The sequence below is a fragment of the Camellia sinensis genome, chromosome 2 (assembly GCF_055761805.1).
Source record: "Camellia sinensis isolate YWXY chromosome 2, ASM5576180v1, whole genome shotgun sequence".
NCBI classification, from domain to species: domain Eukaryota; kingdom Viridiplantae; phylum Streptophyta; class Magnoliopsida; order Ericales; family Theaceae; genus Camellia; species Camellia sinensis.
In genome coordinates this window covers 158,950,363-159,022,451 of record NC_138962.1, presented here as the reverse complement: position 1 = coordinate 159,022,451, position 72,089 = coordinate 158,950,363, and positions in this window count along the sequence as shown.

Below are 72,089 nucleotides of genomic sequence, written 5' to 3'. Positions count from 1 at the left end.
CGAATTAAACTTATTCTCATCCTCAATTTTGGTTTCTCACATCATTAAGGCCTTCAATTTCAGATCAAATTCAAAATCTTCGTCAATAAATTACATACTCAATTGAATACCTCATAAATAAATTTAATTCATAATGATCTTAATTCCCAATTCTCATAACTTAATTAACTCCAATACGGACCCAATTAATCAAACCTTAATTTTAAAAATCTGAATCGAATATTTAATTAAATTCCCATACAGTCCTATACTTGAAATTAAACTAATTCAACTCATCAATTTCACCTTCTTGAGCCATTTAAGCTTTCAATTTCTAATTCCAAAATAAATCCTCAATAAAATTATATACAAATCAGTTTCCATAATTTTCATAAATCCCAAATTAAATCAGAATAATGGGCAATCAAAATTTAAACGTCCTTAATTAATTAAATGTTAATTATTATACGTGATGGGGTCGTCACAGTCTCTCCCCCTTAGAAAGTTTGGTCCTCCAAACTTAAGATGCTTGTACCTAAGATCAGGCATATAACTTGGTCTCATTTCATTTATTTTTCCTACATAACTTCCTTGTCATTTGATTCTTTTCACTATAGCGATCCCGGTTGTCCCTTTACTATTCTGTTGTATTCCGGACTCGGTTCCGTGGAGTTGGTAGTTGTATCTATCTTGTTGTCGTCCTTTAATTCCATTTGTTTGAGTTTTAGGATGTGTTGGGCATGTTTCGAATAGGTGGATTGAACCTTGGTCTAAAACTTGTTGCCAGGTTTTTGGTCATTCTGCTTGAGCGGGCCTTGTTGCGCTCGAGCGGAGATTGCACATTCCCAGTATTTCGTGTCCCTACAAAACATCTGCAGATGTGATTTTTATGCTCGAGCGGGTTTCTTTACGCTCGAGCGGTCGCGCTCGAGCGGGTACTCTGGCGCTCGAGCGGGTAGTACTTTTTGGTGTAAGTTCTGCGAGGGGGAAATCTACGCTCGAGTGGATTGGTTTTCGCGCTCGAGCGGATATACTTTATTCTTGTGTCTTGGCGCTTGAGCGTACCTAGTTTTTTGTTCTTGACGCTCAAGCGTTGTGTTCTTCGCTCGAGCGGAAATGTCGTATATCAGTTGGCAGATTGGCATTTTAAAATCACTTTTTACATTCTCTCTCTCTCTCTCTCTTACTTTCTAAAAAGATATTCTGAGAGCTCCTCTCTCTAGAAACTCCCTTCTCTCTAGGGTTTGATCTAGTTAGAGTGTCTCCTTATCCTCCGGCCTTTGTAAAAAGGGTGTTGATCGTCGAGGGCTCCATTTTGATCTGTGGATCTTTGAGTTTGGAGCATTTTGGTTTTCTTCAACTTCCCCGTTTGAGCTCTAACTTCGAGGTAGGGATATCCTACTCCTCTTTATGAGCTTTGTCTTTGAATTTTAGCATTTTGATATGTTGGGGGTTGTTGGGTAATTTTGAGAAAGTTTGGGTCTTTGTGTAATTTTACAAAAGATGGGGTTTTGTTTATAATTAAACCTATATGCATGTTTGGTATAGAGAAATGATATAGATGATGAACTATGGATGAAAGTGGAACCTTGGGGTTGTTATGTTAACTATGGGAAAATGCCCTAATTAGTTGGATAAATTAATTTGTATAATTAATTTTGAGAAATGTGGAATTGAATTGAGAGTATTCAAATTGAAAAGATTATGGGATGAACGGGTGTAGTTGGATTCATATAATCGCTCACCCAGATTGAATGTTGATAATATATCCATTTGGTGCATTTATTTCCTGTTTAGAAATAACTGCTTTGGGCTATCGGTGGAGGATAGTCTTGATTGTTGTAGACAATGCATGATGATTAGGCAAACAAAAACTAATCAATTGAGTATGCTATTGAATATAGCGGTTGGAATAATACATCGACTTTATGTATTGATTGTTTGTGTATATGATCTATGTTTATATACATTGTGTGTGTGTGGGAGGAGATACGGGATGTACTCCAAGGTTTAGGGGAAGATAGAGGATGGACCTCTAAGCCGGATTGTGTGTGACATTGATACAGCACTACCATGTGTATCAAGTGTTGATTATGGAAGTGTTTAAATTGATTTGATATAGCACTAAAATGTATATCATTATCAATTGTGAGATATAGAAGTGTTTCTATGTTATGTTGATACAGCACCAAAATGTGTATCGTTCGTATAGTATGGAAGTGGCTTATGTGTTATTGATACAGCATCAAAATGTGTATCCACCATGAATTTCGAAAGTGTTTTTAAGATGAGTCTTATTCTCATCAAGTTATTTGGCTAAGTTTTGAGCCTTGTTTTCAAACTCAAAGTTGAAAAGAAATGAGAAATGAAATGTAACATGGACTTAAATGTCATGAAACCGTAATGTGATATAAGCGAGTGTATCGGTGTTGACCATCTATCAACTACTAATCTTTTAGTCATTGTTCATAGCTGGTTTAGTGTATTTCTGTTGGGCTGTGGCTCACCCTTTATGGGACATCATTTTCAGGTACAGGTAGCATGCCACCTCCAAGGACATAGCTTGGGAGGCTAGAGGCAGGCAGATTGCTTTTGTTATTTGCTTTCTTTTGATGTATTACATGTAAATTCAAGCCAAGGGCTTAATACGTATTGAGTTAGCCCTCTTTTTTTCTTTTTTTTTGTAACCAAGTGTTAACTTGGAAAGCTATAAGCCCATAGGGCACTTGCTTTTGTTGTTAACATGTAATACTTTTGTAAGAACTACTCTGATTAATGGAAAGATGGTTGATTTCTTTTATGTCAATGCATGTCTAAAGTGATGGGTTTTACGTATTATTTTGAGGGCGCTACATTCACATAAATTGAACTTATTTTTCAATCACTTATGTGATGACCGGTGCGTAATTCGCCTTGATCCCTCGAGTTATGTTGGATTTATCTTCGTTAAAATGTCAGATTTTTAAGTGTGGTCTTGTCAACAGCTGGGTTTGTTGTTTTTGAAAACTTCTCCTCAAAATTTTCGTTCTTGTTTGTCCCTATTCCTAGCTTTCACTTTTTACAGAGGGTGCGAGGTAGAGTCTAAAGTGTCGGGAGTTGAGCTAAAGATCTTCCAAGATAGAGGGCTAGGGTTGCATGTGCGGGAGAGGGGCTGCACGTGCGGGAGGTGAAGCCGCACGTGCGGGAAACTGGGAAACGCTGTGTGCAAGATTGCATTATATGCAGGTACAGAAGAGGAAGTGCGGAAGAGACCGCACGTGCGGGGGTAAGAGCCATACGTGCGGGAGGCTGCTCTGCATGTACGGGAGAGGGCGCCGCACGTGCGGCCAGACACGTGATCTGTCTTGTTTTTTGTGCAATTAAGCTATGTTTAGATCTTTTGCCCCTTTTCATTTCATTTTCTAAATATGTCTCTCTCTTTGTACAATCTTTCTCTCTTTTTCTCTCATCTCTCTCTACCCAAACCCTCAAAACTTTACATTTTCTTTTGATCCCAAGAATCCATTGAGATTTTGGTACTAGTTCCTTATACCAAAATGATGAGCATATCTAGGGCTTTGTCTTGATAGGTGGAGATCGGGTTCCGGTGAAGTTGATTTTTGGGCTTTTCTCCTTTTCTCTCTTGAGGTAGGGACTTCCTTGGCCTTTTTCAATACTTCGTCTATAGATAGACATGCGGTAAGTTTTATTGCATAAAAACCATGTTTGTTATGGATTTTTTGAAAATCATAAAAGGGGATCTAAGATTTGATGTTTAAGGTTGAGATATGGGAAATTGATTGTTGTTGGGTTAATTTGGGGAGTGGTTTAACATGTTCATGTTTAGAGAGAGGTAAAGCCCTAATTTTAATAATAATGCTTAATGAGTAAAAGAGTAGGAATTGTGAAATAATCATGTCATTTAGCTAAGGAATCTAAATAATGAATTGTTGATTAATTTGTGATTATTTGGGTCTCATGAATTTTAGCATTTATCTTGTGTTGGGTTGTCTATAGTTGAGTATATTATATTGGTAGTTATAAATTTCTAAAAAGGGGTTAAAGATGAGATTAAAATTTTTGGGTTATACTTTTGCTTGAGTGGAAATTGAGTGGGTTATGACATGGCTATCCATGGATTGAGTTTTTGGTTAATTGAAGGAAACGAGTTTCATATTTCTTTATATATATATATATATATATAATTAGTGTATTGTGAATTGGAAAATTGTGGAAATTGACATTGGAAATGTAGGGGTAATTATAACTTTTTTCGCAAAATCAAGAATGAACCTTAAGTGGAAATTGAAAACCTTGGAATATCATTGTTGTTGTTGGACTTACTGCCTCATAAGAATTGGATGATTGTATCATGTGTATTTGATATATATTGTTTAGAGGTTTTGTCATTGGTCATTGGTGGAGGATGACATTGTGGTGTTGAAGTGATTATGTGTTTGTAGTACACTCGAGTTATCTAAGCTTGTAGTGTAAAGTGATATTTTGGAAAATGTGCACTGAGCTGAGAATGAGAGGTACCATTACCTTCTAGCTAGAGCCTGGAGAATTGGCTGCGCTTAGAAGAAGAGTTATCAGAACCTTCTAGCTAATGCCTAGAGAACTTGACAGAGGTACCATTACCTTCCAGCAGGTGTCTGGTAAATTGGCATTTCATTGTACAAAGATGTATTCTTGGCTTACCGTGCTGAAAACAAGTAGAGCAGAACTTATTTATCATTATTGTCTCAGTGTATCCAGGTGTATTATGGCTTATGATGGTTATTGTTTTGGAAGGCCGTATTATGGCAGATAGTAGTTGATTGCTTGTTGTTTTCTTTTTATTAAAGGCATACTTGTATAGATATGAATGTGTTGGAAATGGACGTAAGTATTGTGTTGAGATTGTGAAAAATGTAAAGAACATTGAATGCTTGTGAACATCTTTTGAAAAGGGAGATCAAGTGTAAGTCTGGAAAGTGGGAGAAAACGTAAAGGTTTTGGTGAAATTCTTTCTTACAGAAATTCGTTATTGTTATATAAATTTTGGTAATAAGGTAATAAGAAGAAAGAAAGGTGAATTGCTTACGTTGTTGAAAGAAATGAATGATTTTTTAGAAAAGTCTTGTATATGTATGTTTGTGTATATACTGTCACATTATTATATAGAATCAGACTAAGCATTCATGATCATAGCTATCTGTAAGTTGTTATTGTTTAGGATCATGTTGAGATCCCTACTGGACTTTATGTTCATCCCACGTTGCTAATTCTTTTCAGGTAAATATCGAGATGTGCTTCAAGGTCACAGATCTTCTTTACTTGTTGGCCACGGGGCCTTTTATTTGTGGACGGAATGCCATTGATGGAAAAGGGTTAAACCCTTTCTCTTACCTTTAAAGATGTAAGCCCTCGGGCAATTTATTTGAATACACTTCTGTTTCATTCATTTTATTTTCGAATGAGAGAATATTTATTTGTTTCTCCTCGTGATGTAAAGATTTTCCGCATGTTATCTCTGAAATTGATCTAATTTAATGAATTTGATAATGGATTCCGAGTAATAAAAAGTTGGACGTGACAACTTAACAGTTAATAACCCAAATTGGTGATTCATTGTCGTTTCTATTGTCATTAATCACATAACTTATATACTTTAATTCATCAATCTATAATTCATATACTCCAAGTAGAAGGTTCATTTCAAGGGATGTTCATGATTCTCCACACTTTTTAGATAAATCAAAATATTCCACTATTGATATGTTAGATTCTTCAAATTGAATTTAATAGTCAATGCATTACTAATAACAAATATGAATTCTTGGTCTTTCTAGTCTATTGACAATAATAATCTTGAGATTATTCCAATGCAGTTCGTTATTCATTATTTCTCAACAGAATAGTTACCTAGCCTTCATTGACCATGTCAAAGGTTTTTAAGTTATGCATATAATGTAGAATCCCCAAATAAGGTTTCACATGCTAACCTATAACATAAATTTTCGAATTATGTGGGAATATTATCACATCTTAATGGTCTCAATTCCAAACAGTTATCTTGTGTACCAGTTAATATAAGTTATTCCAAAATAGATGGCACATCGGATTCAAAGCAGAAGCATATCAGAGTCATAATAGAAGCATATCTTGTAGAAATTCATTAGCCTTTTTCAAAAGTGACAGTTGTTGGGTTGCATTCATATAACATGAAACTAACAAACAGATCAGAGCAGAACTTATACACTTTTTAAATTACGATCACCATTTTTTTTTTTTGACAATCTTTCTCATACTATCGTTTTAAAGTGGTGATTTGATTTCACAACAGATTTACGTTTTACGCGATTTTATTAGCTTCCTTATTTACTTAAGACTACACTTATATAAGTAATTTAATTCAAATTATATTGTCTTCATACTTATTCTGATTCTTAGACTTGTATAGATATATTCATTGACTTTGATCAATTGATATATAGTAACTTAGGGCTAAACTTTTAACTTTCTCAAACCATCACAATTAGCCAACTGAAATTCTTATGTTCCCAAATATTGTTTAAGAAATATACGTTTGTCATTCTAAAGAAATTCATTCCTTATTTTCCTTTACGCTTTCTTTCTTTCGCTTAACACAAGTTGAATTTCTTTACAATAAGTCTAGCTTTCTAAGTTAGGATTCGAGATCTAAATTCAATTATGTATCTATAAGACATTATATCTTCCCTTTCCAACCACTATTCAGATACGAAATTTCCATATATCTACGTACGAGGAAAGGCCAATTCAAATTGTGAATCGCCGAATCAAGAGATTGAGAAACAAGAAAATTTCGTTAGTAAAGGTTGATTGGAAGAACCACATAGGAACTTATGCAACTTGGGAGACAGAAGAAGACATGATAAAGAGATACCCAGAAGTGTTTCCTCTGGATCTTATATTCTTTCAAAATGAAGGTAACTCAAGTTTGGAGGACCAAACTTTTTAAGGGGGGGTGATTGTAACAACCACGACCTATGATTAGCTGATAAACCATGATTAATTATGCTTAATGTGTAATTAAGATAGAATTCTGAATTAATTGCATGTGTGTTAAATTATTTGTGTTTCTATCTATTTATCGTAGAAATATTTGTTTGTGTTTCTGTTTTGTTTTGCGAATTGAAGGCCTTATCGACATCCGATTACAAAATTGATTTGACATGTTATTTAAGATTTTTAAAATTTTATGGTAGGACTCATGAAAATTCGATTCGGAACGAATAAATTAGAATAATGATCACACTTAGTCATCTTTAACAGCAATTAATTAGAGCCACTAATGGAGCCTATATAAGGCTCATACAACCTCTAGAATACATTTTGCACTTTCATATCATCATCCTTGAGTCCCTAAAATGTGAGTGAGAGAGAGAGAGAGAGAGAATCAATGCTTGAGAATGGTGAATTGCAAGGAGATTGAAGGGAGTTGGCTTAGAAACTTAAAGATTTAGCAATCTAGAGCCTAATTAAAGAGTTTAGGCAGGGATTCAAGCCTTTACTTGTGTAATTAAGATATACCACATGAATTTAAGAGGAATTGGAATAAGAATTATGCTTTGAGAGGTGATTTCGAGGCTAAACCATGCATGCATGTTCCTTTCTCACATGTTGAGTTTGATTTTTAAGAAATTCTCTCATGCATACCATTGCTCTCACATTGTTTGGGGAGTTCATCAAATTCTGCATCATTTTACCTTAATTGATCATGTTTGGGGAGGGGGGAAGAAATCATGTTTTATCATGCATGTGTTATACATTGAGTTTTAAGCTCGATTTCAACAATTGACATGCTCTTTGGGCCTTGATTTTTGAGAAACGACTTTTGATTCATGAAGTTCTATGATTTTATATATTTTTCTCAAGTTTTGGGACCAAAAGAGGTATGTAACAGCTTTGAATTTGAGTTTTGGACTTAGAACATCAATCTAGAAATTTCAGATTTCGACCTCACCGGTCGAGCGACAGATCTAGCGCTCAAGAAATTACTCTGTATTTTGCACTTTCACTCGAGCAACTAAGAGTTGGCTCGAGCCTAAAATGCATGCTCCCAGAAGTTTACCATTTTTGCAAACCGCTCAAGTGACAAGAGTTGCGCTCGAACGAGAACTTCAGTCTTACGCTTGAGCAACCGTTAAGCGGTTGTTAAGCAGAGAATTCACACAACCAGTACTTTTGCAGAGTTTACAGACCGCTCGAGCGAAAGAAGTTGCGCTCGAGCAACCACTCACATGTTTGGACATCCGCTCGAGCAAGACCCCTGTTTTCAACAAAAATGACTAAGTGTTTTGAAACTCATTTTGGCATCGCCATTACACCCTAGGCATTTCTAGGCCACAAAGAATATATAATAATAAGTATAAGACGTAGAAACACACTAAGAACGAAACGTAATAAGTTAAGTCCTATCATAGTGTGTGTTTCAATTTGTGTATCTATTATGTTTGTGTAGGTCACACGCCGTAAGCAATCTGATTTGTCTATTCTGTTTGTCTGCTTTCGGAACCATCAGTGAGTAATAACTTTGTAAAGCTATATTCAATTACAAGTATTTTTTGAGTGATATAAGATTATCTGTTTTCTGAAATATTATTTTCTACATGAATGAATGGTTGTCCAATATTTCTGAAATGTAATCATGGATTTCTTAGGTTTAGATGACATCTGTTATCTGTTCTGTTACGTACCAATTATGGGTCAACTGTACGTCTCATGAGCCAACTGTTATCCATCCTTCTGTATACGTCCTTTTATGGGTCAACTATATGTCTCATGAGCCAACAGTACCGTCTCTATGCACATGAGTCAACTATATGTCTCATGAGCCAACTGTACCGTCTCTATGCACATGAGTCACCTATATGCCTTTATGACCATTCCTTTGTGGGTCAACTATTTTTGTTAGTGCTAATGGATATACCACTGTAGACACCCCATTTTTGACCGACCTTAAGACTCAGACATCATCGTTTGTGCACGCGATGATTGCGCATGTTTGTGCTCGTTTCGAGTTTTCGTGGCTTTCAGTTGAGCGCCTTGTCTTGGGACTTCTTAACTCTCTTCTCCTTGGTTTGTTTTTGGACCATGCCTTGGTGCCTTTGCCTGGAGGGAGAGAGGGGCCTATAGGTCACTTTTGTAACTGTAGGCTACTTTTCTCTCTTGTAGGCCACTTGCGGTGGCTCGTAGGCTAGTTTCGGGAGCTTTTGGCAAAGCGCATTGCCTCGGGGCTCTTGGATCTCATCATTTTGGTTTCTTTTTGTGTCATACCTTGTTACCCCTTGCCTAGAGGGAGGGGAGGGGCTGTTGGCCACTTTTGGTGGTTGTAGGTCACTTTTTCCCCCTGTAGGCCACTTTAAGTGGCCAGTAGGCCAATGGAAGTGGCCGACGGCCATTCTCTTGCTTTTGCAGATATTTTTATTGCCAGTTGTGCCAGCTGTTGGGCACAGAAGGCATCCTCCATACACGTGTATGGAGGGATTGTAACAAGCTTCTAGCTTGTCAAACAAGCTTGAGGCTTGTAATTGTATATAAGGGGAGCTCTCTCTCCCTTTCCATGGTTGAGATTTTTGAAGAGCAAAAAATCTCCCTCTCTCTAGAATTCTCCCTCTCTCTATATTTGTGCTTTAAAATGTTGTTTCTTCATACTTTTGCACACAAACACCTACTCAAACACCTTCATCTTGTTATTGAGGTACTTAAAAGCCTTATTTGAGTGGTTTTGGCTTGGTTTTGCCTCAGAAGTTGCTGTTTTTGAAGTTGTGCTTCAAGGGTGAGTAATAGCCTCTTTAAAGCTTTATTTTCATTCCTTATTTGGCCCTATTTGCATGATTTTTTAGGTCTAACTTTCAACTTCAAAAACCTTTGTTTTAGAGTGTTTAAAATGGCTATCTAAGGCCTTATTTGAGTTAGGGGTGGTCTACCCCCTTTTGTGGCTTCTTTTGCTTTGCTTTGAGCTATCCTTTGAGGCCTTTGAGCTCACCTTTGTTTGGCCTTTTCACCACTAAATTCCAAAGGAATTTCAGTGGTGGAAAGTGGGTTTTGGGACCCAAAATGGATGGGGGTGGTCCCCCCCTTTTGTGCTTTGTTTGCATGTGTTGTTGGCTTAACACTTTGGCATGTTTTTCTACCTTCTTGAGGCTCTATCTTAGCATGTTTAGGGCCTTGTTTTAACATGATATAACTCTGTTTTGGGTTGGTTTGGTTGCCCCTTGCATGCATCATATACTTGTAGTGCAATCTTGCATGCTAGCCTAGCTCACTTGATGCTTTGTGCCTCTAATTTTAGCTTGTTTTAGCTTTGCTCCAGTAGGTTCTTAGCCTTGTTTTGACTTGCTTAAACTCTGTTTGGAATGATCTTGGCCCTTTGAGGCTTGCCTTGTATGGCCATAGTGTAGTGGCCTTTACTAGTCTTGCACTTTGAGACCTCTAACATGTCATATTTGAGCTTTTTGCATGGCATGGAATCATTTGGCATGTTATTTCAGATTGTATACCTCTGCCACATTCTTACATTTATCACCCTTTTTTGTGTTTAAGGGTTGAGCCTTCTGCTTCACTTGTAAGCCAACTTGCATGCATGTTTGTCTAAGCTTTAGGGCTATCATTTCAGCATGTTTTGGCCACTGTTTTGGCACATTTAACCTCCGTCTAGGGGTGGTTTGGTCAATTAGGCTCAGTATTGTATGCTTATAGTGTTATGCTCTTTCCTAGCTTCAATGCCTTTGACTTCAAGCATGTCTTGCATGCATTATTTGCATGATTTAATGTTGTATAGCATGTCATTTCCGTGCTGAAATGTGTACCATTCCATGTCATCTTTCATTTGTTGTATCACTTTGAAAGAGGTCTTAAGTCCTTTGTTGGTTTGAGCACGAAATTGAGGTGTTCATGCCCAATGGCATGATGCTTCTTTCATGCTCAAGAAGCTTGTGGCTTGGTTCGTCTTTCAAATTAGAGGACTTCTCATTTTTGGACTTAACCAGTTAAAGGGCTTATCGGTAATCTAAAACGAGTAAATAAAATGAATCAAAGTAAAACATGTCAAGATAACATGTTTGTGATACATTGCATGTGTTTGGATTGGATGTTAATTCAAACACGAGAAACGAGGGACGTTTCATACTTGAAGTGATGAAATGTGCCTCATTTCTTAGTCGCCGTCCCCCTTGATTGTGCATAATAGGGTGGAGGCCTCTTGAGTCTTGTGTGTTACTTGTGCATTCATTAACTTGTACAAACTCGGCTTCTCGGCCATCATGCATTGCGATGCTCGGTTGGTGGTCCGAAAGTCGAGTACCGTACTCCTTTGAGCTTGAGAAATGATAAGGAGGGTGGTTGTACACACATGCCCTGCAAATGCCTTGCCTTGCCCCTTTTGTACTCTGTTTGCAGCAAAATTGGAGTGTGCAGGAGCAAGTGGCTGACCGGCCACTTTAAGTGGCCTACAGCTTCCTCTGGTGGCCGACAATGCTCAGGCTCAGAGGTGGTTCAAAGTTGTTCTGGTTCTGGAGCAGAAACAACCAAGAGATTCGTTCGGTGTTCAAGAATCAAGGTAAATGCAAACAGAGGCAGCCGGTGGCAAAGCGACAAATTTTTTGGAGGAAGTCGATCGAGTATGCATGCATCTCTCGCCCTCGAGGCCTTTTAACTGTTTTGCTTAGATGGTTAATTCGTTGGTTCTGTACTTAAATAGTTAATGTTCTTATCTAATCGATTTGTGTTGTAATTAGTTAACTAGAATAGTTAATTAGTTGTGATTTGTAATAGTTAGCTTAATTAGCATAGCTAGTTAGCTTTCATTTCATTTGGACCCCCCGTCAAGAGGGAAAATGTTGTAATAAGTGTACGTGTGTGTGTGAATGTCTTCCAACCCCATGCCTTTCTCCCTTTTATTTAACCGCTTTTGATGGTTAGTTTTAGGGCATGTTTCAATTACTATACTTATGCTTTGCATGCGTGCATCATTTATTCGTATTGCATGCACTGGGCTCGGCGCATCATTCAAACTGCATTGAATTTCAATACTTACTTGAATACGTGTTTTAAAGCATGTTATCGAGTGTTGCATTCGTATGCCATCTTAGAATAGCCGAGCCTATTTAGCTGCATTTTGCATGTGTTGCATTAGGCATCTTAACATAGCTAGGATCATGCATTGATTTCTATCTAGTTTTCTGTTTTGTCTCGGAGTACACTGTAAGTGTTTATGCTTTAGCATCCTTACATGTGTGTAAGTGTTGCCATTTAGCATGCTTGCCATGTGGCTATTTGCTTAAATGATATAACTGCATGAATGCCTGTGGATGAAGGTTTCATTGCTTGAATTGGAACAATTCATTGAAATGTCAGTTTTAAGCCCACTTGAAGTGGCAAATCATCATGTTTTAAGCCCACCTTGTTTGGTGGCAAATCCGCGCTTTAGCCTACTTGCGAGTAGCAATTCCAAACCATTTTCGAAAAACAAGCATGAGATGTTTTGCTCCAAATTGAGTGATTTAGTCTATACTTGAATGCTGTGCGCATCACATAGTAAGTTAGATTAATAAACCGGAATAAGAATACATGTGTTTTCAAAAACAACATATCATGTTTAGTAGAGGCCGATCCTTTGATCGGGCGAGCGGGGGTGCTTATTTCAGGACCTTCCTCTCTCTTACCCAAGTTCACGAGCCGAGACAACTTTGGTGATGATGGACACGTGGCCTTTGGCACGAGTCAGGGTTTCTTAAATTTCCCAAAACAAAATATTTAGGTGGCGACTCTGAAATCTGGCAAAACAGTCCATGTTTGGCGCTTTTGATTCAAAATTGATTTTTCAAAACCAATTGCCGGATTTGGACTCTTTGGTGATTTATCATTCTTACATTGCACTTTGTGAGATTAGATTCAGAACCGTGACAGGAGTCCAAACTATAGTAGCTAGAACCCAATTCGCACCCTCTCCGAAAAGAGGGAGCGCGGAGCGAGTTCGGGCAGTCTACAGTTTCGGGCGACTCTGCTGGGGACTTAGAGAACTTGACTCGACGTCATGATATGTTGTTTTGTTTACACTTTTGTGTTTCTTTGCATTGCATTTGCATTGGTGCGCTTAAGTCACAGTGTTTGCCATCTGCTATTCCTAAACGGTTTGCCGGAGGCTTGCTTGGAAAAGTGTGCCACAAGGTTGACCGGTTACGGGCTCTACCACAATGGGAACACAAACCTCGGTTTTACCGAGGCACCCTTCCTGACCATTCGACCTAGTTGCATATCGGAAGCCATAATGACCATTCCAAATTAAGACAAGCTGCTTACCTGATTGCAGGTTGTTTGAAACCGCATGCGTGCGTAGTGAAACCCTAGCTCCTAACAAAATAGGACAGGGAAACACGCCCCCCTCATAGGGGTGTTTTCGCTCTCATTAATTGGTATGTGCTTTACAGTGAAACTGTACAGGAATGTACATATCAGTTGCGAGTTTGGTATCTGATTTTAGGGCATAATTCAGCAAAGAGTGCAGTCATTCAGCTATGCTCATATATGTACTGGTGAAATCAAGCTAAGATGCTGTCTGTTTTCTTCTTTTGCAAGGTAGTCCTAGAACCATAGCTTCAGAAGGCTCCAATATCCCCCCGGGTACACTGGACTTGTGTTGATAGACTTTGTCAAGTCAGAGATTCAATTCAAAGAGCAACCAGTGTTTCTTTCGCCAGAGGCAAAGCAAAAAAGGCCAGTCAGGCACAGATCACCAGTTCAACAGTCCCCAGATCAGCGATCATTATCCACCTCACCTGTACGCAGTTGGGCTGAGATATCTGCTTCTACCTCAGAGAGAGAACCTACATTTGTTCAAACAGGTCAACACCTTATAGTCGGTATGGAGGACATGATGCGTCAACTCCAAGAGACCATGCAGGCCATGCAGCGGGATGCTGCCCGCCAAGCAGAGGTTACTGTGCGTCAGGCAGGGGTTGTAGCTTAACAGGCAGAGCTGATTGCTAGGCTTCAACAACAGCAGCAACCACAATAAGCCGGAGCATTTTCTTCGCATCTACCCCCACCCCCACCCCCACCTAGGGTTCCGATACCCGGGGATGCAACTCACGTCCAAGAAAATACGGACGTTCCCACAGGGCCAGTCCCGCCTCAATTGTCTAAAGCACCTGCTAATCCAGTGGATAAACCGTTTGAATTTGAGGTGGACCTAACCGCGCTGAAAGTGAGTAAGCTTAAAAAGCTGTTCAAGCGGGCCCAGGGAGTTAACTCCATTCCAGACATGGAGGATGGTTACACCGATTCACCAGTGACATTGCCGGACCGGTTCAAGATGCCACATATAAACCGTTTTGACAGTTCTGAAGATCCTATGGTACATCTGCGGTTGTTCTCGGATATCCTACGGCCAATGGGCCTCTCCAGATTGCAAAAGCTTTTACTCTTCGGTCGGACCCTATCGGGTATCGCGGCTATATGGTATGCCAAGCTAGAGGACTCAGTAAAGAGGAGTTGAGAAGAGATGGCTGAGGCCTTCATCGCTCAGTATTCATACAACATCCAAATCGAGGTCACGACTCGTGATCTCGAGGCGACCAGGCAAGAGCCGAAAGAGGGCTTTTCTGATTTTGTCACTCGATGGAGGGCTAAGGCCTCCATGATGACAACTCAGCCACTGGAAAAGGATCAGATAAGGATAGTTGTGCGCAACCTTCAACCCAAGCTCATCTAGAAAATGGTAGTCTTACCCCTTCCCACTTTTGCTGACTTACACGAGATTGGGGTACAAATTGAGGATGCCATGAAACAAGGTTTGATTGACCGTGAAAGGGAGTCACCCAAGAAGGATTATACACGCAGTTAGAATGCGACCACCAGTGGTGATGCAGCTGCAAGATCTTCTGAAGTTGGAATGGTCACCACCACTCTGAAAACAACCACTCCCTTTGTTGGTACGTTCAATCCAAACCCCCAAACTTTGAACTATCTACCCTGAGGCAAGAGGGTTTTCACCCCACTTTATATGCCTTTGTCAAAAGCTCTAGGGGTCCTACTCAGGAAAGGACATCTGAAACCGTTAGAAAAACAGCCTCTACTCAATCTTCTCCCTCAAAGCATGACCTGGCTAAATACTGTGTTTTCTAGCAGCACGGTCATGATACCGACCTCTGCATCAGACTACGTCATGAGATTCAAGATCTCATTGACAACACGATAATAGAACCTCCAGAAAAACCAAATGTCAATCAAAACCCTCCACCTAAGCAGACAAACTTCATCCAAACAACGGCTAACTCGTTTGACCCCAGTATATACATCACCCCAGCCCGTTTACCCAAGACTGAGGTGTTCATTCCAGTCAGCATGGACTTATGCATGATGGGTACACCTGAACCCCAATCATCTCAAACCCGTGAACCCACTACTACTGAGTTAGTGAGCATAATTGAAGATTTGCAAAAAATTGTGGCAGATTTAGCCTTTGGAATTTTGGCGCCATCATCGACCACATCACAGGCCAAAAGTTTCAACCCAAAAGGCTCCTTAATCTTGGGGCAAGCGGCAATTGAAAAAGGCCAACCTGAAGCCATCTCAGATCTGGGTGTTAGCGTGTCGACAACAACTAGGCTTCGCTCTGATATAGTGACCCAATCCCTTGGCAAAGTGGAGGCAAGTGGTAAGAACAAGGCCGGGGCAGGCATCGGTCCCTATGAACATCTTCAGTGGGCTGTTGAGGCGTTGAAATTTGAAGGACTGAACAAACCGCAAGTGCTTGTAGTGGTTGCAAAAATTGTGGATAACACTTTTACCACTCAAGTTGAGGGCAATTTGAATCAAGGGGCAAGCCGAGACAAGGGATGTCGTACCAGAAACACCCCTTTCAGCTCCAATCTTACACTCGGAAGAGATCGGCAAACCCAGTCAACACCTGCTAACCCTTCTGCTGGTACATCTAACACTCCACAAACCTTGAAGTACCAACCTCGAGGCCAGAGGTTCTTCAATCCTCTCTATATGCCTTTTGTCCAAAGCTCTCCAAATCCTCGTTGGACAAGGCCATCTCAAACCCCATGAGCCTCGGCCTCTCGTGAATCCCCTTCCAGCCGAGCATGATCCGGCCAAGTACTGTGCCTTCCATCAACAAGCCGGTCTTGACACTAACGGTTGTTCCCGTCTTCATCACGAAATACAAGATCTGATTGACAATGAGGTCATCGTCGCACCAGGTTCTACAAAGTCTATCGACACTGGATCAGTGAACTTGAGGGATAATGTGATCATGTGATCGGGGGATGAACCACCTGCGGATGGCGCTTGGTTTACTCCAGACTTGGGGATGGCACGCACTGTTTTGGGCAATGTGCAAATGCTGGTTATTTTACTTTTCTAACTTGGGTATTGGGTCAGTCTTGTTGTGTCGTTTTGAGTCAGTCTTTTTGTACTAAGTCAATTGAGTCTGTCTTGCTGTATCGAGTCAGTCCTGTTGTGTTGGAGTTGGGTGATTTCGGGTGTGTTACTTCGGACATTGCTTTCTTGTTTTGCGTTTGTCTTTTACACTCTTTCTTTTGAGTCTGCTCCTGCCTTGGAGCTAGTTGTGCCAACAGATTTGAATGAAACGGCAGAGATTTTTACCTACTTTTTTGTGCCTCAAAATCATTGCATTGACCTAAGTTTTTCAAAATTTTTTGAACACTGTGTTGAAAACAAAAGGAAAGGAATTCCTCTAGATTTGCAAAATTTGATCAATTGAGAGAAAAAAAGGCATGCTAAGCCCTTAATGAATGAGATCATGCTTGTTAATGTGAGTACTGAGAAAGATCCTGGCTTGATCCAGATTGGTTCTACATTGTCTTCAACTCGAGCGACTAGTCGCTTTCTTAAAAGATTTCAAAAAATGTTTTGCGTGGTCATGTGAAGACCTGTGTGGAATTGATCTTGAGATTGTGCAGCAAAGGATCCCTCTTAGCCTCGAGACTCAACCCCCTTGCTTTCAAACCTTGAACTTGGATTCAGAATGCTCAACGATCAATCATAATGTGAGGCTTGTATGGCCAAATTTGAAGCAGCCTTTGAACTAGGGGCAAAAATGTCAGATCAAGAAGATCAGATGTTATGAAAAGAAGCTTGCAAAGCTAGATCAGAAGCATCCCCTGAGCTAGGGGCAAAAATGTCAGATATGCTCAAAGATTCCAAAGATGGATTATTCTGCAAACTAATGAAGATCGTCAAGAATGCCAAATCCTAGAATGGAGAAAAGAAGAAAGTTTTGTTGAAGGACAACCGAGTTCCTATCCATAACACTAGGGGCAACTTCTGCCCCCATTGGATGGACTCCTACATCATCAGTGAACAGCAGCCATTCTCCTGAATACAGATGGCTTCGAGATCTCAAACCGATCAACATGGATAAAGTTACACTTTTACCTTGAGAGGCTCGCTGGGTCGAAAACCCGGAAGGGCGACCCAGGCAAAAGTTAGAGCAAGAGAAAAGAACAAAAAGAATAAAAAAGAAATAAAGAAAAAGAAAATAAAAATATGAAAAGAATTGAAAAGAAAAGAAGAACATAGCTCGCAAGGCTGAAAACCCGGAAGGGCGGCCTTGGCAAAAGTTAGAGCGCAAAAGGAGAGGTTAATACCTGAGTGTACCTTAACCCTAGAACTACGTCAGGGTTGATTCCCATATTTGGGATACGTAGACAGCTTCAATCTGAAGTTCAACTGTAAACACTTCAAATTCAACTGTCCTGTCCATGAGATTGAACGGGTCATCTTTGTCATTTATGTATCCAAGAGTTCGATTGTGATCTTCACTATGAGAACTGGTTACAGTGTGCTACGGTGCTATTCAAACAAGGGGCAACTTTCCGTTGTCGTACAGTGTGCTGCGGTGCTATTCAAACAAGGGGCAATGTTTCATTACGGTGCAGTGCCATTCAGACAAGGGGCAATTTTTCATTGTTTTGGATCTGAGGTTGTACATCTCAAGAGTAAATTCTGCGTTGGTCGAGCGGTGGCCATTTGTAAAAACAGTTTTGAGAATTTTTAATGAAGTTGACTAATTCTCTCGAAAATTATTCATTTTTTCCAAAACTGGACCATTTCTTGGACCCAAAAAAGGAAAATTTTCAGTGCTCATAGCCTAACTTACATGATTTCAAATCAGAAAATCGAACAAGTGTGTTAATCTAACTCTCATGCTAGTCAAAATTGTTTTAATAGAAAGCCAAAAATAAAAAATGGTCAAAATGCTGAACTAAGGGCACAGCTGAGTCAGGTTTTCTGTCTTTTTCCCCTTTATCAATGCATTTGCCAGAAAGGGCACCATACTTGCCGGAAAGGGCACCATATTTGCCAGAAAGGGCACAGCGGAAGCTAACAGTAAAGGGCTGAAAGCTCTCACATCCTCCAAGCAACGAGGTATCAAGCCAAGTGCGAAGCACGAACTGGAATGGAGCAGGATATTCTACTCCCTCATCTGGACAGATCTGATCATATTCAAATTGCCCAACGGTGTTGTCAACCGATATCAGTTGCAGATCTGCTACACATCCAGTCGTGCCACACCTCCTCTGTGGGAGAGTTTAGTGTTGTGAGCAGAAGAAAGAGAATCTAGTGGAATACTAGGGGCAAGAGCTCACAACTTCCTGTTTATCCATCAACCACCCAGGAGAGGGATAAAAAATAAGAGAGATTGAAGAATAGAGAGATGTGCATTGAGGGAAAAGTTAGAAAAGGGCTTTTTCAAAAAACAAGAGATTGAGTGCCAGAGTGATGTGAGAATCACAAATAAGGAAATGTGGGAAACAATACCCGAAGAAACAGGCTCCTCGTGAACTGAGAGGTCTCTCGCCATTCGAACACATCTGAGTGTTGTGTGTGTGTTTTTGTTTGTCTCGATTCTTGTTTTGAGTCGTTTCAAAGGTCAATAGATGTGTTTAGGTTGTTTTCCTTTTGTTTTCCTTGATTGAGTCCTTTTGGCTGTGGTCGGTTGTAGGCTCAATACCTGGTTGAGAACCCATTCTCACTCTTAATTTCAAAAAATAAATCGTTTTGTGCTCATAGTGCTGTGCCGTTGTCCACATATGTGCAAAACATGATTCTTTCTTTCATAAACCGCAGGGTTCAACCCAGGTCATATGAGAACAGTCGAACAAGGACCTATCTAAAGCTATCTAGGTTCCAGACTACAAAGCAAAAAAAAAGAAGGAAAATTTAGAGCATCTGAGTTTGTTTCAACTTCAGAAAATTCTAAGATTGCATTCCGGATGTACCTCCTCAGGCCTTGTCAATGGTTCGAAGTATGAGTGTACCTCTACCTCAAGCTCGAGATCAAGCCTGCATCAAGCAAGAATGGCGATCAGAAGTGCTATCCCCAAATATCAGTCCTTGCCAGAGGCATCTTGGCTGTGTTTGCAATGAGTTCTTAGGAGACCAACTGCGACAGTGGAGACTAGAGTTCGAATGGCTGATGCCTAGAATGCAAAGGTTCGGGATTTCTGAGACTAAAGTCTGGTTTAAATACACAGGGGTGTATCCTCAGCTTGAAATCTGTATGGCAGCCCCATAGGTTGAGATAGCGTGTAAGCGCCTCAATTCTGGATACTGAACCAACCTAGTTTGTCACCCCGTTGGAGAATAGGGAAAGTTGTGAATATATGGCATCTGTGGCTTCTACATGCAGAGGTAAACCCTTGTCAGTATTTCAGGACCTTTATATTGTGAGTTGAAAGCAAGTGTTTGAAGAACACAAGGGGAGATCCCCGTTAGAGTAGAGCGGTTCATCACCACTCACCCCATGAGGTACTTTCTAAATGCCGCTTTGTCTATTTACTATAATCACATCACCTTTGTGCATCTATTGCACTCATTCATTTTGTGCATCCATCACACTTGCATCTATCACACGTTCACCTTTGTGTATCTATCGCACATGTTCACTCTGTGTATCTATTGCATTTAATCTCGTATGCCTTAGGTATTGTTGTTCTTTCTCCTCGTGCGCGCGGCATGTTAGGCCCTCTTTGGTTAAGAGCATTCGGAACGTGTTCAAATGCTTATACCACTGCGAAACACTGGGACGAGTCCCTATGTTTCTCCGTCTTTGGTTAAGAGCATTCAGAACGTGTTCCAATGCTTATACCTCTCCGAAACACTGGGACGAGTCCCTATGTTTCTCCCTCTTTGGTTAAGAGCATTTGGAACGTGTTCCAATGCTTAGACCACTCCGAAACACTGGGACGAGTCCCTATGTTTCTCCCTCTTTGGTTACGAGCATTCGGAATGTGTTCCAATGCTTATACCACTCCGAAACACTGGGACGAGTCCCTATGTTTCTCCCTCTTTTGGTTAAGAGCATTCGGAACAAGTTCCAACACTAGGACGAGTCCCTATGTTTCTCCCTCTTTGGTTAAGAGCATTCGAAACATGTTCCAATGCTTATACCACTTCGAAACACTGGGACGAGTCCCTATGTTTCTCCCTCTTTGGTTAAGAGCATTTGGAATGTGTTCCAATACTTATACCACTCCGAAACACTGGGACGAGTCCCTATGTTTCTCCCTCTTTGGTTAAGAGCATTCGGAACGTGTTCCAATGCTTATACTAGTCCTTTTCCGTTCGCATGCAATGCATTGAAATCTTGTTTGAGACCTCGGGTGTGCCCAACGGTCGCTTTTAGTCTTTCCTGCGTGAACCGTAGTTAAGATTGCATAATTTTCTTGCGTCCTTTCTGTGTGAAATGTGGTTTGACTTGTGAGTCTCGCGCGTAGCGTGTTTGTGTGTTTGTGTTTCTCATGTGTGAGATTACCTTATTGGTTTGCTTCAAATGTTGTATTTACTTTGCATAACGTTTGCATTCAAATGCTTCATTACAGTGCTCTTTGTATAATCATAAGTTATGTTCTGCATTGTGCATGTCATTTGTATTTTGCCCCTACCTGCGGGCGCTTTCTTTTTGTTATGTTGTTTGTTTGTCTAAGTCTTCAGCCTTGTCAAAAATGGGTCGTCTCTAGGCATTGACATTCACTCCCGTCATTTCATGACTAAAGAGTTCTGTCAAAGGGGGGCAACTATAGACACCCCATTTTTGACCGACCTTAAGACTCAGACGTCATTGTTTGTGCACATGATGATTGCGCATGTTTGTGCTTATTTCGAGTTTCCGGGCTTTCAGTTGAGCGTCTTGTCTTAGGACCTCTTAACTCTCTTCTCCTTGGTTTGTTTTTGGACCATGCCTTGGTGCCTTTGCCTGGAGGGAGAGAGGGGCCAGTAGGTCACTTTTTGTAGCTGTATGCTACTTTTCTCTCTTGTAGGCCACTTGTAGTGGCCCGTAGGCTAGTTTCGGGAGCTTTCGGCTGAGCGCCTTGCCTCGGGGACTCTTGGATCTCTTTCTTCTGGTTTGTTTTTGTGCCATACCTTGTTACCCCTTGCCTAGAGGGATGGGAGGGGCTGTTGGCCACTTTTGGTGGCTCTAGGCCACTTTTTTCCCCTGTAGGCCACTTTAAGTGGCCGATGGCCATTCTCTTGCTCTTGTAGATATTTTTATTGCCAGCTGTGCCAGGTGTTGGGCACAAAAGGCATCCTCCATACATGTGTATGGAGGGATTGTAACAAGCTTCTAGCTTGTCAAACAAGCTTGAGGCTTGTAATTGTATATAAGGGGAGCTCTCTCTCCCTTTCCATGGTTGAGACTTTTGAAGAGCAAAAAATCTCCCTCTCTAGAATTCTCCCTTTCTCTATATTTGTGCTTTAAAATGTTGTTTCTTCATACTTTTGCACACAAACACCTACTCAAACACCTTCATCTTGTTATTGAGGTACTTAGAAGCCTTATTTGAGTGGTTTTGGCTTGGTTTTGCCTCAGAAGTTGTTGTTTTTGAAGTTGTGCTTCAAGGGTGAGTAATAGCCTCTTTAAAGCTTTATTTTCATTCCTTATTTGGCCCTATTTGCATGACGTTTTAGGCCTAACTTGCAACTTCAAAAACCTTTGTTTTAGAGTGTTTAAATGGCTATCCAAGGCCTTGTTTGAGTTAGGGGTGGTCTACCCCTTTTTGCGGCTTCTTTTGCTTTGCTTTGAACTATCCTTTGAGGCCTTTGAGATCACCTTTGTTTGGCCTTTTCACCGCTGAATTCCAAAAGAATTTCAGTGGTGGAAAGTGGGTTTTGAGACCCAAAATGGATGGGGGTGGTCCCCCCCCTTTGTGCTTTGTTTGCATGTGTTGTTGGCTTAACACTTTGGCATGTTTTTCTACCTTCTTGAGACTCTATCTTAGCATGTTTAGGGCCTTATTTTAACATGATATAACTCTGTTTTGGGTTGGTTTGGTTGCCTCTTGCATGCATCATACACTTGTAGTGTAATCTTGCATGCTAGCCTAGCTCACTTAATGCTTTGTGCCTCTAATTTTAGCTTGTTTTAGCTTTGCTCCAGCAGGTTCTTAGCCTTGTTTTGACTTGCTTGGAATGATCTTGGCCCTTTGAGGCTTGCCTTGTATGGCCATAGTGTAGTGGCCTTTGCTAGTCTTGCACTTTGAGACCTCTAGCATGTCATGTTTGAGCTTTTTGCATGGCATGGAATCATTTGGCATGTTATTTCAGACCGTATACCTCTGCCACATTCTTGCATTTATCACCCTTTTGTTGTGTTTGAGGGTTAAGCCTTTTGCTTCACTTGTAAGCCAACTTGCATGCATGTTTGTCTAAGCTTTAGGGCTATCATTTCAGCATGTTTTGCCCACTGTTTTGGCACATTTAACCTCTGTCTGGGGGTGGTTTGGTCAGTTAGGCTCAGTATTGTATGCTTATAGTGTTATGCTCTTTCCTAACTTCAATGCCTTTGACTTCAAGCATGTCTTGCATGCATTATTTGCATGATTTAATGTTGTTTAGCATTTCATTTCAGTGCTAAAATGTGTACCATTGCATGCCATCTTTCATTTGTTGTATCACTTTGAAAGAGGTCTTAAGTCCTTTGTTGGTTTGAGCACGAAATTGAGGTGTTCATGCCCAATGGCATGATGCTTCTTTCATGCTCAAGAAGCTTGTGGCTTAGTTTGTCTTTCAAATTAGAGGACTTCTCATTTTTGGACTTAACCGGTTAAAGGGCTTATCGGTAATCTAAAACGAGTAAATAAAATGAATCAAAGTAAAACATGTCAAGATAACATGTTTGTGATGCATTGCGTGTGTTTGGATCGGATGTTAATCCAAACACGAGAAATGAGGGACGTTTCATACTTGAAGTGATGAAACGTGCCTCATTTCTTAGTCGCCGTCCCCCTTGATTGTGCATGATAGGGTGGAGGCTCTTGAGTCTTGTGTGTTACTTGTGCATTCATTAACTTGTACAAACTTGGCTTCTCAGCCATCGTGCATTGCGATGCTCGGTTGGTGGCCCAAAAGTCGAGTACCGCACTCCTTTGAGCTTGAGAAATGATAAGGAGGGTGGTTGTACACACATACCCTGCAAATGCCTTGCCTTGCCCCTTTTGTACTCTGTTTGCAGCAAAATTGGAGTGTGCAGGAGCAAGTGGCCTACAGCTTCCTCTGGTGGCCGACAATCCTCAGGCTCAGAGGTGGTTCAAAGTTGTTCTGGTTCTGGAGCAGAAACAACCTAGAGATTGGTTTGGTGTTCAAAAATCAAGGTAAATGCAAACAGAGGCAACCGGTGGCAAAGCGACGGATTTTTAGGAGGAAGCCGATCGAGTATGCATGCATCCCTCGCCCTCGAGGCCTTTTAACTGTTTTGCTTAGATGGTTAATTCGTTGGTTTTGTACTTAAATAGTTAATGTGCTTTGCTAATCGATTTGTGTTGTAATTAGTTAACTAGAATAGTTAATTAGTTGTGATTTGTAATAGTTAGTTTAATTAGCATAGCTAGTTAGCTTTTGTTTCATTCGAACCCTCCGTCGAGAGGGCAAATGCTGTAATAAGTGTGCGTGTGTGTGTGAATGTCTTCCAACCCCACGTCTTTCTCCCTTTTATGTACCAGCTTTTGATGGTTAGTTTTAGGGCATGTTTCAATTACCATACTTATGCTTTGCATGCGTACATCATTTATTCGTATTGCATGCACCGGGCTCGGCGCATCATTCAAACTGCATTGAATTTCAATACTTACTTGAATACGTGTTTTAAAGCATGTTATCGAGTGTTGCATTCGTATGCCACCTTAGAATAGCCGAGCCTATTTAGCTGCATTTTACATGTGTTGCATTAGGCATCTTAACATAGCTAGGATCATGCATTGATTTCTAACTAGTTTTCTGTTTTGGCTCGGAGTACACTGTAAGTGTTTATGCTTTAGCATCCTTACACGTGTGTAAGTGTTGCCATGTTAGCATGCTTGCCATGAGGCTATTTGCTTAAATGATATAACTGCATGAATGCCTGTGGATGAAGGCTTCATTGCTTGAATTGGAACAATTCATCGAAATGTGAGTTTTAAGCCCACTTGAAGTGGCAAATCATCATGTTTTAAGCCCACCTTGTTTGGTGGCAAATCCGTGCTTTAGCCTACTTGCAAGTAGCAATTCCAAACCATTTTCGAAAAACAAGCATGAGATGTTTTGTTCCAAATTGAGTGATTTAGTCTATACTTAAATGCTGTGCGCATCACATAGTAAGTTAGATTAATAAATCGGAATAAGAACACATGTGTTTTCAAAAACAACATATCATGTTTAGTAGAGGCCGATCCTTTGATCGGGCGAGCGGGGGTGCTCATTTCAGGACCTTCCCCTATCGTATCCAAGTTCCCGAGCCACGGCAACTTTGGTGATGACGGACACGTGGCCTTTGGCACGAGTCAGGGTTTCTGAAATTTTCCAAAACAAAATATTTAGATGGCGACTCTGAAATCTGGCAAAGCAGTTCATGTTTGGCGCTTTTGATTCAAAATTGATTTTCAAAACCAATTGCCGGATTTTGACTCTTTGGTGATTTATCAGTCTTACATTGCACTTTGTGAGATTAGATTCAGAACCGTGATAGGAGTCCGAACCGTAGTAGTTGGAACCCAATTCGCGCCCTCTCCGAAAGGAGGGTGCGCGGAGCGAGTTCGGGCGGTTTACAACCACGTATGATTAACTACAAATTCTTATTATGAGTAAGATTCTTAATCTATTTCTATTATGAACTCTGATTTCTGAACATGATTATGAATTCATTTCTGGTTCTGGAAACTTCTAAATTCTATTTCTATAACGGTTATGGACAACATTCAATAAAACCTTTACTTTGTTATTATTCACTGGTGCTCACACTATTATTTATGTATGTAGGTGATCAGGCGCGTGGCCAGGCTCAGTGATGATCGCCTGGAACTCCATTTTTGTCAACCACCCTTTGTGCTTCTTGAGGAGGTTCTGAATTAAGTAAATTCATATGGTCATGTTTTGTGAATGTACAAGACTTGTTTTCTTTTAGTATATGTGCAAGTCTTCTGTTTATCTGTACTTTGGGCTAAGTCCCCTTTTGACTTTATCTATGTAAATGGGTGACATAAGTGTACCGTATTTATGACGTCACATGTACATATATAAGTTTTTGAAAATTCTGTCCTATGTACGTCAGCACAGCTCAATGGACTATATATGTTTATATATTTGCTTCTGCAGCCCATTAATATGTGATAAATTGTTCAAAGGCCTTTGGTAATCCAAGGATTACTGGCCAGTTACGACGCTAAACCTATAGGGGCGGGTTTGGGTCGTGACAACCCTGGCCCATTTACCTAAGCATGAGGTGTTCATTCCAGGAAGCACAATCTTATGCATAATGGATGCACTTGAATTCCAATCATCTCAAATCCCAAAATTAACAACAACACAACTCCAGTCTAACCTACGCCAAAGAGTCCAACCCAACCTATTCATCAAGACCAAGTTGGGTCAAATGCACAACGGGCACCAATGGCCGAACCCACTACTCCTGAGTTGTTGAGCATGATTGAAGATCTTCAGAGAACTATGGCAAATTTAACCTTTGGGGTCTTGGCTCCATCATCGACCACATTATATGCCAAAAGGTCCTTGAGAGGCTCCCTAGGCCGAAAACCCAAAAGGGAGACCAGGCAAAAGTTAGAGCATGAAAAATGAAAAATCAAACAAATAAAGCTCGCAAGGTTGAAAACCCTGAAGGGGCGACTTTGGCAAAAGTTAGAGCGCAAAAGAAGAGTGTGAACACCCGAGTGAACCTCAACCATGAACTATGTTTCGATCTCGACCACGTCTGTCTCATCCATCTCAACCCAATCATCTTGCCCAATTCACGTCGTCAGCTTCGCATCAATCCATGAGCTACACCGACTGTTGTGCATATCACATACTTGCGTTGGGTAAGGAAGAACTAGCTTGAATCAACAAGTGGAGCAATTGTCAACACTTGAACTTATTAGTAGAATCTCTAACTTGAGCAACAAAAAGGAATTGAAGCTTAGGTTTTGCGAAATTGAGTTTTAAATGGCGCATAAGCAATACTAGGGGCACTATGAATGATCAGTCACCTTGAGTTTTTTTCTATTTTCGGGTAAGTTGTGAGTTCTATTGTGTCGTGCCTGGTGTTTGTCTCAGGCTACACTCTTCATCGAGTCACCATAACATGTTTGTCGTTCAAAAGCACTCTTCATCGAGTCACCATAGTGTGTCTATCACTCAAACGAGCTCTTCATCGTGTCACCATATCATGTCTATCGCTCAAAAATGGTCTTCATTGAGTCACCCTAGTGAATTTGTCACTCAAAGTTCAACAGAGTTGCATGGTCAAAATTTCATACACGAATGTTCACTCTGAACTCAAAAACAAGTCCATGTGTGGAATTCATAAACAAAGAGTGCCCATATAAGGGGCAATGCATTCATGATTAGTGTATATGAGTAATTCGTCACTACTTTGGAGGGGACTAGAGTAAGTTCTCAATATGTTGGGACAAAAGAGAAGCATGAGTCTGATTGGTAGGCAACTGTTCTAGGATCTGATGATCCCCATCAGACGTTCCTGCATATGTTGGAAAATGTGGCCAGTGATTGGACACTGGGGGCACTTTTCAGTACATCTGACCGGGGCACTTTTTAGTACATTTGACCGAGCCATCCATCGAACAAAGGGCATGAACCCAACCAGTGGCCAATGATTGGACACTAGGGGCAATTTTTAGCACATCTGATCAGACCATCAATCGAACAAGGGTTATGAAACCAACCTTTCTCTCAGTCCGCTCAAAGCCATTTGTTGGGCACTTTTCCCTAGATTAGGGTAGTTTACCCCCATGATAATTCTAATATGATTTAGCTTTCGAAAGTTGTCTCCAACCATTTCAAAACTCTCTTGGGATTGTCATCTTCCCTTTGATTAATACATGTGATTTATGCATGCATGCTCATACACTCTAGTTGATTTGAATTGCGTTATTGGTTACTCTTGCTCTTGACTTTATTCTGCACTTAATAGAGTTTTGTCGAGTTGCCTCCCTTTGTGTTACATTTCAATGAGTTGTGGCAAGTTGCCTTACACTCATTTCATAAAGTACCTGATGCATTACTTTGAGTACTGCTCATTTCCCTCTAAATACCATGCATTTTTCACTTTGTATCGCATTGTTTTGTGCACTTTGTATCGCACTGTTTTGTGCACTTTGAGCTCGCACTATTTTTTGCACTTTGTATCGCACTGTTTTGTGCAATTTGAGTTCGCACTGTTTTGTGCACTCACCTTGTATCGCACTATTTTGTACACCTTGCATCACACTGTTTTGTGCACTCACCTTTTATCGCATTGTTTTGTGCACTCGCATTGTATCGCACTATTTTGTGCACCTCATATCGCACTGTTTTGTGCACTCACCTTGTATCGCACTGTTTTGTACACATTGTATCGCTCTGTGTTGTGCACCTTGTATCGCATTGTTTTGTGCACCTTGTATTGCATTGTTTTGTGCATCTTGCATCACATTGTATCGCACTATTTTGTGCACCTTGTATCGCACTGTTTTGTGCACTCACATTGTATCACACTATTTTGTACACCTTGTATCGCACTGTTTTGTGCACTTTGTATCGCACTGTTTTGTGCACCTTGCATCGCACTGTAGACATCCCATTTTTGACAGCCCTTACGACTTAGACACCATTGCATGCACACCCGATGATGAATTTATGTGCTTGTCAAGTGCTCAAAGTTCTTAGCGGAATGCCACAGCTTTGAGCCTTTCAAACCCTGTACCCTTGTTGTCTCATTCTTGGACCAAGCCTTGGTCTTCAAGCCTGCAGCCTCTGGTGGCCTACTGGCCACCTTTTTGGGCCGTCAGCCATCATTTTTGGAGTGCCGGCCACTGATATGGCTTGCCGGCCACCACTGATGGCCGGCCGACTGCTAGTGTCTTTTGTAGATATTTTATGCCAGTTGTGCCAACTGTTTGCACAGATGCACGCATCTGTCCCCACGTGTAGGGCTGGATATCCTTGTAGAGAATTCATATTTTCTATATATATAAGGCCCCTCTCTCATGTTTTAAGGTTAGAAAATTTTGAGATCAAAAATTTTCCTCTCTCTCTAACAAATTTCTACCCTTTTGCTACAACTCCTTAACCTTTGCCTATACACCCTTAACAAAATCTCTCCATAATGAGCTAAGGTGTTTTTGAGCTTGGTTTGAGCTCTTGAATGGTGTGTTGTCTTGGTTTTGTTGCTTGAATTGCTTATTCTCTTCAAGAGGTATAAGTCTTTGTCCCTTTACTTGCTTTTTCTACCATTGAACTTGTTGTTTTCCAACGCATTTTGAGCTATAAAACTTCTATATTTTTTGGCAGAAATTTGGGTTCTAAGGCCATTAAAGATTGAGGAGTGATCCACCCTTCTTTGTACCTTGTTTTGGAGACCTTTGCCCTTGTATTTCCCATCCTTTTACTACCTGTTTTTGAGCTTTTAAACACTAATTTTCAGAGTTATTTCAGTGGCCAAAATCATGTTTTGAAGTCCAAATTTAGAGGGGTTAGCCTCCCCTCCTTGTGTCTTGCTTACTAGCCTAGTTTGTGCCATGTTTTAGATGTTAATCTATACTTTTTAAGCTCAATTCTAGCATGTTTTAGGACTTGTTTTAGACTATTTTAGGACTATTTTGGGTTGTTAGTTGCATTTGAGCCATTTTTTTGCATACTTGTAGTGTAATAGTCCTTATGAGTTTGGTATTCTAGGCCTTAGACACCATCTCCTTTGAGTTGATAGCATTTATTTATGTTTTTCTCACTTATTTTCAGCACTAATAATCTCTACAACCTCCCTCCTTCCTTGGCTTTTGTTTTTCTTTGAGAGTTGTTTCAAGCCTCTTGTTCTTTTAAGCATGAGATTGAGCTTGTCATGCTTAATGGTTTAATCCCTTATGGGTTTCATTATCAACGGCATGACATCTCTTTTATGTCTTAAGTTAACTCTTGGTTTAGTACTTCACTCCATTAGAGGACTTAAATTCACTATTTGGACTCAATTGATTAAAGGATGATTGGTAATTTAAAATGAAGTAATTAAAATTGGGACTAAAATGGTAAAAGATAATAATTTGGTTGTATTCAATCAGACGTTAATTGAACACATGGAAACTTAGGCCATTTCATACTTGCTAGTGATGAAATGATTTGAGTCTCCAAGGTCATCACTTCCCTTGATCTTTCATGATAGGGAGGTGGTTTTTTAGAGTCTCATTTTGTTGCATTCATTAAATTTGCACACTTGGGTTCACAAGCCATCATGCAATGAAATTGCATCTATTGATGGTTTGTGAACCAAACTTGCTACTCCTTTGATTTGTTCATGAAAAGGAGGGGTGAGTTGTGCAGACAGCCCTTGAAAATACCTTGTGCATGCTCTATTTGTCATCTGTTGCAACAAGGAGATCTGGGCAACAGTGGCCTGCAGGCCACTTTCTATGGCCGGCAAGTGGCCAATAGACCACCATTGATGGTCGGCCGGCCGTCACTGGTGGCCGGTAACCCTCATTATTGGCCGGCCGACCATTGATGCAAATTTTAGCAGTGTGTTTCTGGGGTAGAGCAGAGTTATTCTAGAAGTGGGCAACAATGTATGTGTTCTCTTGCGCAACAGATGTTCTCTGTAAGCAAAATAGTGGCTTTTTGGGTGGAAACTGAGCACGTGCATGAGCATTCCTCGCATATCGAGCCTGTTTAGTTCAAATATTTAGCTTAAATATTTGTTGTAATTAATGAGTTGTAGCTAGTTGATTTTGTAATGTGTTGTAATAATTAGTTAGCTAGAATAATTAGTTAATTACTTCAGTTTGTAATAATTAGTTAAGTAGTTTAGCTAATTTAATTCGTTTTGTAATAATTAGCTTAGCTTAGCTTAATTAGTTAGCTAGTTAATTAGCTTAGTTCATTCGGACTCTTCTTCGTGAGAGCGCAATGTTGTAATAATGTGTATGTCTTCCAACCCGACGTCTTTCCCTCCTTTTATTTACTAGCTTATGATGGTTAGTTTAGGGTCATCATGTTTTAATTAGCGTACTTCATGTTTGCATCCATTTGTGTTGCATGCACCGAGGCTCGATTTATCATTCTAACTGTGTTGCTAATTTAATATTTGTTTGAATACGTACTTAGACCACATGTTATCAAAATTGCCTCATATGCCATATTAGTAGCTAAGTCTATTTAGATTGCATATCGCATGTGTTGCATTAGTCATATTGCATAAGTTAGGATCATGCATTTTTCTAACTCTTTTTGTTTATTTTGGCTTGGAGTACTAGGTGAGCCTTTACTCGCTTTAGCATAATTGCATGAGTGTTGATGTTTCCATGTCTAGCATGCTTGCCATGAGGCTAAGTGCTAAATTGATAAATTGCTTGAATGCCTGGGGATAGAGGCCAGTTGCTCGAATTGGAATAATTTGAGTAATGTTCATTTGCAATCATTTTTTCAAGTGGTACATATTTCGAAACAATTTTGCAAACAAACATGACTCGAAATGTTCCAGTTCTTGCAAGTTAGTCTATACTTGTGTGTGTGCGCATCACATAGTAATGCTAGCCTAATAAATCGGAACAAGAGCATATAATGTAAATAAGATTCATATCATAATTAGTAGAGGTCGATCTTTGATCGGGCGAGCGGGGGTGCTCAAATGCATTCATGACCTTCCCCTCTCGTACTTAAGTTCTCGAGCCGAGACAATCTTGGTGATAACGGACACGTGGCCTTTGGCACAAGTCATGGGTCTCCTAAATTTTCTAAAAACAAAATATTTAGGTGGTGACTCTGTATCTGGCAAAGCAATCCATTTTTGGCAATTTGATTCAAAATTGATTTTCTAAAAGATTTACTGGATTTGGACTCTTTGGTGATTATCTATTTCACATTGCACTTGTGAGATTAGATTCAAAACAGTGGGAGTCCGAATTATAGGGCTTATTTCAAACTTCTGAAAGGGGGCGCGAAAAAGCTGAGCCACAGTACTGTTTTGTGCATTCACCTTGTATCGTACTGTTTTGTGCACCTTGCATCACACTGTTTTGTGCATTCACCTTGTATCGTACTATTTTGTGCACCTTACATCGCACTGTTTTGTATATTCATCTTGTACAGCACTGTTTTGTGCATTCATTCACCCCGCACTATTTTGTGCATTCATTCACCCCGCACTATTTTGTGCACCTCACTTGTATTGTCTTGTGCATTCATTGGGTCTAGGAGACATTAAATCCTCTAAGGTGTAATTCATTTGGTGTTTTCTATGCTTGAACGGCTTCAGGCGGCCTGGTATAGCCACCTGACTGTGTTTGTAATGAGTTCCTAGGAGATCAACTGAGATGGTGGAAACTAGAGTTCAAATGGCTGAGGCCTAGAATGCAAAGGTTTGGAATTTTGGAGACTAAAGTCTGGTTTAAACACCTAGGGGTGTATCCTCAGCTTAAAATCTGTATGGCAGCCCCATAGGTGGAGGTAGCTTGTATACACCTCAATTCTGGATACTGAACCAACCTAGTCTATCACCTTGTTGGAGAATAGGGAAAGTTAAAAACATAGCTAGGGAGAAAAGTCATACCTGTGGTTTGGAAGCGCAAGATGCAGGAAGAAGTCTTAAAACCAAAAAGAAGATGAAGATTCCCAGCAGCATGAGGTGAGTCATCGCCAATTGCCCCTATAAAGGTACTTCCACTTCCTAGTTGTTACATCGCATCTATTATCTAGTACTTCTATTGCATTGCATATAACATCTATCGCTAGCATATACCACATTATCCATTACACCCATTACATCATACCATTTCATTGCTTGCATCATTTCCATGTTAAGCTTAGTTTGGCATGTGTTTATAATTTCTAGCGTTAAAGCATAGTTCTGCATGTGTACCTGTCTATTCCACCAAGAATTGTGGTCTGAGGGTTTCGGCACCTTTTCTTTGGTAGACATAGTTTGTTTTGTGTCCATACCTTTTCTAGGTAAACATTGTTCGGCCTACGCCTCCCTATCCATTTTATCCATTGCATCATACTCTATCTTGTTGCATCCATCCTTTTCGCATAAACAAATTTAGGATCATTATCATCCCATTGCATTGTTATTTCCCAGTACATCTTTTCCTAGCAGATCATTCATCACTTATATCATACCACCCAATTATATGTATTCTTTCTGCGAAAGACATAGTTTTGCATGTACTCGCACCCCTTTCACGTTAAAACATGGTTCTGTTATGTGTAAGCATCCATGCTACGTTGAGGCCAGTATTGAGGATGCAAGCACTTAGCCTATATTAGGCGTCGTTTTGCTCGTGCCCACTTCTTTTCTATATAAAACGTAGTTTGATTTGCATCTCCATTCCTTTATGGTATTTGTGTGTTTTGCATTGCTTGTGGTTTGATTATTTCATTACATTGTGTATCATTTTGCATTTTGCCCCTGAACTACACAGGTTTGATTCCTTGTAAAGGGATATGTAGGTAACCCTCGGGTTTAACCAACTGCATCTGCATTTTGTTTGTTTGCCCAAGTCTTACGGCCTCATCAAAATGGGTCGTCTTCGAGCTTTGACATTCACTCACGTCACTTAATGACTATTCGAGCTCTGTCAAAGAGGGGCAACTGTAGACACCCTATTTTTTATTGCCCTTAAGACTTAGGCGCTTTATTCCAAACACCCGATGATGAAAGTTACACTGTGCAATCTTTTGAATTCTCAGCGAAGAATTTTGGATTAAAGCTCTAATCCCAAACCTTACTCCCCATTTTGGCAAAACTATTTTAGACTTTAAAACCCTCTTTTTCAAAATATTTTTTCAATTGTTTCTACAATGCTTCGAGGCTCGCATTTCGATTAAACTATTGCACCTTTTAGTAAAACGAGTAAAGACAGAGTGGAAATAAATGGCAGGGAGGTGAACTCTTTGAAAAATCTTCAAAAAGTTCTTATTTATAGGTTTGAAGTTGAAGGAAATAGAAGGGGATGCAAGAAAACTAGTTGGGGAAAAAGTTGAGCATCAAACCGTTAAGAAAGAAATGAGCAGCGTTCACTAAATTAGGCATATCTTTTTGTACACTTAGAATTTAGATGTGAGTCTACCATCATTGGAAAGTATACTTCTAGAGCTTCAATTTAGACTCAAGAATCAGCTAAAACCGAGTTCAAATGAGGAAGATATGCCCATTTGAAGTTGAGCTTGAAAGCAGTCCTTTTGGACCTAGCGGGGTTTGTTTAGATCCGACCGTGGCTTGTAAACCTAGTCGGGTTTCAATGAAAATTTTTACATAGGTGCCTTTTAGACCCAACTTTTCATTTTTGGGCCTGGCTGTGTGTTTTGTGGCCTGGCTGGGTCTCATTAGTGACAAACACAACAGTTGGCGAGATTTCGCCAGCTGTTGTTTTTTGAAGATATTTTCGACCAAATTAGCTCAAATTCTATAAATAGACCCCCTGCATTCAGAATTAAAGGTTAGAAGATTTTCCTAAAAGCTTTAAAGGATATTTAGAGTTAAAACCATCTTCCTTACTCGTTTGATCTTCAAATCTTCTTGAACAATACATACACAATACATACACCATTAGAGCTTGTTCTTGAAGCTTTTTGTTGAAGTTTCAAACCATATTTCATAAACTTGGAGGTGTTTGGAATCAAGTTTGATCAACAACCATACATACTCTTTAAAGAGGTATAACTCTTATCATCTTTTCCTTTTCTTTTTTACTAATCATCTTGTTCATTTTGCTTGAGTTTGTGCACTGTTGGAGGCCACTTTCAAGGGCTGAAGTATGTGATTCCTAATCCACAAAAAGGGAGGGGTTAGCCTTCCCTCCTCAAGCTTGCTTGTCTAGCTTGTTCTCTCTTATTTTTGTTCACTTTCTTCCCTTTTTTGAAGTAGTTTTGTCACTATTTTTTTTTTTTTTTTGGTTTTAGGGGTTGTTTGATTCATTTATTAGTTTATGCTTTAAATATCATGTTTGTAGTGTCGTAAGTCCTCATGGATTTGGTTGTTTAGGCCTTAGACACCAATCCATTTGAGTTGATAGTCTTGTTTACTTGGTTTTCAAGTAAAGAGTCCCACTTTTGTAATAATCAACTTTGCATAATCTTCTCTGCAACCTCCCTCCATTCTTTGTTTTTTGATTAAAGAGTTGTGTTTAACAAAAGGTTGTTGTTCAAGCATAAGAAAGAGACCCTCCATGCTTAATGTTTTAATCTATTCGGAGATTCATTACCAATACATTACATCTCTCTTATGCTAAAGACAACCTCTTGTTTGTCACTCCTCTTTATCACCAGTGTATTTACTTCTAAGGGACTAACTTTTTAGTTAGGCCCTTGGAAATCACAAAAGAAGGTTTCATTATAGCTTGTTATTAAGTTTGGGTTTAGAGTCCTTATCGCTCATTGTGGGTTTGGCTATGTCATTATCACTCATTTTGGGTTGGAATCCGAATCTCTTATCGCTAGTAAATGAGTATGACTCCTCTTTTGTAATTTCCCCCGAAGAAAAGGGTTTGAAAGGCTCATTTCTCGGGTTAAGTCGATACTTGCTCATTTACATTGCTTTTGGAATTAGTGGACTTAAATATCACTTTTGGACAAAATGGAATAAAAGATAAAGAAATGGAATGGTAAGTTGAAAAAGGTTAATAAAATCGGCTTAAAATTGATCAAACCGACATAAAGAAGATTAATAAAATTAGTTGGATTCGGTCGAACATTATGCCGAATCCATCACTTCTAGAGTCATCACATACTAATTTGTGATGTTTGATGATTCTCGAGGCGTGTCTACCTCCCTTCTTGAATTGATTTCATGATAGGAGGGAGGGAGGGGTGTGTCTCTCATTGCATTCATAAATTTATATCTAATTGTGTCCAAAACCATCACGCAATCAACTTGCGACCATTGATGGTTTCGAAACTGAATTCGCTCTTCCCTTGAGTTTCTTCATGATAGAGTAGAGCAGAAGGAACAAACATGGCTTAGAAATGCTCTATCTACACTGTTTTCACCTCATAGCACAAAAATATTTTTCTGCAACAAAATACGGCACAGCCGAATCTGTTCGGGCCTAGCCGAGTCTCATTATGGGCCGGCCGGGCTCCAATGTATGGTAAATGGAGCACTTTTGGTTGGAACAAAGAGCAGTGGCTGAGGGTGAAACAGAACAGTTTCCTAGGAGGCAGACGAAGCAATTTCTGAGGGCTGTCTTCATTGGCGTGCATGGGATCTTTGTTCATTATTTACATATTATTGTTATAATAAATTAGATAGTTCTTCATTCATTATTCATTTGGATTTGTAATAAGTAATTAATTCAGACACTTTGACATTTGGACCCTCCTGCGCGAGAACAAATATGTAATAAGTTGTGTATGTCTTCTAACCCCCATTTCTTTCTCCTTTTTATTTACCTGCTTATAATGGTAGCATCATATTTTCCTTAGCATCTTCCATGATTTGCATCCATTCAGTTTGCATGCATACGGGCTCGACTCAAATTTGGGGGTCTAATTGATATTTTTTAGATAATTTGGGGGGCAAAATAAAATTTTAAACGAACTTTCGGTACCACATTAGCAATTTCTGTTTGATTATAAACAGCAACTAACGGCAACGGTGAAATTGATCTAGAATCAAATAGTTTAGGTGTAAAATTGAAATTATAAGAAGTATAAGGGTTAAATTAATCATCGATGTATAGTTTGGGGAGTAAAATAAAATTTCCTCTTATATTTTTAGTCATGTTTGTGTAATTTAAAATTTGAAATTTGATTAGTTCGACATCTAGATATGCACAAGATACCCATACTCGAGTCCATTTAAGGTTCAAAGTGGACTAACACACTAAGGTCTCCTAGAACCTATATGTAATGCACAACATAAGGAGAGAGCTTGAGTAAAATGTATGTGTGATAGGCATGTATATTAAATATGCTTGCAACAAAATGCAATATGAAATTAGTAATACATACAAAAAAATGTGATATTTTTTTGATATATCAATCAAAAGATTTAGGTAATCAATATAAAAGTAAATCTTTTCAATTGGTATATGCATCAACTAAATCTAGCATCCATTGCAAATTCACAATAATAAAAAGCCTAGTTGGTTAAGCACTAGAGATTTATTTGAAAGAATCAAACATAAGCTCATAAATCTAGAGTGCAAAATACCATGAATGATTAATGCTATTATCTATCTACAATACCATGAATTTTATATAAGACATGTCAATTAGTGACCTAGAAAAATAAAAAGTTAAAGATAAAGATGTGATTAGATCATTAAAAAGGACACATAAAACCTTTCTTTTCATTACATTGACTCTTCCAAATATGCGAAGTACTCGTGTCAGATACTCAACATTTGGGCAGAATTATGTGATATGTGCCTGACATGTCTATTTGATAATGCACCCAACCAACATGTCTATTAATTGAGTTTACAACATAAACAACACATAAAATTCTCACATATGCAAAAAATGGTCTTTGTCACTTTGTATATGTCATCTAAAAAATAAAAGAAGTTAATTAAGGAATATGAATCCTTGGACATAAGAATTAGAAGAAACTGATGTGCTTAAACACATACCCACACCCAGTAGATACCCATACATGAGTCCCTGTAACATTGCCCCCTTCATGAGATGGAGCCCACAAAAAGGTGCATGTTTGAGGGCATTATGTGAGCATCATGGCATCTCACAAAATCTTAAATACTTGGATATTACTACATTCAAAACAACAAATCATAGGAAATATGATTGTTAGGAGATATGGCCATAAATAGATAAGTTCTTATGAAAAATTTCTGCACTTTGCGCTCCTGTATCCTAACTTTGAACTAATCATTTTTAATGCAACTAATTCCAAGTTCATTTTGCATTTTTTGATTTTATTCATAGTTTTCACTTGTAAATTAAACCTTTTTGTGGGTGTGTGTGTGTACAACATAATTCATATAGGGGAATTCCTGCCTAGTGGGGGCAGTAGATGAGATTACCTATAATGCTCCGAAAAACAAACGCCTTAATCAAATGTTCACTTGGGTTGATTCATATAGACTCTGTGTGTGTGTGTGTGTGAGAGAGAGAGAGAGAGAGAGTAAATCCATAATAAGAATAATATAAATGCCATGACTATCTCTTCCCCATTGAACTATTCCTATTGATTACATCATTGTTTTTTTACATCTTTTAACAAAATAAAATAGTTCAAAAGACAAGAGATAATGTACAGAAAGGGCCAAAAAGGCAACATTTTCTCAAGGAGTGTCCTTGAGTACACAAAGTGAAATTTTAAATTTCCAAACAAACTAGCCCAAGGCTTAAACATAAAAAAATCAAAAGAGAGCTTCTGTGCCCCTGTCTCAAAATCTTTTCCCCAGCCAGTCACTGAGGTGGTGCATCAACATCGTTTCTTGAAAGGTGGATAGTTTTGGGGTGAGGTAGTGCCCAGCAGGAAATAAATTTAACAAATTATATAAATATTTGATTTGCATATGATCATGTCATGCACTTGTTAAGATAAAATCCATATTTTCTCATTTAAAAACAAAAAATGTTCAATGCATGATTTCCATTCAAAGTCTCATTTACAACCATGGGGTGGTAAATATGCTATGACGTCCTAAGCAAGAGCCGCAAAACCATACATACATACATAGATTTATATATAGAAAATATTCCCACATTTGCCAACTGTAAGTGTTGCAATGGGGACCTAAAACCTTTCCCTCTCCATTTTCTCCAACTCTTGAAACGGCAAGCTTGTAGATACCCAAAATCAAGATTTCTGCATTTATCGATTTTATAAAAGGCAGGCTCGTGGATACCCAAAAACCTTTCCCACATTCGTCCGGCAATATGTGTAGACAGGGCAATTGGGTACCCTAACTCCCCGCCCGGGTACCAAATACAACACAAAACTCAATTCCTGAAACCCAACTCAACTACCTGGACTCATACGCTATTTACCCCCTTTGACATTTTCCAAACACCCACAGGGTGTTTAAATCACATGAGAAATTATGATGCACATAATGCATGAGTTTTCTAATAAATTATTCTTAAAGTTTGTTCAATCCACAACAACATTAATAATACTATTTATCACATAATAAATTCTTCAATTGCACAATGTCATCATCTCCCAATCTCAAGGATTTATTTCCACAAGTTATAAAAAGTCCATATCTCAATGCCCAAGTAAGCTCAATACATTCAATTTCAGCATTCAAGAGTCAACTGAACAAAATCCCCTTTAATCAATTCAATTTGAAAACTAGGGTTTCATAAAATTTGAGGCTTTCTCCTCATTTGCCTATAGAAAGTCAATTGTCACAATTTCTATCAATAATCAAGAAGGATATGTATAAATTGTTCCAAAACATGGGAAAATTTCCCTTTTAATTTCTCACAACTCCTCTTTATTTAACAAATTATTGCATACATTGTTATAACTAAGAAATTAGCACATATAAATCTCAAATCAAGAATGTAACAAGTTAGAAATACCTCCTACCTCAAAATGTTAGCTAAGAGATGAAGACCTAACAAAAAAGTTGATACAAAACATGATCCAATCGATGAGAATCTCGAGTCAAGCTTGCTCTTCACTTTTCTTAAAGGATTTAAGGTGAATCTATAGAAAAACTTGAGGAAATCAAGTGTTTTTAGGGTTAGGGTTTGGTAATGGGTGTTAGAGAGAGAGACAAAAGTTGGAAAAGGTGAAAAGGAAGAGTGTTTAGTCGACTTTTAAATAAGTTGTCCCGACCAAACTGCTCGAGCGGTAAATGCAAAGTTCCAAAAGTTTTGCAAATCTACAGTGAAAATACTGGGAACCTAAATTCTGCGCTCGAGTGACCACTCCATTGCTCGAGCAGTCTCGCCTACAACATGGAAGATACTGGGAGTTGCGCATCTACGCTTGAGCGACCAAATGACCGTTCGAGCGATCACCCAAAACAAACTGTTACATTACCAAATTAATGGGAGAAGATTGCAAATTGTTTTTTCCTTGGACAGTTAAAACTTTATTACAAAAACATAGGAATATGATATTATAAACAAAATGACATCGTATAACCCTCTTCTTCCCACTTCCACTATTCTCTCTCTCTCTCTCTCCCCTTTTCACCATCTCCAGCTCTCTCTTTCCTGCTCTGCAACTCTCTCTCTCCCATGCATCCCTCTCATTTTTCTATGTCATTCCTCCCTTCATCCCTCTACTCTTTCTCCCTCCATTCACAACTCTCCTTGGGTGCCTGAACCCTGCGTCGACTGCCTCTCTCGCCTCACTCTCTCACTATCTATGTGTGTCGCTCTAAGAGCTAACGTTGCAAGCCCAAATTGAAGGTGACTCTTTGAATTTGACAGTAATACATCACTCTCTCTCACACACTCTTCGTCTCTCTCACCTTCACCATTGTTGACATTGATAATCTTTGTGTTATTTGTATCTTTTTTCTGTGCCCATAAGTTTTTTGATGAAATGTGTAAAGGAAAAATTATTAGTGGAAAATCATTGAACCCCTCACATATTATACTTGCACCCAATTTCTATCCATTCAATTTTTTCATTTCCCTTTTGTTATATTTCAAAAATTTTAGTAGTGGGAGCTCACCCAAAATTTTGGAAATTGAATACTTTGTGAGTGTTGAATATGGTTATGAATAACATTAGTATTTACAATGTCAGTGTTGAATTTAAGAGATTTTTTTACATATAGTGTTGAGTATTTACAATGTTGGAGGCAGCAAACGTAGTTGGAGTAATTCATTGCATATGCATTCCAATTTTTTTGTGTCAATTTGTTTAATAAATCTTGCAAAAATGGGTTTCTATTTTGCTAATTTTTATTTAGTAATTTATGGAATTATATCTTCATTATTATTATTATTATTTTTGTTGAGGAATTCTATAATAAAGTACAACTTTGGGCCTACCATATATAATTTGTTATATTTTTTTGATTTTCATACCACTATAGTAACTTTAAATCATAACAAAATCCCAACCACAATGGTATATATATATATATGTTGTCAATGGAGATACGATGAAAGTCATAATCAAAATAACAACGGGTCATAACCACACAAAAAAAAAGTATTATGATAATGATTGATACATAAAAATGTTAATAACTTGCTGAAACTGGTGATTATAGTGAATTTTTTTATTTATTTATTTTTTTCCAGAACTACATTGATTTCGCACATGTTATATGACCTGACGAGGTTAAATGGTGCTGAAGTGTTGTCGTTGCCTTGGATGTGCACTTGCATGTATTGGCCATGTGATGGGTAGTTTTTCCATGTAGCGTGGCATTAGGGTTAGGATTTGGAAAATTAAGAGTAAAGTTAGTATTAGGATGGGGGTTCAAAGAGAAAATGGAGAGGACTCATTTTGCTAGGTGAAGGTACAAACAAGTGGGGGGGTCCAAAGAATAAAGGTAGAGGTAAATACCTGGAAATTCTATTTCCACAAACCTAATTATCTCAATCCACATCATTTCTCAGTGCACACACTTTGTAATTTAATTATTAATTAGTTTTCTCAATCCACACAATAAATGTATCAATTATACTGTAACGCCCCACTTTTAAATTCACGGATATTATTACCAAATCCTTTGTTATATTATAATTTTAGAGATAACGTTCGAAACTTCAATACATTAATAAGGACAATTAGGTAAAGGTTCTCTCATTCGAATATATACTAAATGCAACAAGAGTTACAATTGAATAAGTTGCCCGTAGGGTTACATCATTACATAAAAAATGAAGGGTCCAACCCTTTTACAACAATGGCATTCCGCCAACAAATAAAAGGCCCCAAGGCCAACAGATAAAGAAGATCTTTGATCTTGAAACACTTCCCGACGTTCACTTGAAAAAAAGTTAGCAACGTGGGATGAATATAACGTCCAGGAGGGATCTTATCCTAAGCAATAACAACTTATAGATAGCTATGATCATAAATGCTTAGTCTCATACTATATAAATAATGTGACAATTTATAACCAAAGAATATTAACATAAGTACTTTTTCCAAAATTATTCAATTCCTTCAACAATACAGATAGTTCACATTTCCTTTTCATTTCCCATTTCAAAAATATCTCATAGCAATTATTTTGTTTTGGGAGTTTGAAACATGTTCAGAAACCTCTACTTTCCTTTTCATTATTTACAAACTCAATACATGGTCTACATCCATTTCCAACACGTTCAAATATACATATATACATCTAATCATGAAAAATGAAACAATAAGCACCCAACAACTATCTACTCAACATATGGGACAACTCGGCCTTCCTGAACCATAACCATCATAACGCATGATATACATAGGTATATTGAGATAATAATGATAAATAAGCTCTGCTCTATCTACCTTAAGCACGGTAAGCCAAGGATACACATTTTCATAACAAAATGCCAATTTACCAGACATCGGCTCGAAGGCAATAGTTACCTTTGCCAAGTTCTCCAAGCGCTAGCTGGAAGGTACTAGTACCTCTCATTCTAAGCATAGCCAATTCTCCAGGCGCTAGCTGGAAGGTAATGATACCTCTCATTCTCAACGCAGTATACATAATCAATCATCACAACATATCAAAAGTACAACTAACACAAGTTTAATGCATACACATACACTGTTCAACACAACAATGCCATCCTTCACCGATGACCAAGGACAAAACCTCTAAATGTTTGTACTCAACACACATACTATAATAATCTAACTCTCATGAGATTTTAAATCCAACAACAATAATAGTAAAATAAAATATTCATAATCCTATCCCAAGTTCATTTCTAAAATTCACATAGTGTTATGATTTCCTTCTTTTTTTCAAAAATCAATTCTCTTATTTTCCAAGTTAACATACTCCAATCTTTATCCACAATTCATTCTTTTCATTTCACAAAACTAAATCCATGGATATCAAAGCCACAACCTAACTTAACTTAATATGATCAATCCAAAATAATTCCAATGCCATAGTTAATTCTCCATTTTAGCTATTAACACATTTACACAATCCATAAAACAATTTACAAACATTATTCAACTTTACCCCATTTCAATTCACCACGTCAAAATAATAAATTAGGGTCTTTTCTCCCTATCAACATAAACATGTTAAACTACTCCCCAATTAACCCAAACAACTATCAATTTAACAATCTCATTCACAAATAACAAACCCTAGATCCCCTTTCATGACTTTCAAAGAAATCCATAATAGATATGATTTTTATGCAATAAAATCTACTATATATCTATCTATAACTGAGGCATTGAAATGGAGCAAAGAAATTCTTACCTCAAGTAATGAAGAGAAGAAGCCTAAAAATCCAACTTCAACGAAAACACGATCCGCTTAGATTAAATGGAGGCTCTCGTCGAGCTCTACGTTTTGGTATATGGAATTACGGGTCAAAGATGTGTACAAATAGATGAAATCAAGGATAAAAAGCTTGAAAACTCAAAAATGGTGGAAGGAGAGAGAAAAGGGAGTGAAAAGTGAAGAGATTTGACCCAAAAAGTGACTTTTAAAGATATGATTATGAACAGTTCGCTCAAGCGATGAAAGTTGCGCTCAAGCGAACAATCGAGGCTTGCAGTATCTTAGACAATTTTGAAAAACAGAGTTGGAAGGGTCTATGGCTCGCTTGAGCGAACAAAGTTGCGCTCGAGCGAACTATACACACAACATAGATTCATAAACTTCAAACAGGCATAACTCTCTCGTCTAGACTCCGTTTAGGGTCGTTCTTGTGCCAAAACTGAAGCCCCGGAAGTAAGATTTCCCATGGTTCTAGCCTCACATCACAATTCAAAGTATGGAGAGAGCAAATGATGAAATAGTGAAAACTACTCAATAACAATTATTCGAATTTGGAGTTTCTGATTCAATCTCACCCAACCACTATGGTAACATCTCAACCAAGGCTCAAATATCAACTAAGAAGGTTCTCAATCAAGATAATCAAAGAGTCAAATATAGTTCTATTATAACAGGAAGCACAGAGTGCTTTATATACCCTTCACTCATACCATTGTACACACACCCCCTCAAACCTTCTTCCACACACTTGTCCCTCATTCCACACACTACAACTGCTACGGTTTGGAAATTTGTAGCCCATGGTTTGGAAATTTGTAGTCAAAGTGAAGACCCACATTGAAGAACCAAAGTCCTCTATTGAAGACCTTTATTCTATTGAAGACCCCATTGAAGACCTCTATTGACAACAGCATTGAAGAGACTCCATTCCATTGTTAAAGGTGAGGCATCATTCCATTTTGTTATTGCATTTACATTTCCAGATATTTGTGTACTCCATTGCTATAAAACCCTCCTTTTTTCTTCAAACTTTTGCCGTTTTCAGCGTTCAGCCCTAGTTTTCCAAGATTATGTATTTATTTCAGCAATTTACTTCTGAATAATATTTACTAATTCAACAGTTTAGTTTTGAATAAAAACAAAAATATCAATAGTTGAATTCTGAATTTAACAAATTATTTCGGTTCTGTAGTTCCGAATTTTGTTAACATGGGAGTTAAAGCAAATCTATGATGGTGCACTAACATGGAAGCCAGTATTATTCACTGAAATTCATGCTATCATTTTATTCTTTTAGGTATTTTTTTTCCCCTTTCGGTTCCTCTTTTCCAACAATTTTATTTTATTTTACTAGTGATATTTGAACTCAAGTTTCATGTAACTAGAGAACACACCTTAGTCTAACCTCTAATGTTATTGCTATATTGGTTGATGACTACAATTTGACTGTTTCATTGTACTTTTATAGAGTGTTTTCACCATAAATGCTATATTGAGTTGATGAGAAAACTTTCCTTATGCAGATAGATGCCGGCCCCAGTCAATATCGATCTGTATCAGCTTTGAATAGAAGACTCTGTGAACTAGAAAATGCTAAACATGGACGTTATGACGACCGGGTGTATGATTTGCTCCTTATCCTTTTGTTTTCATTGGGTTTAAAGTGTCCGAAAGTTTTATTCTCAAACAAATTCTTGTTCCCGTTCATTCGATTTCAAATTTCACCTGTTCCGGAGAGTGAGGTCAGGTCCGAAGTGCCTAAAATGGAGCTAAGAAAATTCTGGATAGTTGGACCAGGGCTGCATGTGCAAGGTGGGGCAGCACGTGTAGGGGATGAGGCCACACGTGCGGGGTATGGCGAGCTATGGAAGGTTACACACTGCCTAAAAGGCAGGTGTAGACTGTAGGGTGGAAAAGGACCACCGCACGTGCGGGGGTGAAGGTCACACGTGCAGGGGAGGCACTCCACACGTGTGGCATTCTGGGCAATCCGAGAACTCTATTTTTTCTTTCTTTTGAGGCTAAATGTATCTCATTTTTTTTTACATCCCTCTCTCTCTAAAAACACTTTTGCTTCTCCTTCTCTCTAAAAACCCTCATCAAACACTAAGAATCTTTGATTTCTTGCAATCCATTGGGTCTAGATTCATCATCTCTCACAAATCTTGGAGATCAAAGCTAGAACTTCACATTGTGTAGTGGAAATTGAAAATCTCTCATCTTGGCTCTAGGGTTTCATCACTTTTCTTCATCAAACATTGAGGTAGGGATTCTTTTGAGTTATATATACATGTTTTGCAATGATGATGTGTTTTAAGGGTTTTCTTGAAGTTATTTTATCTCCTTTGATTTTATGGCAAAAAAATGTAGAGATTTTAAAAGTGGGGTTTAAATCTCAACCTTTTGATCCTTGAGGGTTTCATTTTCAATAAAAATGATTTTGAAGAAGATTTCACCAAGGAAAATGGGGAGATGTTTTGGTTTTGATGGAGAACCCAAGAAATTTTAGGGGTTTTGGAATACGTGGGAAAAACCTATGGGTTTTCTTTCTTTTCTTGTGTTAAACGAATGAATGAGTGTAGATTTCATATTATGTTTTGCAAAAATGGCAATCTTTTGATGTATGAGGATTGAGAATTTATTTTAAAATTATTGTTGAATGCATGAACATGTATAGTTGTGAGATGACAAATTATTGAGTATTATAGATTATGATAATTGTAAATCTTGGAAATTGACGTTCGAAAAATTACATAAAGTCTTAAAGAGATTAAAATGCCAAGAATTATGCATGATGAGAAATTGTTGCTATGTGTTAATGGCATATGGTTATTTTGTAAAATAACATTGAAGAGAGGAAATGGGAAATGTGATTGTTTTGATATTATTGTTGAGATACTTGAAAATGGAGAAATGCTATGAGGCATGGATAATCATTGCATTGCATACTCATTCAATTAATTATTATGTATTATGAATTTAGATTGGAAACATTTACTTCAAGAGAGGAATATATTGTAATGAGAACTACGGAAATGTGTATGGGGTAAATACATTGGTAAGTCCGGTTAGGAGATGTAGATGAATTGATAAGTTGGCCTGAGTGTCCGAGGTGAAAGACCGAAAAAACGCGCGGAGAAGGTACCACTTCCCTTCCACTTAGCAACCGGTAAAGTGGGGTTATTGGTAGTGCTTGTTGAGCCTACCTGCAGACACTAACCTAGGGACTACCTAAGTCGTATTTACCACCCCTATTGATTAAAATTGGAAGTTTTGGGATTGTTGAGATTGCAAACTGTTTTTGAAACATGGTGATTTTCAAGAAGAGCATGTAATGAAATTTTCTTTAAAATGGCATTGCATGACATTTGCATTTGCATCTAACATTGGACATATTGCTTAAGTGTATATACTTTGTTAAAGATTCTCTACTGGGCTTTGTACTCATCCCTATGGGATTTTGGTGCAGAAAAAGACATGGTGATCCTGCCAAGTTGAGGGCGTGGATATGTTGTGAAGAGTAATAGCTCTGTTTTGTTATGATTTAATTGCTAGCCAAGGGCTATTCATGTATGGGCCTGAGAGGCCATTTTTGTGTAACCGGGCTTAAGCCTTAGAAATTGTAAGCCCATGAGGGCATTTTATTATTTTTGGAACATGATGCTCTACATGCTATAGATTCATGTATTTCTATATCATTAAATGTATAATTCGCATGTGAAACTTTTGTATAAATCCTGTTGATTAATGATGTAAAGGTTGGAGATTTGCCATTATTGTTTGGTGGATGTTGGTTATTGTATTTCATTTCGATGAATTGTTTTCGGGGCGTTACAAACGTGGACTTGCTCGAGTGTATGATGATGATGCACACATTACCATGAATGATGATCCTATACACGATGCACCAGTTATGGACGATATTGCTATGGATGATGACCCTACTGGTGATAATGCTGACATTGTTGATGAAGACATCCTTACTCAACCATTTTCGGAAGGGCCAACTGATCCATCAATCTTTAAAAGTTTTAAAAGTCATGTTGCCGCAGCTATTTGGAATGGTGCTAATGAAAGGGGCCCTTAAAGTGTCATAATCACTCGTCTAAGATTCGTTCGTGGCCATGGTGGAGACAAGGCAACAATGCTAAATTTGCAAGCATTATGGAGTTGTCAGGACTTGCACACTTAGCTCGTTGCACGTACTGTTTTTTTAACAAAATTGTTGTGTCCAGTTTAACAATTTTGTTGAGAGATGGCAATCGAAGACAAACACATTCCATTTGACTATTGGAGAGATGACTATCACATTGGACAATGTCACCACTATCCTAGGGCTTCCCATTGTAGGAAAATCTATTAGCGTGCGTAGGTTGTCAAAAAGGTGAACCATTGAATTTGTAGTTAATACATTGGGAATTGATGAGCAAGAGGTCAGACATGAGATGTCTAGTGCTTGAGGCAATTCAATGAGGCTTGAGTGGTTAAGGGCACACTTTCTATAACGCCCCTGAATTTCTTACACGAGTATACCACAACCATGCAAAGCATAATACAATAAAGTCCTCTTTCTCATTGAACTAAAGTTCACAATTTACAATTCCATGTTTACACATTAATCTCAATCCATATCCTTGGTTAAGTTCAATCAGTTAGAAGACTATACAAAAGAAATTTGCCATTAAGGCTAACAAAAGTTCTCAAGCTTGTGTCCAATACAATAAAACAGATTTACAATGCTTGGCACAACATTCTACACTTCTACAATTAAATTACTTGGACCCAGCTTCCCAGCAAAATAAAAGTGCAAGCTTCAAGTCATTGCGGTGGTGTGTCACCAGTTCTTGAAAAATCAATTAGGGTTGAGCTATATGCCTAGTAGGAATACATTTGACCAAGTATCTAATTATTTGAACAAGCACATGGCACTATTAAGTAAAACAACATAAAATAATTGATGTTGATAAACAACCAATTAGGTAATAAATAGATAAATAAAAAAAGAAAACTAAGGTACACTTCTGCCCTACACAAAACTGTTCTCCACATTAGAAAAAGAAATGAACTATGAGTCTGTTCCAATAATCCAAACCACATACACAAGTTACTTTCATTTAACACTATCCCCACATTCCCCGACTATTATACGGCAGGACGTGGGCACCCAAAATCATATGTTTTTCTACTTTTGCAGACTACAATACGGCAGAACTAGTGGACACCCAAAAACCTTTTTCTTACATTCGTTTGGCGATAAGCGCAGATTGGGCAATGAAGCACCTTGACTCCCCGTGCGAGTACCAACACAACACCACATTTTCCAAAACCAACTCTTAACCCGGACTCATGTTCACTTTACCACTTTACTAAACTTTGTTCCAAGTAAACAAAGGTTTAACATTATACAAGATAAAAGAAAAATATAACATTCAAGTCCCCAAGTCACAATTTCAACACCACAACAGTATCCATATATTCCATCTCCTGAGTATTCACAAAATTCCAAAAAGTTTAAGGAAATTTCATTCCAAATACCATTCACTACCCAAATTAGGAATTAGGGTATTATCAATTTGGGGTTTCCTCTCCTTCTTCATATGTGTGTATTCTCTTAACATTAATATACACATTTCATGGAAAGATTTGGAGAAATTTTAATAAAAGTTGAGTAATATGTCCCTTTTTCATTAAATAAGAGTTTACTCCACCCACTTATCAAACTAAATCTTAAGTCACAACAATACCATAGAAACATCTTCAAAACAAAGAGATACTAAGTTAAAAGTAACCCTGCCTCAGGCTATGAGCAAATAAACCAAGCTTCTTGGAGAGTTCTTCACCAAAACAAAAATCCAATTGGTAGACAGGATGATCTTCGCGCATATTTCACACCTTGCAAGAGATTTACACTAGGTCTTAGAGGAATGAAAAGTATTTAGAGTGAGAAACCTAGGGTTTTTCAGACTTAGGAAAAGAATGAGGGAGAGAGAAAAGAAAAATGGAAAGAATGATCTAGAAATGTCTTTTTTAATTTGCTGAATTCGCGCAGACTGCTCGAGCAGTCTTTTCATCGCTCGAGCGGTGAACGATGCTTCCTCGTATTTTTGTTTGCAAAATGAGATACTAGGAGTCCTTCATTTTCACTCGAACGACCATTAGTTCGCTCAAGCGACACCCTGACTTGCAAAATTACTGGATGTTCTCATCCTTCGCTCGAGCGACATTTTCACCGCTCAAGCGGTCACCTGAAAAAAAATGTCACACTTTCATAGTGTTACAGACAATGATTCAATGGAAAGAATTGCAAGTACAAGTAAAGCATATTTGCTATTTCTGTTGGGCTGTACAGTTTTCAGTGACAAGGCTGGTACTAGGGCCCCCGTTGTTTATTTGAGTTTGTTGTCCAATTTGACGATCGTACCTTCATATGCTTAGGGTGTTCCTGCATTAGCATACTTATATAGATAGTTGGGGTATGCTAGCACGTCCAATGTGAAACAAATAGCCAGTTACATGACACTCCTTGAAGGATGGATTTATGAGCACTTTCGTGGATTCCGATCACACCTGAATATGAATTACACTCAAGCCATGCCACATGTTTACCGTTGGACTTCTCGGAGAGAGTCTGGTGAAGAGACAAAGTTGCAAGCTTTCCGAGAGGAGCTTGATAGGTTGGGTGTATACGATATAAGTTAAGAAGTCCTTCAAAATTAAAACTATATTTCATGCAAATTTTACAGTTGTTATATCTTGTAGTTATTGTTTGTAGGTTATTTGGGACCTGTATCAGAGTTACAGAGATCTCCATCCGTGTCACCTAGTTACGTTCTACCACGGTTGCCCAAAGTGTTTGGAAGTAGTTGAACCATATCACCCTGATAGAGTTTTACGACAGTTTGGCAGAGTGCAGACAATCCCTAATCCACCGCTTGGCCCTATACGTGCTTCTCAAGGAGCCACAACTCCACGTTATAACGTTATGTATGCATACTTGGACATCATTTAGGAGGCATGAGACAACCATATGTTATCAGAGCGGAGGAGGAGTACACCAATACAGTAGCCTTGGGATTGTGCTCCTAGTTATATAGATTGGTACCAAACTATTACCTATATGTATGTTCAAAACCCAACACGTCGTTCTCAGGTGGACCCAAATATTCATCATTATCAGTATCCTAGCCAAGACGCACATGTATCATCTTTTTCATTTACATTACAAATTATGTATGTAAATTGTTCAGACAATGTATATAATGTTGTACTTATTCTCGTAATGCAACGTATGTTACAAATATATCAGATTACTTATCCTTTCGTTGAGGCAGGCTATGAGGACAGTGTTCAACATCCTGATAGGCTTTACTATGCAATTAATGCAATTGAACAGCTTTTGCAAGATCAACACATTGGTGAAGCTGCGCCCAGCACATCCACTTAGGGTCAGTCTGCACCCAGCTCTTCTACTGCACATCGTTTTGGAGCACATTACACTCACCGATCATGTAGTTAAGAGTAGTTCATAATGTTACATTAGGTATTTTGTGATGGTGTTGGTGGATGTACAAGAAGACGAATATTATTATTATCTTTGGATTATGTACTTTTTAGATACTCTGGTGGATTTAGTAATAGGTATTTATTAGTGGTACTCTTCAATATTATTATTACTCTTTGCATTATGTAGAACAAGACATGTATTTTGTGATGATGTGGATGGATTGAACTACCAGTAAATATTATTTTCTCTTTTTCGATAATTGTTGGCTAATATTATTAGTCTTTAACAATAGTTGTACTTTGTTAATATTATTTTCATTGTGTTTTGTGTTCAGACAACGTAAATAATATGATATCCATTCCATAGATAACACAACTATAACTCATAGGACATTCCATCAAAAAATGGCCATTACAAAATCCAATGGCAAAATGATATCCATTTCATAATTCCGTTGTAGTATAAATTATAAAAACTTATGTCTTAAATCTTTTAAATATCCTATAACTACTCTCTAATACATCAACCCATGTCAATTACATCAAATGTCTCTCGAGTAGCTACATTAGGTCCTATGTTGTCTTTGAATTTCTGAATGCGACTAACATATGCATTCTCCCATTTTGATGTACAAGGGTGATGGTGAACTCATCAAAGCACAACAATGGGAGGAACTGGATGACCGGCCTATAAAAATACCTACACAAACATCCAACAAGAATTCAACCAAATTAATATAATAATAAAAAATTACATAGATGTACCAAATACATAAAATTTACAAATACACAATTATTAAACAACAATGGTAGGTAAGTTTCGTACGTTATACCTGCACAAAATGATTTCCATTGACAAATCCAATGGCAATCTCGTGACGATTAGCTGGGGCTACTGGTGATGATCTCAAAGGTAAGAAAGTGAGACACGGTTACAATGACAAGTGGTACAAGACTACATTATAAAATGACGCAATCAGATGCCCCATGTCAGGCATAGTCATCCAACGATCAAAGACTGGGTTATCTTCAAAATATGGCAGGATGTGTGTCAGCTCCTTAACCCTCTCATGTGACCCGTATAGTACAACGTATTCATCTCTGTGCCATTCAATTTATGTAGCAGATCACGCCTGACTTGCACCCAGTCATTCTCTCTAAGACCAAGTAAACCCGTAATAGCTCTAAAACCACAATTTCCATCACCATCTACATCCTTCATCAACTTTATGAATGGTTTTAACATAGGAGGGAAGTCACCAGCATATGCACTCGGTAAACTTGTTCTAGTCTGATATGTCTTTGTCTTCACATTCCGCTTCTTCTCATGCACTTTCAAAGCTATTATTTTCTTTGATTGACTGGAAACTAATGTGCTCTGGCTATCTTGGTCATTGTCAACCAACTCAAATGCACACGGGTCACAACGACAAGATATATCAACTTTCTTATGTCCTTGACATGAATTAAGCTTCACATCAAGCTCAATAAGGAAAGTGCTCGCTGGGTTTGCAATTTCCCTCAACTTCTTCAACATATCCAATTGTGTGGCAATATTAGACTCATTGAACCGCTTCAAAATCATCTCAAGTTCTAGGATACAAGTCAATACCAATTTGTCAATGATTGAATTGTGCACACATATATTAAGTCACGTCCAATGTACATGTATACTACCGAGTGGAATAGGACGAACTTGTCTCATGTAATCTGTAATCTCGTGAGCACAAGGTAAACCATGCATGCGCCTAAGAACACACCCATATGCTGCAACATCAATTCCAGCTGAATTTGCTCTCTTACTCTCTGCCACACATACTCCAATGCACAAATAGACACATAACCCTAAAGCTCTCAAAATTGAAAAGGTTTGAATTGATGTTGTACAACAATCAAACTCTTCTCGAATGATGCTTTTACTTGAAAGTACTGTAACTCAAGTAGACAATGTATTTTTTCAAATGATATCTCAAATGTTGTTTGACTTGAACCTAGTTGCCTCTTCAATCTAGCATGAGCATTATCAACCCTGTTCATATGGATGTAAACAAAAAATAGTCAAATATAATAATTAGAAACAATAATATGACTTACAAGAAAATGAACAAACAATATTATTGATTGGTTGTGACATTGCCAAAATGCATACAAATGTCTGTATGTACCACAAATTTTTTTTCTTTATATGGATTCAACCAACTCACATTAACATACTTGACTACCTCACAATAGTTACTAAAATCCTTATGCAGTATAGCAAGGTGATCATTGTACTCCTCTTTAGTCGATGACAAAACTAAATAGTTCCATGAAATGTTAAACTTTTTCCATTTTTGTTTTGTCTCAAACATTTTCTTGCATTTTGTCAATACATTTTTATTAATATGCCAACGACATAACAAATGTCGGGCATTCAGAAAGGTGTTGTCAATTGCATTCATCAAGGCAAGCTCTTTGTCTATGACAATGACTTCAGGTAAAATACTGTTGTCCATAAGATCATGCAATGTTTGTAACGTCTATGCATAGTTATCAACCCGCTCAATTTGCAAGTATGCGAAAGCCACAGAGAATATCATTTGAGTTAATGTCATTCCCACAATTTCAAAAAGAGGAAGCCGATATCTATTCGTCATATATGTGTAACCCATAATCAACACACAAGGGAATGTACGAAGCAAATCCAAGCTCGCTGGATGTGCCCAAAACAAGTCCGTCACAGTCATATAGTCTTCCTCACATCGATGACACTCAATGTACTTATGTTTCACTAATTCACCTAGCAGTTGTTGCATTGGGATCCACCAGCTTTCTGTAGAACCCTACATCGATGTCGTACATTGTAAATTGTCGTACATTGTAAATTGTCTTCATTGTTCTTATATTAAGGGCATCCCTCTGTTTGAGTGTCATGAGTATCTCTTTCGGTCTTACCAGGCTCTTTGAGATATCTACTAAATGACTTTTCATTAGTTGACAATCTCCCTGCATATGAATGTCTTTGCAAATGCTCCGTAGCTGGATGATTATGCAGTCCACAAACTACATTCAATGTCCATTTATCGTTTGTTTTCAACTTGTATGCCCTCAAATCAAATGGACATTCGCACTTCTTCATACCAGTTTGTCTCAACAAGTCTTTCGAGCCGTCTTTCAACTTGTTATGCGATCTATACTTACCACTCTGCTCACAAGCAAGATAAATTATTGGTCTCTTACGATTACCACCATAGTCTAACGTCCTAATAATAATAACAAAGCCATTGGTCCTTCCAATATCACGTACCCAAGTAAGCAAATCATCCTTATCGTCGAAAACTTGTATATCTCACACAACTTTCATAAGAACAAACTAAACAAATTAACTAATAAAAATTATTAACTTACAACATTCATGTTAAAGGTCACCTGTTTTGCTGTAAAATGACTAGTACAATCCACCATAATATCAGACTAGACCTCAGTTTGTTCAGTGCATGGAATCTGACTAAGGGGAAAAAAAATTTAAGTCGGTAGTATAGAGCCAAATAGAACAATATAATTCGACACTTGATAGCCGAAATAAATTAATAAATTTAATTTTTATATATCGAAAAATTAATCAAAAATTAGGATTGAATTATCAAAATAATCTCTTATTTTCAATCTTAGTGTGTCGAAATAAATTAAATAATTCAACAGTTGATATCCGAATATATTGAAATAATTTAGCACAGGTTGTCTGAGTGAAAACCATGAAAAAAAAATTGTGCATGAAAAAACTGACTTGTTCATCATTGATTTTGCTGTTACTAGACGTATTTTTGTTTGAGTTTGAACTTCCATTGTTTTGCAACTCTTCCATAATAAAATCAAGCAAAAATTATGGAACTAATAAGAAACAATATAACTAATAGAGTATAAATGTACAAATTAAAGCAATATGAGAATTGTTATGAGAGTATTGCTTTGCAAGCAATAGCGGAGTATAGAGTGTGTAACAAGCAAAGTGACAACAATGAAGAAAAAAAAAATTAGGGTTTAGCTTTTTTTAGTCAAAAAGTCTACACTAAGATTTTTTTCATTTTAAAAGATGTGTATAGAGAATATTTTCATATAATATTGTAGGTGTTGGTAGATGTCCATTACGGTCATTTTAATTTAGGATATAATTGTCATTAAAATAATATTGAGTGATTCTACTTACACCATTACTTTACCTCTTTGCACCCTCCATTTCATTACACCACTAAAAAAATGTGATTCTCATTACACCTATTACATTACCAAAACTAACCCTAAAGTAAAATTCTTCAAAACCCTTCATCTCTTTATACCAATAGTTTTGGAGGGAAAATAAGAAAACAGAAAAAGATGACGCAGCAAAGGGAAAGAGAAAAATGTAGGGAAGATAGTGTGTGGAGCCTATAGTGAAGTGCCTATTCTGTCACACAGTGCTAAGCAATTTACATTTCTCCGGTGTTATGTTGTCGAAAAAAATAGATTTCTCCAGCGTTTTGTTTCTATACATTTATAGGCCCACTTTCTTCCAAACAATGATTTTTAAATTTGTGTTGGGCCTATTCGGTAATAGAATGCTACTAAATTTGAATTAATCTAGTGCCATGTTACTAGACAAACTTTTTTTTCACCAACAATATGTTGTTGTCCGTAAAAAAAATCGTATTCATAAAAAAAAATTAACAAATCTCGTCTGTAATGAATTCAAGATTGGAGTCCACTAATAATGCAGTACTTGCATTGTTGTAATGAGTAGAAGCATAATCCTTTCAAGAAAAAAAATGAAACTAGAAATACATGGTAATGAATACCCAAACAAATAAAAAAAAATTGACCTTGGGTTACCGAAAATGTATCTTTTATTCAGCAATTGGTTACCAGACATATATTCTTTGTTCGACAATGTGATGCCAGACTATTTTATTTTGTTTGATTTTGAAACACTGAACAAAAGTCGAAAAATAGTACAGAAAAATAAAACAAAAACTTACCAAACAATTAAAAAAATTCTCCATTTCGCTTTTTTGATGGTTCTTCACTACCGTTTCTTCATCCATTGCTTTCTTTTATGATCAAAACACTATGATTCTTATTTTTTGAAAAGAGGTGTGTAAGAGAGATAAAAAATTGAGAAAGGAAGAAGAGGAGTAAGGATTTAAGACTAAAGCGTGTAAAGTGATAACAAAATATATTTAATTCTAGTGTTTTGTCCTTAAATGTAATTTCATACATAGATAAAATTAGAAGGAAAAAAAAAAAAAGAACATCTCATAGGGTGATTCTACTTATACCACTACTTTACCTCTTTACACTTTCCATATGAGTTTTTTTTTTTTTCTTCTCAATTTTATCCATGTGTAAAAATACCTTTACGGACAAAACACTAAAATTAAATATATTTTGTTATCTCCTTACACCCCTTGGTCTTCAATCCCTACTCTTCTTTCTCCTTTCTTAATTTTTCTTTTCTATTACACATCTCTTTTCAAAAAGTGAGGATCGTAGTATTTTGATCAATAAAGAAAGCAACGGTGGTGAATAACCATCAAAAAAGTGAAATGGTGAGTTTTTATTTATTTATTTGGTAGGTTTTTGTTTCATTTTTCTAGACTAGTGTTCGACTTTCGTTCGGTGGTTTGAAATCGAACAAAATAAAACAGTCTGGCATCACATTGCCAAACAAAAAATATAAGTCTGGTAACCAACTACCGAATAAAAGATACATTTCTGGTAACCACAAAATGAATTTTTTTAATTTGTTCGGCTTCTCATTACCATGTATTTTCAGTTTTATTTTTTTATTTTTTTTTATTTTTTTGCCTGGAAGGATTATACTTATACTCATTGCAACAACGCAAGTACTGCAATATTAGTGCACTCTAGTTATGAATTCATTACATATGAGGTTTGTTAATTTTTTTTATGAATACAATTTTTTTTTATTTTTAATTTGTATTGAGTTTTATTAATAATTTGACATATAAATATATTTATTATCTTTAGATTTTTAGTAGTCATGAAGCATTAATTAAATGGGCTTCTGACGTTGGGAAGAAGACTAGATTTGTCATTGTTATAAAGACATCAGATATGGGAGGCAATGGCAGAAAATCAAGACTTACACTTGCTTATAAAAAAAGTGGTTACCATAGAGACAATAGGAAGATCAAGGGGGAACGATTGAGGTTGACAAGTTCTAAAAAGTGTGGATCTCTATTTCTATTAAGGGGGGAAAAGTACTTACAAATTACTAAGACGAATTGTGATAACATATTTGATTGATGGATGTAAACAATGACAGATTTTATGGATACTTTATGGATATTCGTACACTTGATGTTTTTATAAATAATTTTATGGATACTTTTTATGTATGATTTTATGGATGCAAGTTTGATTATGAATTTTTTTATGGATGCTTCAAGGAAAAAGTAAATCTTTCAATGTACAGCGAAGGGGGCCTAGACAACTCTATTGTAGTTTGGCAACATGACACTAGAGTAATCCCATTTGTATAACAATGTATCGCTGAACATGCACTTCACAAGTCACCCAAATTAATTTCTTGTTATCATCTAATTAGACGGCAACATAAAGTTGGGAAAAAAAATATTGTCTGGTAACATGGCACTGGAGTAATTCAAATTAATTAGCGTTGTATTACCGAACAAGCCCACCACAAATTAAAAAATCATTGTTTGGAAGAAAGTGTCTCCGTAAATGTATAGCAACAAAATGCTGGAGAGATTTATTTTTTCCCGAAGCCTAACACCGAAATAATGTAAATTGTTTAGTACCGTGTTACCAAAATTAGTGGTGTAAAGAGATGAAATAGTTAATTTAGGGTTAGTTTTGGCAATATATTGGGAGTGTAATGAGAATTACAATTTTTTTAGTGGTGTAATGAGATGGAGGGTGTAAAGAGGGTAAATAGTGGTGTAAGCAGAATCACCCCATCTCATATGGAGGGTGTAAAGAGGTAAAGTAGTGGCGTAAGTAGAATCACTCAATAATATTTCATTAAATGTGTGCACTGAGGTAATTAATTGTGTGAATATATAATTTTTCGTAAATAGAAGCCCTCTTTTAATTATCAATATGGAAAATTACACTTTACTCCCTTCAACTATCACCGTTTTTCACTTTACCCCATCAAACTAAAAATTGATATAATGTACTCTCCTCATCTTCTAAAAGTTTTCAATCTAACCGTTGTATCTCAATTCTGTTAACAAAATAGACAGAAAAAAAATGCATATAATGTGCACATGTCATATTTATGACTTATCTTTAAAGGGTTTTTTGGTCATAAATATGACTTGTGCACAATAAATGCACATTTTTTCATTTGTTTTGTTAACAGAATGGAGACATAAGGGTTAGATTGAAAACTTTCAAAAGATGAATGGGATAAATCATATCAATTTTTAGCTTGAGGGGGTAAAGTGAAAAACAGTGATAGTTAAGGGCGTAAAGCGTAATTTTCCCTTATTAATATTTATGAAGTTTATCACTTATTTGTAATAATATTTCAAAATATAGACTGAACTAAAATTTCTCCTAAAAAATAAAGTAAAAAATGCATTTTCCATCTCCCATCATAGGGATGAGCAAGAAAATTGAAAAATCCGCAAACCAAACTAGTCCAAACCAATCCGGTAGGTTTGGTTTGGTTTTTTTAATCTGTGCTTCGGTCCTGGTATGAAAAATTGAGGTGCAGGTCTTTGCAGATTGGTTCCGGATTTAAGTCCACTCTTCCAGATTAGAGCAAAACTAGACTGTATAACTTAAACCATATATATTTATTTGCTAGATATTATGTTTGTTTAAGTTAATGGTGGAACAATATGCATGTTTTTGTTTTAAAAGTTCATGTTTCAAAAAATCATGAAAGATTAATATTGAACAATGTTTGTTTAATGTTAATTTTTGGAGAAATTACACTTTGCCCCCTTTATGTTTAGCTACTTTCCCATTTTGACCCTTAAAGTTTATTTTTTCTCAATTGACCCTTTATGTTTCAAGTTTTTCCCAGTTTATTCCTAAACTAATTTCTATTAAAAATCAAACAAAAAATGACACATTGACAGTCACATGGCATAAAAATATTTTATTATATATAACTCACATATCTGATATTGTAACGCCCCGAAATAAATGCAATATACCATCCAGAACGATAAGTAAATAACATTATAAATCAGAGTATAATATCCTTCTATTACATGATATTCGATTGTACAAAAGGGTGACACATGCAATATACATTCATAAATAGTGCATCCTAAATTTATAGCATGTGTTACCAAACAGTAATAATGTAATAAAAGCTAACCAAGTAATCATATGCCACAAAGGCTTACATCTTTCCAAGTCACTGCTTGGGTACAACAAAAGTGGATTCTCAATCCAATACAAGTCTAAGCCCGAGTCTTGTTCAAAATACAAATAAAAGCAAAATAACAAGGTGAGCCTTCACCTCCACGGTCCTCCCAAGATAAGCCCTTGGTGGAAGCATATCACCAATACGTGAAAATAGTTTTCCCATATAGAGTGAGTCAAGGCCCAGTATAAATAATCTAATACAATATATGAATCTTAACAAATATATGAGAGTAATATGCACATATAATGCCCGTGATAAAATCATTTATAACTCTTTTGCAAAATCATACTATGCCAAACTTATATCTTGATCCATTTTATCTCAATTCATGAGTCATTTCCATTTTATTCAGGCAACCAAACTAAGGATATAACTCAGTGAGTCTCTAACCAATACAGCTATCATACAAAACACTTTCATTTGCCATTATACAGATATTTCGTCCGCGGGAATTGGCACCCATACATACTCGTGATTTTCGGGACTTTTACCCTAGACAATCCGGCCAATTTAATTCAATAGAGTACATCCCCTTTCTTCTCCAAAACATGAAGTACATCCCCTTTCTTCTCCCAAACATTATACATTTACAATATATTAAAGATGTGACAACATTCAATGCAAATGGATAAGAAAATTAGTTTCAATTCACCTAATTCTCATGAAATTTCTACAACAACCATAGATATCCTCCACCGATAGCCCAAAACAGATATACAATCCCCAAGATAGATAAATTATCCAAATTTCAAAGTGTGAGTGGTAACACATAGCCAACTCCACCACCCATATCAACATCCATCCAATTTCACATTTTCAATACCAATTCCATTTTATTTATACAACGTAAATATTTGAGACATTTTAGGGAAAACTCCATTTTCTTCCAAAATCCAACCCATGTATCCAAATCAACAATTTTATTATAACACAACCTCATATGCACTCCCATGACCATTTCCAAGACATCCATTTGTAAAACCATCTTTTGATTTTAAATCAAAACCCAAGGTTTGTTCAAAATCTCCCAAAATCACAATATTGTTTATACAAAACTAATAGCTAAGTGAAAAACCAAGAAGAGTGTAGAAAATCCCTACCTCAAAGCTAGAAGACGAGCAAAGCAAGGAAGAAACTCGGATGAAGCCGAAACTCAACTCTATTCAGATGCAAACGTAGCCCTTAAGATGCTCTACCTTTTTAACAAAGGCACACAGGTAGAGAAACCACTAAATCTAGGTTAAAATGTAGAGAGAAAGTGAGTTTTAGAGAAAGAGACTCTAGCTCTAGGGTTTTTAGAAAGTTTAGAGAGAGAGATATGAAAAAGTGATATAAAAAGTGATTTTTAAGGACTGATATACGCATAGTCCGCTTGAGCGCAAGAAATGAAGCTCGAGCGCAGAATACACACTTCTAATAGTTTTGCAGACAACAGACCAACGCTCGAGTGCAAGAAAGGCTACTCGAACCGAGACCGCTCAAGCGCAGGAAGCGCCGCCCAAGTGTAGAATACACTCTCCCAGTAGTTTTGCAGACCCGCAAAAGTACTGAGAGTTCACAAAGCCCGCTCGAGTGCAAGAAGTGATGCTCAAGCGGAGGAGTAAAATTGTAGGCAACAAAATGTTTGAAAACCAAGCTACCAACCTATTCCAAACGCAAACAATACAACCCAATAGCCAAACTCGAGGAGGGAAAAGAGAAATAAGACAAGAACAACAATACAAAAACATAAAATCCAAGTCCAGAATATCAAATGGGTCGGGTCTAAAACCAGAATCGCTATAGATATAAACTTAAATCCTAATATAATAATATATTTTTTTATATTATGTGACAATTATTATAGCATTTTCCATCTAATTTTTGAACAAAAGTTAGTTTTAGGAGTAAAATAAGAAAAATTTGAAACATAAAGGGCTATGAAAAAATAAATAAATAAATAAACACCAGCCATCGCCATTGCCATTACCATCGCCACCGCCTCCATAGCCCGATGAAGATAGTAGATCGCGATTAAGAGAGAGCGAGAAATCGCAGGTGGGTGGGTATGAGAGAGAGAGAGAGAGAAAGAGATCTAGATAGCTGGGTGGTGGAGATGGAGGCAACGGCTAACAGAGTGACTCCGTTGCCGACAGTGGAGGTGGTTAGGATTAGGGTTAGAGTTAGTGAAAAATGATGAAGATGCATATTTGAAAATTTTGATGGTGTGAATTGAGAAGCGATGTGTGAATTAAGAAATGGTGTAGGATAAGAGAATTGGTAGTGGGTAAAGAGAGGCTCCTCCAAAAAAGTCATTTATGATGTTAAAATTTAAATAGGTCATAATTTTATGTTTGGTAGCCTGTTTTGATTTTTTTTTTTTTTAATTTAGTCTATTTTTTCAAGATCTATCCATCTGAAATTGTCAAAGGGGTTTTGGGGGCTTACTTTTACAATAAAAATTAAATAAATTATTTTGTTATTTTGATTGACTAAAAAATCATTTTATTCAATTTTTTTTTTTTTAATTTCATATTCAATATTGATTTTGTTTGAAAGATATCAAAAAAGACAAATTCATAGATATCAATTTTGTTAAAAATGAGTTTATAAAATTTAAGTTATGAAATTTTATAGTTTTTTAGCACAAAATACATATAAAGGATAAAATTAAAAATATCAATAATTATCATCGTGGAAGGTGAAATTATCTTCATGTACGAGCAAGAAATATTCTTTCTCGTATAATCCTGTTGATCAAGTCTGCACTCCTCCGTGCGACGTCGCTTTACTCCCTGAAAACACAAACGTGAGCTAGCTGGCGGGTGTGTGCTGGATACCTCTCCGATGCCTAAGTCAGCAAAATAGACAAATAGACAAAAAGCTCTGTGTATTCGGGAATCAAAGTTGTGTTACCTCTCCATAGGTGATGTTATGAGCTTTTATAGGTTCCGTGTGGCACAATCCTAGTAGGACTCTTACTCCTCCATGTAGAGTCCTCCTAGGAATCACATTCCTGAAAGATAATGCTTATCCTTCAACACCCCCCTCACTGCTTAAACCAAGTGAGATGGTTTTACCATGGTTGGATGTTACGACCGAGATAACATGGCCACGCTAAAGCCGCAGACCAAATCGAGCTCCAACTAGCTCGGTTCTTCCTTTCACTGCGCGTGTACCTCGGTTGACATATTCCAACTGGGTTGTCTGAAACCGTGCTATCCACAATGAGCTTAGACCGAGCTGTCTAACAGCAAGGTCCTAAGAAGAAGCCAACAATACCTCGGCTCAAGATGGTTTGACCGAGCTAACTGCCACCGTGCCGACCGTGGTGACCGAGCTAACTGCAAGGTTCTCTGGGACCGGGCTAACTATCAGGCCTTTTTACTTAGTCCTTCTCACTATAGCCCATAGAACGGCCCATCACCTAGCTCAGCCCAATTTCCACATAAATTACCCTCTCAATTGCCTCTTAATTCCATCTGCGCAGCATGATAGGGATTACCTGTCACTAACCGAGCTAAATGCTTTAGCTTGTCAACCAAGCTAAAAAATCTTAGCCTTCCAACCGAGCTAGAAACTTCAGCCTCCTAACCAAGCTAAACTCATTCCGGGCTCCATCTATCCGGTCAAAACGTCCCTTCAGTCGCTGTAACTGAATCGATCGATTTCTATTTCATGGACACATGGCAAACTCTCATTAGCCACGTATAGCTGTCACGCCGTCATCGTACCTCGCATTTTTTGAACAGTCTCGCCATTTCTCTCTCTTTCCAAAAAACCAATCTCTTTGTTTTTGAATCATTTCATTTTCACTATTCACCTTCTTCTCACTCTCTTCTCAGTGCTTTCGCTTTTCTCAAACATAGTGCCTGCAAAACTTGCGTTCTTGCTACCATCGCTCCCTTCTTCAGTTCCTCCATCTTGAGTTGGTAAGTGGTTCAAATCTATTTCCTTTTCATGTATTTCGCACTATTCTTGCAATACATAGTTTAGTATTCATATGTTTTTCAAAATACATACCATGTTTGCTTCCATTTTTCTGGGAAAAACCACGTAATAAAAACCACTTGTATTTCACGAATAATCTGAGAAACACTGTATTTGATCCAAAATCACACCCCAACCAAACTAGGATACTGTTTGTATTAAGCGCAAACCTAGCCACACCTAACAGTCGGACTAAAACTTCACGCCATACTTATAGCTTCCATAAGTTAGGGACCCTCTGCTTCTTTTAACCGAGCTATCGAACCACACTAAGTTTGCGCAATACCATGCTAGAAAGCCTTAACCACCGATCGAGCTAAAACTTGGGGCTAAACTAGCTCCCTTAGTTCAGACCAGACTAAGAATGCTACCCCAAAGACTTAATCCGGGCTAAGGACCCTTGCTCAAACCGGGCTAAGAAGGGGTAGTGGCCCACGTAGCCGAGCTAGGACTTCACTTATTTTGCCTTTGTCTCTTTTAGCACGGTCCAACGATCTGTGCTTAACACCTCTCTTTTTTCACTTTGCAGACTTAGGCTGCCAGGCACTCCCTTGAACGCTCGACCGAGCTACTGAGCGTCCTTTCAGGACCGAGCTAATACTCCGCTTATTTATTCATAACTTAAAACCTCATGGGTAAATATAGATATTTGGTAAACACCCCAGGTGCTATGGCCGAGTTCCGAAGGGACTACCATATCCCTGATGATGTCCACCTCACCCTAGTCGAACTAGATACCATACCCTGGGAAAACCCTGGCTTTGTTCCCTTTACACTTCTTTTCATTGTAGAAATTAGACTAAGATTCCCTGTACAGCCCCTTCTATGTGAATTCCTTAGACAAACAAACCTTTGCCCTACCCAACTTTCCACCAATTCTTACCGTATAATAAACGGCATTGCCGAGCTAAACCGCCGGGCTGGCCTTAATCTCGGTCTAGCCGAGCTCTTCCACCAATACTCCATAGGATCGGCTGAGGATGGCTAGGTTTACTATTTAAGAGTAAGACGCCGTCGTGAAAAGATAATAAAAAATACCCCGAACAAAGACGTGAATGATGATGATTTCTTCTGGGTATCTGGGAATTTTGAGGACCAACAAGCCTAGATCCCGGGTGATAGAATAAATTGGAACAAGGGTGAAGCCGGTAGGATTACCTCGGCTCAATTCCATGTTTTTCTTTACTTCGATTTTCTGATCTTGAACCGCCCTCTCCTTCCTTCATGCAGATTTGAACTTCCTTAAGTCTCAGTACAACTACCCAAACTTAAACGTACTTCGTGCCGCACTCCGATATCCAAACAGGGGCTGGGCCGAGCTACTGAATTTCAAACCGACCTACCGATATAGTGGCCGTAGGAATATCAGAGTAATCGATTTCCTTCTTGAACCTTTGCCAGAGCCAGATCCATCCTTGCCTCAAATCAATCTCATCTCACTAACTGCCGAACAAGAAATGGCCAAGAAACGAGCTGTAAGGGCCCTCCTGACCGAAACAAACCAGCCTGAGGTACCACCAGCCGACCAAACTTAGGAGACCGTGGTGGCCCTTCCATCCCATCAACCCTCATCATCTCGTCCAAACAAGCGTGCTCGGACTTCCACAATCGAGCCACGCCTTGTTGATGAAGAAGATACCATCCTTCCGCCAAGCCCTCCACCGAGCCCACAACCAGAGCGCTCTGACCGAACTAGCTCTTCCAAGTGGGTTCCAAAGATCACTTTTCAGAACCATGCTATACGGGATACTGATTTAGTGGTCGCTGAAAAAGACCACCTAATGGCATTCAATCTGGCCAAGAGCGTTTGCCTTCCAGCCGACATGGAGCACCACAACCATCTCACCGAGCTGAAGGCCATTCGCTCGGCCACAAAGTCAATGGTGCTGGTAAGTAACCTCCTTTGCTTATCTTTCTAATTTGCACAACTTTCTACTTAGTTTTACTACAAGTCTCTTTCCATTTTTCTGCAGGCCATGCAGAAGAACCACATTGCTCACAAGCGTGTATTGGAACTTCGCAAAACAACAAGGCAGGCAATGGCAGAGGTAACCGAAAAAACTGCCGAGCTAGAACAGGCCAAGAAGCAGATAGCCGAGCTACAAATCGAGAATGGTCGTCTGATTGGTCTTGTTAGCTCAGCTGAAGCAGACAAGCAAAAGGTTGCGGCCGTGATAAAAGACAAATATCTGCGCGAGCTGGCCAAGCTTGAAGGAAAAAAGAATGCCGAAATAACAAAGCTTGAGAAGAAGTTGGAGGATGCGGAGAACCGCGGTTTCAAAGTAGGCGAAGCCCTGTACATCAAGCAGTGTGAAGCTGCGAAGGACCTGTTCTTTAAATGCGGGTGGAGGGGGGCTGTAGCGTAGCTCGGTCATGTTCCTAAGACCGAGGTCTTCAATCCTCCTCCATATTTCATACCGAGCTCACTGGCGGAGTATGCTGCTACCATTCAGCAACAATTTCTAGAGGAGGAGGATGAAGATGAAGCTCCAGAAGACAACACTCAATCCGGTCGCCAGTCTACCTCCCTAACTCCAGAGGTCTCCATCCCACCTTTGCCAGCTATGTCCGATGTTGTGCTTCCAACCGAGCTTAACCAGAGTGTGGTTGCCACAACCGAGCTCCCTCTGGGCGAAGACCGGGTGGTTTTAGATGCTGACTTAGATGACCTGTTTGCTTGACTATGTACTTTTCTTCTTTTTTGCCTTTTGGAAAGAGAGACTGTAACTGGGCCGAAGTCCTCCCTTTTGTACTTTGACTTTGTATGATCAATGAAATCTCTTTCGTTCCAACTGTTATTTCGGTTAACTGCCATTCATGTAACTTTCTAACTATAATCTGAATTAAGTATAATATTCTCGGGCCGAGATACCAAATATCAGTGATCACTTCCGACCAGGGTCGATCGAGAAAACCATATGACGATTAAGTTAGTACACTGATTAGCCATAGTGAATAACTATAAGAGGAAATATTTATGAAGTGGAAATTAGCTCAGATACAGTATAATTGGGTTATATTGGATTTACTCACTTTTCCTCTTGTGTTTTGCTAGCTTACCCATTTATAACTATTCTGACTCAAATCTCATCCGTCGAATCTTATTTTTGATCAAAGGGTTCTGCCTCATTTGGCTTTTGGTTGGGCAACTTGCCAAGTGTGTCTTGTCCTTGATCATTGTATCTCTGGTGCGTGCACGGCTTGGATATTAGTGGCCAACTTACCGAGCATTACGTCCGTAAGATTAAATTGATCAGACGGCTCTGCTTCTTACTAGGTCCAACCTATGCCTTAGTCTTGTCTGTTCTACACTCGTCACTGTTGGATGATGCTCAATTCGATGCCTCTCCTTTATTTTACAAATTTATCTTCTAGAAGACTATCTTTTACATTGGTTTGTCCCGTCACGCGCCTTGATTGGATGCCCAGTTGTTGCCAGCTATCCCTTGTGGGCTCCAAGGGATGGGTTTGGACTTACAACTTTTTGTCTTGGGCCATTGTGATTGGATTTGAGTCTGAACTCATATTTTTTCCCTCCATAATCATTACCACCACATATTTGGACTTACCAATTAGAAAGTGTCATGTGTATGTCTTTATAACCAATAAATACCAAAACTTGGACCTCCGTCCTAAAACATATGTTGAACTTTTCATCAATTTTTTTTTATTTATTAAATTCTGTTTGGATTTCTTCAAAAATATTTTATTTTTTAAAAAAATATTTAGATTAGGTGCATTTAAAAGAAAATTTAACTAAAATATAAAATAAATAAAAAATTACTAAAGACAACAAAATATGCAAGGCAAAAAACTTAAAAATTATTTTAAAAAACTTAAAACAAAACAAAGTGATGCAATTTTAGGGAAATTATATTGGGATGTGTACCATATGCACATTTGATTACGACATTTGTGTCTTTGGTTTTGACTTACTGTGTTGTTAGTTATGACACATTGTGATATTGGTTATGACATTATTTTGGTTATGATGTGTGGTTATATTTCATGTGATGTTTGATTATAACTCAATTTTTTTTTTATAGTTATAACTCTCAAATATTGAGTTATGCTATTTGTATAATGGCTCGAGTTGAGATTCGATCCTTATTCTTTTTCGTATAAAGATTGTAGCATTAAAAAGGTTTTCTGTAATAGGTTGGACTTGACTTGAAAATTTTCTAAGTGTAAAAGTTGGATTTTTCAAAACTTACGATTTTGAAAATCATTTTTGGAGGTGATTATTCCTTATATAGTAAATAGTCTAATTTGATTTTATGGGATTTTTCTATGAGGTGTTAGCCACTTTACTTCATTCTCAAACTAAAAAAGAAAATTATTTTAGTACTAAAACAAAGGGAATCACTTTTTGATTTAATTGGACTTTGATTTTTTTTATATTTTTCTTTGAATCCAAAATGGGGGGTATTTCCTTATTTACATTGTAAACTTAAGTAAATGAAATATAAATGTAAGAGGCTAAATGAAAACATTTACTTAAATGTTGACATATGGAAATAAGGGGGATGTGTAGAGGATGCCTTAGGAGCTGAGCTGTGTGACTAGTTGTGTCTAGGGTGACCGCTTGAGCGGTCAAGTGGTCGCTCGAGCGAAGATGCAAGGCTTCCAATTTTTTTACTGTAGATCTGCAAAACTTCTAGGAGATTGTGTTTACTGCTTGAGCGGTGAAATGTTCGCTCGAGCAGTCTGTTCGGGTTCAACAAGTATAAAACCCACTTTTTGCTCATTTTCTCTCACTTTTCTCTCCTTTCTCCCCCTCATCCCTTCATGTCCAAAAACCCTAGCCCAATAACCTTTGATTTCACCCCATTTTACTAAGGATCCATGATAGATCTTGCAAGATTAGTGAAAGAGAAATGAAGGTCACCATCTTGACCAGTTGGATTGCAATTTCGCTAAAGTTTTTGCTTAGTTCTTCCTTGTTAGCTCTCATCCTTGAGGTAAGGGGTTCTCTTAACCATAAATATTCATGATTTGGTGTGATTTAGTGACATTTTGAGGTTTTGAATTGATTATGAGTTAGAAAACTTTAATGGTAAGTTGTTTTACAAAATGGGATTTTCACTCAACTTTTTAAAGTGTGTCAAATGTTTTGATACATTGATGGATAATAATTGATGATTTGAGGATTTAACAAAGAAATCAGGAAAACTCTCAATTTTCTTGAAAGCCCTAGATTTGGGATTTTTAAATTAAAAGAGGGCTTGAGCTAATTGGTGCTTTATGTTGAAATTTTACTTGACATTCCTTGAAATTATGTATGTGGGATGAATTATGAGTTATGACGATATTATTAAGGATTCATGGAGGAGAATTGTATTAAGACTTTGGAATGTTGGAAGGATATTGTAGACGCGCCCGTGGGCCCTCGCTACAGTTCGGACTCAATTTGTGTCACGGTTCTTAATCTGAACCAAAGAGTCCAAATCCGACAAATCGTTTTTGAGAAACAGATTTTTGAAAAGAAGTGCCAAACATGGACTGCTTTTCCAGATACAGAGTCGCCACCTAAATATTTTATTTTTGGGGAATTTAGGAAACCCTGACTCGGTGCCAAAGGCCACGTGTCCGTCATCACCAAAGTTGCCTCGGCTCGGGAGCTTGGGTACGATTGGGGAAGGTCAGCTATGAGCACCCCCTCTCGCCCGATCCGAAGATCGGCCTCTACTAACCGTGATATCCATTTTTGAAAACGTTATGTGTTCTTATCCCGATTATTAGCCTAGAATTATTATGTTATGCACACAACACAAAAGTATAGACTAGATTGCCTAATTTGGGAATAAGCATTGCATATCTGTTTGTTTTGGAAAAATGTTTTGGAATTTGCCACTCGCAAGTAGGCTAAGACATGGATTTCAATGAGCTATTCCAACTCAGACAATCCAACCTTCACCCACAGGCATTCAAGCAGTTATATCACATAAGCAGCTAGCCTCATGGTAATCATGCTATCATGGCAACACTCACACGCATGCAAGGATGCTAAAGCATAAATACTTACATCGTACTCCGTGCCAAAACAAAAAACTCGTTAGCAATCAATGCATGATCCAAGTCCTTGTTTAAATGTCTAATGCAACGCATACGGAATGTCACTAGAGTAGGCTCGGCTATTCTATGAATGGCATGTGAAAATGCACAAGTAGCATGTATTCAAGTTAGATTTGAAATACTAATGCAGTTAGAGTGATGCGCCGAGCCCGATGCATGCAATACTGATGAATGATGCACGCATGCATAGCATAAGGTATGCTAAATTAAACATGACCTATTACTAACCATCAAAGCAGGTAAGTAAAAGGGAGAAAGAAGTGGGCGTTGGAAGACATGCGCACACTCACCCACACTTATTACAAATTCGCCCTCGCTCGGAGGGACCAAAAGAATAATACAATTCGAATAACGAATTAACTATCCTAGCTAATTAATTATTACAGACCAACTAAATTAATTAAACAAATTAATTAACTTAAGAAAGCAAGAAAAGGGGCCTCGGGAAGGGGGGCTCAATGCACGCGTGCTCGGGTCTTGCTCGGAAGTCAACTGCCGTGCACAAGCTGCCTCTATTTTCCCTGCTCTGCTTCTCTGAAGACTGCCAAAGTCTCAGGATGTGCTTACTGGATGTTGGGGAATGCCACCGGCTGGAGGGAATCATCACCGGCTGTGATTTGGTGTTGATCGGCCAAAAATGAATCCATCGGCCACAGATGTATTGCCGGTCGGCACTCTATGCAGTCGATCGGCAAAAAGTTCCTGCAGAATCTGTTTGACAGCAGCAGAGGACAGAGCTTTGCATGGTAATGCAATTCAAGCAATGTATGCACCAACCATATCCCTTATCATGTTTATGACTCAAAGGGACATGGTCCTTGGTTCTCGGACCATCAATCGCGCATTTCAATGTGTGATGACCCAAGAGACCAAGTTATGCATGTTGATTTCAAATGTAATGCGATGCACATAGTCAAACCAGGGGGCATCTGCCTCTATCATGACTCACTTCAAGAGGTGAGGCAATGCATACACAATGCAATGCAACCTAGGCATGCGAGCTAAGGATGCAACATGTCAATGCAATGCATTTATGCAAGTATGCAAGCAAATATGCAAGGCAAGCATGCAAACAAGAAAAGGATGGACTTAAGCATGGTTTAGGAAGCCCTTACTAGACCTAAAACAGTGGCCAGGGTGCTCAAAAATGAAGGACTAATAGGCACACAAACATGCATGCAAATGATCTTCAACACTTCAAGCATTTAAAGAGCAATTCTCAAGCACACTCAAGAGGATGTAAACATGGACATATAGCATGCATTAGGCTCTAAAATCATGTTACAAGATGATGCCAAATCAATTTAAACAAGACAAGCAAAACATGCCACAATGGCCCAAGTGCTTAAGACAAGCCAAGGAGGCTTAAACCAAGGTCAAGTCCACCAAACCTCACAAGGCTAAGGGGCCTTAAAACAAGTCAGATGTAGACTTGAACAAAGCCAAGGGTGCACTTAGATGGCATCTAAGTGGTCTAAAAGTGCAAGCATACTCCGAGGCCTAAACAAGGGGCGTAAGGTAACAACCTTTAAACACATTGAAGGAAGATTAAATGCAAGCATATAAGCATGTCACAAGGACTGAGATAACATGTTAAGAGGCTCCAAACCATTAAAATGATACAACAAGGCATGCTATACACTATATACTTAAGGCCAACAGGCCAAAAATGCAAAGGGGCTATACAATGCATGCCAAAGTCGACCCAAACAACTAAGGACAGACCTTAATCATGGCAAAATAAACATGAAAGCTTCACAAAGCCAAGCCTAAAACATGCTAGAACAATGGTTTACAACCTAAGGCATGTTAAGGCAACAAAATGGCATTACAAGGCATGTATGCTAAGCAAGCATGGTGTACCAAAACCAACTTAAAAAAATGCTATTTCATGGCAAAATAAGCATAAATAACAGCTAAGGCATGGTCAACAAGAGCCTAAGCTAGGTGCTCCCTCAAGAGGCAAAAATGGTCCTTTTCAAGGACAACAAGGAGAGGAGGTGGCCCTCTCCTTCTTGGGACCTCAAGGCACCATCCTCACCTCTGAAATCCCTCAAGATTTCAGTGGTTAGGAGGCCCAAACACCAAGGTCTCGGAGCTCACCCAAAATGGCACAAAATGGAGCCTTACAAGGCTTAAGAGAGGTCAAACAACCCCAAATCTTGAAGCAACCTTAACAAACTATTTAGAGACCTTAAAAACAGAACTTTTATGTGTTATATGCAAATCCAAAAAATAGTTGCAAGATAGGTAAAAGTAGTGTGCAAAAATGGGGTAAAAAGGACTAGTTTCTTACCCTTGAAGTCCTCCTTCACAAATGATGATCTTGTTGCCTCCTTGAGCTCAAATCCAATCAAGAACACCAAGAACAACCCTCTGGTCCCTCAACAACCAAGAGAAGGTGTAACACTATGTGTTTGTGAGCAATAGTATGGACAAACACACACTAGACACACACAAGAGGGAGATATAGAGATAGAAACTATGTATCAACCCTAACCCTAATCCAGAGCTCCCTCTAAAATTTTTGTAACCCTAATGCCAAGAGAGGAGCCCTCTTCTTATAGGCAACTCCCTCTTGTAAGGCTTCCAAAACAAGCCATCCAAGAGGGAAATCCCTCCATACACGTGTATGGAGGGGAACAGAGTGGGTGCCAGCTATCACAGCTGGCACAAAATATCTACTAAAAGTATATGAACAGTGATCGGCCATTCAAAATTGCCATTTTGGCAAAATAAATGACCGACCGGCAACAAAGAGTGCCGACCGGCAATATACATTGCCGATGGCATAAAATCACTGGCCGGTGGCCTCAAGCCATGGCCGGTGATGTGTGGGGATGCCTCACAAGGCATTCCCTGCCCCTCCAAGGCAAAACACAAGTGTTTGGTGCAAAACCAGACACAACACGGTCGAGTCGAGAGATCCTGAGGCAAGGCGCGCAACCGAGACCTCCGAGAACTCAAGACGAACACAAACAAGGGTAATCACCAAGTGTTCCAATGGTGACATCCAAGTCTTGAGGACGGTCAAAAATGGGGTGTCTACAGATATAAAATAATATCTTGCATAGGATTGTTGTCGGTAATGAGAATGATTTGGATTCATGAAAATAAAGAATATTTCGCTAGTTCTACTTGTTAATTTCTTGCTCAATTAAATTATGCTTTGGGTAAACTAGAATATTTGGAGACTCATGCATCGCATTACATTCATATGGTTTTTGGATTAAATGTAGAGTAATTTAAAGGGGTATATGCAGTTTTGGAAATGTGTTGTGTGTGTTGAGGAGCCCAATTGCCCTTCCGTACTCAGAGGCCAGTGAATGTGGAAATGT